The following is a 72,089-nucleotide window of genomic DNA, read 5'->3' as shown; positions in this document are numbered from 1 at the left end:
GTGATGCCAGCTCTGGGAATCCCTAATACAGAAATTCTCCCACATGGCATGCTGCCTGGCCCCACAGTTAAAAGAGCACTTAAATGACTTCAGGCATTTTAACTAAAGTCTACCGAGGGCGTATTGGCATTATTCTCACATGTAGTCCCCTCATTCTAAGAAGGCCTGCTCTCTAAAAACCTCAGGATAAAAGTAACCAAGCCCTGGGTAGACAAGTATAAGTTGGTTATTTGTTGTAAACTCCATTATCTATGTATGTATGTATGTATGTATCTATCTATCTATCTATCTATCTATCTATCTATCTATCTATCTATCTATCTATCTATCTATCTATCTATCTATCTATCTATATATATATATATATATATATATATATATATATATATATATATATATATATATAAATATATATTTTATTATTACTACCATGCTTTCCACCAGGGGTAGACTGTGATAAATAACCTAACCAGCTGGGATAAAATACTGATCAACCCAGTTCTGTGTTAAACCTGCAGTATACCGGTTGTAAAACGTCATATTCCTTATTGAACCTTTACGTTTTGCAACAGCCTTATGAGGCTGGTGTCACCATTTGGAAATTGGCTATTTTTGTTTAATGCTGCATTACAGTGGTCTTATGTGGTCTCATCAACCTTTAAGCAACAGAGATCTCCCCCAACGCCACTTGGAAAACGGGTGATGCCAGGAAAGGTCACCCAGTCTTTTCCAGACACTAATGTCATAATTACGGAAACAAGGACTGATTACGGTCGAGGAATATGTACGTTCACATTTATAGTTATAGTTCTTAAAGGAAAACAAATGATCTAAGTAGCTGTAGTCACTAAGTTGCTAGTTTATTGTAGTAAAATCTCCAAACTGGCACTCAAAATCAATCTATACTTGCCTACAATACATTATTATTATTATTATTATTATTATTATTATTATTATTATTATTATTATTATTATTATTATTAATCGAAGAAGAAGAAGAAGAAGAAGAAGAAGAAGAAGAAGAAGAAGAAGAAGAAGAAGAAGAAGAATAGGAATTAGACATATTTAAAGGTAATTTAGAAACAATTGGGGAAGCCATAACTTTCAAATTAATACATTTTGTTGCGTTTTAGTATCAATAACAAAGTTAACCTGCTCATATGTAGTTTTATATTTTACATGTTGTACTGTTAATATTTAATAACCCACACTAATTGCAATATTATCATCTCATTCAATTATGTCATATTTTAGTAGGTATTTCCAGTTCATTTTGTAACAAAATTACTCACCTATTCACAAACACGATTTTACGCACCATTATTGTACAGACCGCCATTATTCATCGCTCTAATAAAATAATTTGGCAGGGGACACCGGGGACAGTTGTAACACGGCACGGTTGTACCACTTTGAATTTCTCCAATGAGAAGCAAGCTGGAGTGCCATCACTCACTCAGCACATGTTCAATTCAGGTCTCTGTCCGCCTGTGGAAGAGGAGCGCTATGTGCCAAAGCCCTGAGACTTTATCTAAAAAAATCGATTTTTGACCTAGTTGAGTACATTTTTTCCCCAATTTTCTTTTTGTGATATATACCTGTGTTATTATTATTATTATTATTATTATTATTATTATTATTATTATTATTATTATTATTATTTATTTATTTATTTATTTATTTCTTAGCAGACGCCCTTATCCAGGGCGACTTACAATTGTTAGAAGATATCACATTATTTTTACATACAATTACATTTTTTTTACACATTATTTTTTACATACAATTACCCATTTATACAGTTGGGTTTTTACTGGAGCAATCTAGGTAAAGGACCTTGCTCAAGGGTACAGCAGCCTTGTCCCCCATCTGGGATTGAACCCACAACCCTCCAGTCAAGAGTCCAGAGCCTTGTTATAGGCTCTGGACTCTTGTCCAGAAACTGATATACAGTTTGTGATCCAGGCTTTTATGGGGATTGGTAGAGGACAGATATAAGTTGTTTGTATCAAAGTCTGATCAAATTAGGTCAAATCATCTGTGTGTAATGGAGAGAAAGGTAAAAAAAAAAATGTAACAACTGTCCCCGGTCTCCGCTACTATCAAAATGAATGTTTAGATTGTGCTTTGGATTTCTTTAATTGATTAAGGACAATATTGTGTTCACGTGTTAACTACCTTCAACTGTTTTAAAAAATGAGCATTTTAAATTGGTGGTTGTGATGCGTCACCAAATGTTATCGTGTTAATGGTACTTAAAAAGTAGCTTCAAGCCTTTCAGCATTACGAGCCCAAGAACAGCTCATTCTCCGGTAAGTAACGCGCTTATCCAAAAAAAAAAAGGAACAAATCATTAATATAGTTATTTAGGATTTTGTTTGAAAAAAATAGAAAAAATTATTAAATGGCGTTTTATTAGGCATAGTCAAAAAATATCGTTTATCATTAATTTAAAAATACACATCCCATATCATACAACATAATAATTAGATAGGTATATACGTGTGATTAAATACTAAAAAGGTATTACATAAGCCACAACAGTACAAGAAAAAAAATCAAATAAAAATCATCCGTTCCTATTTATTCCCCTTGAATGTGCAATGTTCTTGTGGTTTACTAAACCTCGCCCTAGGATGACTGCCAGTTTTTAATTTCCCTATCAGTGGTTTTAATCACCTGAACACATTTCTAAGTGACAAAACGAACGAGGCAAGTGTCCTCTAGTAGTAGATTTCATTTTGAATCCCCTATCAACCTTGTATCTCGTGTTCCTGTCATGCCTAAAATACAATGAATTCAAATCCGCAGTCAGTCTGCCCAAAAGCTCCACCCAGTCCTGATTCAACTCTCCCAAGGCATTTTGAATGGTCTTGGAAAGCACATTTGCGTAGGCTAATTACACTATGTAACACAATTGTTGTTCCTGGGTAGTAAGTGTTATTTCCTAATTGCGTATGCCTCAAAAGTATAGAAAATGGCTATTATTCCCCACAAACTTTGCTTTTGTGACCAGGAGTGATATTTTGAAATTTACCTATTTCCAGTGAGAAAACGGGCGAATTTGTGTCTTTTCGTTCACATAAAGTCAGAAAAAAACAACATATGAATCCAAATTAACATGTATTTATACTAAAGTAATACAAAAATGATTACAAAAGATTTAGAAGAGAGTAGTTTTTCGAGATTTACGATTATACTGTAAATCACTTTCACGAATCAGCCCCCAAATGTAGTCTCCCATCATGTTCTCGTTATACTGTCCTTCCTTGACAGCTCATCCAGGAGCCTCAAAGCCGTGCTGCTCCATAATGGTAACAAGTACCCGTCTCTTCCCCTGGCTCACTCGGTGCACATCAAAGAGGATTACAACAGCATCAAGACCTTGCTGGACTCCTTGAAGTATGATGAGTACGGCTGGGACCCCCGGAAGGTGCTGATGCCACCACTGCACATCAAATTGGGCCTTATGAAACAATTTGTCAGAGCTCTAGATAAGGAGTCGGCAGCCTTCAAGTACCTTCAAGACTTCTTCCCTAAGCTGTCTGAGGCAAAGGTCAAAGCCGGTGTCTTCGTCGGACCACAGATAAAGAAGATCCTGGAGTGCAATGAATTCCCCAAGAAGCTCACTAGTAAGGAGAAAGCAGCTTGGAACAGCTTTGTCGCAGTGGTTCGGGGCTTCCTGGGCAATCACAAGGCCGTAAACTATGTGGAGCTGGTTGAGACTCTGGTGAAGAACTACGGCACAATGGGCTGTAGGATGTCCCTCAAAGTCCATATCCTTGATGCTCATGATAAATGATAAATTCAAGGAGAACATGGGAGCGTACTCGGAGGAGCAAGGCGAGCGCTTCCACCAGGATATACTGGACTTTGAACGCCGCTACCAAGGACAGTATAACGAGAACATGATGGGAGACTACATTTGGGGGCTGATTCGTGAAAGTGATTTACAGTATAATCGTAAATCTCGAAAAACTACTCACTTCCAAATCTTTTGTAGTCATTTTTGTATTACTTTAGTATAAATACATGTTAATTTGGATTCATATTTTGTTTTTTTCTGACTTTATGTGAACGAAAAGACACAAATTCGCCCGTTTTCTCATTGGAAATAGGTAAATTTCAAAATATCACTGTCCTGGTCACAAAAGCAAAGTTTGTGGGGAATAATAGCCATTTTCTATACTTTTGAGGCATAAGCAATTAGGAAATAACACTTACTACCCAGGAACCAAAAAAAAAAAAAAAAAAAAAAAATTGTTACACGGTGTTATTAGTCATATGACTATGTTTAAGTGACCTAACACCCCATTTTCTATCTAATGTATGCTGTTGTATATATTCCCATGTAATGTACACGTTTGGAACGGCAGCCTAAACACATAATTGTGTTAAGAGTTCTTTAATAAGTCTAATTTAATATTTAACTAAATAAGTATTAAATATGTTAGAACACATGTGGAACATTTAAAAAAACAAAATATACTGAGCCTAATTATTAAGGGGGATTGTGGGTTGTGTTCGGAGACAAACCGGATAGGCAAAACCAATAAAGGCATCTGCCAAAACAGAGACAAAAAGAAAACATTATACTAGCAGAGCTAACTTACAGATATGCCTACTGCGAGAAGTACAAATTAATAAGGACATTAAAAAAAAACAAAAAAAACAGCCGTGTAACGTTTTCCTCAAAGATGATTAAAATGACTGAAAATCGCAAATAAAATAATGCTGCTAGCGAGCCACAACATTAAATCAAACAGGCAGAGGTTCCCTGACCCTGCACAGTAGCAACAGAAGAACAGACTATAATTTCTTGATCGATTTACACTTTCAATTGTATGTATTTATATAGCGCCTTTCACAGAATCTCAAAGCGCTTTACACGTAGTTAAAACAAACATGTCTACAGTATCAAGACATAGTAAACATTACAAAATAACAATAGTCTACATAATTATACTAATAACAATACCAATACATAATAATAACCATGTCAAAGACACTGCGCACATATTTTCTGCTGCCCTCTGTCGCTGTAATTGTCTCAGCCTGTCTTAAATACACCGCATACACGAGAGCAGCCATGCTTCTCAAAGTTCAATGAGGGAAATGATTGTAGTCATCCCGTCGTATTTATACACCAAGTAAACTGGTGTCGGTGAAATACCTCTGGTAATACGACCAAGTAGTGTGAGCAACGTTATATAGAAACGCTACTCTATTGTATATTGTGCTCCGGACGTCGTAGTAGCTGATACGACATCTTAATGGTACATAGAAACGAGCTCCTGGTTAATTTGTTTCCAAAATTGTCAAACAGTCCCGCGCATGCCGGGCAAGAGGAAGTTATCTTGCCTTTAGTTAGTGTTTGATTCCGCTATACTTTTTTGAGAATGAATCTTTGATGCTTATTATGCTGTTTATTAAACTTGCCTTCTACAACTAACATAGTACCCTAAATGTCACAATTAACAAGGTGTTTCAGTCGATAAATATCCATTGCTAATATTCATCTATATCTATATTGAAAAGAGACAACATTTGCAAACAGTCAAAGTACATAGTTTAGTGTTTTCTCTTATTTTAGCAAAATTGTATTTATACGCATTTCTGTCTTTTTTTAACAGAGACAAATTGTTAAGATACTAGCTTAAAATATTGCTTTCTGACTAGCTGCACTCTTAGAACAAATGTGTTAAATTAACACAGTTCTGAGTTCATACAGGGACAACACAATGTGCTTTTCTTACACAATAAAGTATTTAGCCACGACTTGTGTTAAAAAGACACATTATTGTGTTGTGGTTTGTTAATTTCAACACAAAATTGTGTTGTTCCTGTATGAACTCAGAACTGCGTTAATTTAACACATTTGTTCTAAGAGTGTGATATATTTTTAAAAAGAATATTTTGAATATATCATGATAGGAACTATTGGCCATATCGTAATTTGCATTTAATATGAAGTGTGGCTGTATAGATAAAAGCAATTCGTTTAATTACTTTTAATTCGTTTAATTAAAAATGTATAGTGTAGTAATAATAATAATAATAATAATAATAATTGTTATTATTATTATTAGCAAATAATTGTAGTTTCTTCAGTTATGTTAAAGTATTGTTTATATATATATATATATATATATATATATATATATATATATATATATATATATATATATATATATATATATTCGTTCAATAACATCAAACCCGTTAACACAAACCAACCTAAATACGGACACTGGTATTTTTAAAGTTTTGAATGTTAGTTTGGTAACTAGTTTCTGATGTCTAACGTCGTGTTTTCTATTTCTTGACTTCAACCCAACAGAGTTAAATAATAAAAGTAGATTGGAACCTTCTGTTTGTTTCAGTTGCTTGGAGCGTCTGGTCTGCATTACTGTTTTTATAAGGGCTCATACAAATCGAATACAAGGTCACCAAATAATTAACAGTTGTGAATTCCCTCCTTACCCATTAAAATACTTCCCTGCTTATATTTCATTTCCCCTTTGCCAACGACAACATTCCCAGTGCAAAACTGCTCATACTGATTACACTGAATTTAAGGGTATTACATCCAACTCACCATACTGCGTGAACGCATTTCACACGTTTAGAAATATTAATGATATTTTGCTTCCATAACGTGAATAGCAGTTTCAGAAATGCGTTATAGACCCGCCTAAAGGTGATACATAAAACCGCAGATAGGGCATTCATATCCTTTAGATACGAAGTGAATGTGTCTAATTAAATACCCAACATGTATATCTTTCAAAGATTTTGAAGCCCATATCATGAATCTTTTATGGATCTCTATCGGATCTACTATAAAAACTAGTACAAACGTGTATGTTGGTTTAAGTAAAAGATAATAATATTTATAAAATATGTATTTTAAGCGAATATACGTATAAACTGTAAAAAAAAATTACATATATATTTTTTTTAAGGTTCTGCAAACGTGTACTGTATTCCTTCCATTTCAATCCTTTCTTTCATAATTGTCATCGTTTTCTAGTTCGGATGCTTGGGGGTCCTGAGGCCAGCGAGCACCATCTGCGTTTTAATGAGTTACTTCAAGTGCCAAAAGTAATTTTCCTACATTCAGCTAGTTCTTGTCTGATCTTGCGACCGTAACGAACCTACAAAGTCTACAAAGTTTTCTCATCTTTAATTTTCATATAATAGTTTTTATATTTTTTGCAAGCATCTCTCAGAAAGACTGGTACACTGTTTACAAATCTATTTCGTTTTCTGTTTATGAGCCCAACTATCACGCTAAACAACGATCTGCTAATCAATTAAGATTGGTCATCTTTAGGACTTACGAAAATCTTCACATCTGTAAATGTTATATGACATCTAAAATGTTTTTTTTTTGTTTCTTTCTTTTCATCTTCCGATACGCTCGACTGACAAATGTATGAATGCGTTCGTTTCATAATTTATAGCAATATTCTGTTATTTAAATTGGCATTTGAATCCAGCAGGACCCTTGGTTAGCAGTTTGTATAGGATGTGGAGTTTAAAAAAAAGGTGCAGATTCGAATTTATGATGCTGCGTAAAGTCAACTGAATTATTTCTTATCGAGGTCAGTTTGGACCATATTGTCTGCAAATGAGCTCGGGTAAACCTTTACATAAAGGTCTGTTCAGCAGCAAAACTCAATTTCGGCAATTAAAGTGGCGATCACACAGGGAGGTAGGCACTAAAATAGTAACCACTTCAGAGGAACGGAAGTTCTCTACGTTTTTTGGTGATGTGCCATTGGCTGGGCAGGTTCATTATGGGAGACAATATTTGATATGTTATGACATGAACACTCAATTAGATCACTGAGTTCAAATACTCCAATCATCGGCTTGATGCTAAGCAACCCTCAGAAGGTCCAGCACAAGGTCACAGCCTGTGACACATCAAATCAAAATCAGACGGGAAAGTGAGGCTTTTTCTTAATCAAACCAGTTTGCTCGATTCACAATTCACTTCTTAAAGCAGAATCTTTTATTTACTGACTGGAAAGAATGTCTGTGTAGTTAACTGATAGCTTTTATGACTCTACCCAAGATGAACTCCACTTACATTCCCTCAATTGTGTCTGTGCTTTATACTGTCAAATGATTTAGTTACACCGTTTTATCCCCCACTGATTCCAGCTTGGTCACAAAACATAAACACATCAATTGCATTATGTTTCTTGTTGCATTAAAATGTATTTCTGAAATAAACAAACTTATTTTTTTTCATAGACCAGACGTATTTTTATATTATACATAGTTAGACAGCTTCTAAATACATGAACGCGATGATATTAAAACTTTGTAAAAAGTAAAACAAAAAAAAGAAAAAATACTGCCACAATGCTTTTCTTCTATACATGATGTGCAAAATGAACACAGAATGTGAACGATTAAGGAAAATACCGTCTGTGTTAAAAAAAAAAAAAAAAAAAAAAAAAAAAAATCTATACAAAATGTATTTAAAGTCCTAGTTGAGAATAATCTAGCAGTCTTTACTCATTGCAGTTTTTGATGATTCGATATTGCAGTGTTACAGACACTCTTAATAAACAGTTGTATGTGTTTTAAGAGTGTATTTCTATCAGATGTAGGTCACTGTCTGGTAGACTGCAATACGTCCATAAAATATGCAATGTAGGCTATATGCTGTGGAGCTACACGAAGAATCAATGCGTGCGAAAGGAAATGTTTTCAGTTTCAGGAAATCATAAGTATACATCTTTAGTTGCACGAGCAGCGCTGTTTCTATTTAGATCAAAACAGAACCCCTTGGGGAAACAAGGTAGGTTTTTTATTGAAGCTGGGGACTAAATAACCCAGCTCATATATCTACAAAGGAGCCATGTGGCTTTTGAAAAGCTGAAGAGGTATGCTCAGAAATCAACATGAAATAAATTAAGGCAATTTGATTATTTTTTTTTTTTCAACATTTCAACAGCTAATGAACCCCGCTGACTCAGATAAAATACCAATGGAACTTTATAGCAATGAAATGGAGGCAGGTTGTTGAGAATATGATTGCATGAATATGGGGGCAAGGTGAAGGAATGTTCTGCTCTCCTTTAGTCTGTGTCAAATAGAGTGTTATTAGTGCCTCACTAAAATGCCAATTCGCCTCCAACAGATTAAAAAAAAAAAAATAGGATAATAAACTTTCACTTGTACCTTATCCAGGTGTGAACTCCAATATAAATATATACATATTATTAAATGTTCGATTTGTAAACAAGGCAAGAAAACAATTTAATATTAACAGTTTTTATAACAGTTATGAAATTTCATGTACGATTTTCTAACAATTTTACAAGAATGTCTCGTTTTTTGTTTGTTTTTTTCATTTGCAGTATTGTTAAGTAAGCAGTGATTTATAAGACAACCAACCTCTCCCACTGTTCCTAAAGTGTATACTTTCTAAACCGATCATTAATCTGACCTTGGAGAATGAGGCTGTAAAAAAAGTGTAATTAAATATTTGTAAAAGTAATTCACATAACAAAAACTGGGTCCAGCGTAATACTGATAAAGGGCCAAACTGATAAGGAACAGCAAATCTTTGCTCCGAATTAGTTTGAACTTTATATTTGTCTTAAAGTTGAAAAAATTGTTTATGTTAAAACTTTTTTGTTTGTTTTGTTTTACAGTTCCTGATTTCTATTCATAACTGACATGCATACATCAATAAAAATGTGTTTTAAAATCTAAAGTGTATATATAATATAATAAAATACATATGTTTAGACCAACCTTGTCCTCTGTCCACAAAGCTGGTTATGGTGTTAGCAGACTTTGAAGACCGGAAAAAACTTGCGTTTATCCCGAGTTTTTCAGCTGCAGAGTAAGTCCTATAAATAGACAACATATACTCGTGGGGCACAACAGCACAGTGTTTCATCGGATCTTGGTGATGGCTTTGGCTGGTAGAAGATGCTAATATCTCTTTAAGAAATGTGGGTGCCTTCCTCCCATCTTTTGGCATCCTGCCCCCCTTGTTGCTTCTCGGTACCGGAGAAGGGACAATAGCAGCTGGCTGGATACAAGGTAAATCCCACAGGCAGGTAACAAGGAGGAGGGCGAAGGCGGCAGCTCTGAGGGCATCCATGCTAATCGTGTCCCAACAGAATTCAAAGAGCTCTTCGCTCTGTGGCTCCGGATTGATCGCTTAAACAAATGCAGCGATGAGAGCTACAGACTTTACGACCAAAAGAAAACTGCGCTCCTGCGAACATCGGACTGCTCAAGCAACGCTGTGACACGCCCACTCACGCACGGCCGTGTACTCATTTATTTATTGGTGAAACAAGAGCCCTCAAACCTAGTGAGATTAGATTTTCTTTGAAAGCGACTCCTTTAAAGATGCAATTTTCATTAGCAGCATATTAATTGCTCAAAGGATAGTAATTCCAACTCGCATGTAGCTGAACCCCAGTAAGGCATTTATCCAACAGGCCTACTGTATTTAAAAAAAAAAAAAATCATATTTGTGCCTTGAATCATTTACTATGAATTAAATAGCAGACAATAAGGAACTAGTCGTATTCTTGTTTTATAACCATACAGATATGGTGGTTTAAACAGGCACCTGCCAAATAATTATGGTAAATTGTCAACATCAGCAAGAAACTTTTTTTTTTTTTTTTTTTCAGTATGCCTGTAACACATGTAGGATACCAGTAGCTTAAACAACTTGTGTTTTTTTTCAGCTAAAATAATTCGAACGGAATTTCAAACTATATGATGGTAAATGTATAATTAACATTTATCAAAAATAAAATGGCTTTGCTCAATAAAATCTTCACTACTCTAAAATGCGTATGTATAAATTATATAAGGTGAAGTTATCCCAAATCGGAGAATTGAGAGTATCAGATAGGCCTACAATATTACGTTGTGGTTGTTATGTGGGTTGTTTTAAAACACAGTCTCTTAGATCTTTAAAATAAATGTATCTAATGAATTTAGAACTAATCCTTTGACTCTTTTTACAACTGTACTGCCCTCTAACGGAGATATACGTTCACTGCGTTGTGGAATGCGACAATTTCAAAAGAGCCTCGATTAATTCCATAACTAAGCAATTTTACATACCCCAATGGAAATGCATAATTTCTAGAAATTTCTCAAAAACATATAATTATAGTGGAAAATTTTTTGTAGCAAAAGTTTTTTTTGTGTGTGTGTGTGGATGAGGGGGAAAAAAGTTACAAGAAATAGATTTCTACAATTACTTATTATCAAGTAATTACCAAAAATGCTAATTCAAATGTATTCATACCCTGACAAGGAAAATGAAATTAATAACTAGTTGAGGCATCTTTAGCAATAATAACCTCTTTTAAACAATTAGGATATTTGTGAATAAGCTTTAGGCATGATTCTTTAATGATTTTTGACAATTCTTCAAAGCAAAATTGTTCCAGTTCATTCAAATTCCGAGGACTTCTCTTGTGCACAGCCTTCTTCAACTTACACCAAAGATTCTCAATCAGATTTAGATTGGGACTTTGACTAGCCCATTCCAGAACCTTGATTTTATTCTTCTTTAACCATTCTGAAGTAGATTTTGATGTGTGCTTTGGAATCGTTGTCAAGTTGGAACGTCCAGTTCTGCTTTAAACAAACTTTTGCAGGGAGGGTTTCAGATGACTGGCTAATATTTTTTAGTATGCTATGGAATCCATTTGACCATGTATAGGAACTAAATTTCCCCTGCCATTAGAGGAAAAACAGCCCCATAGAAGGATATTACCACCCCAATGCTTGACCGTAGCTATGGCGTTCTTTTCTTTGTACCTCACCAGACTTTCTCCAAAAGTAACGACTATCAGCGTGACCAGATAACTCAATTTTTGTTTAATCACTCCACAAAACTTTTGACCAGAACTCATATCCATCATTCAAATGCTGTTTTGTAAACTTTAAGTGATTGTCCTTGTGACGTTTTCCTAAGAGTGACTTTTTCCTTGGCCTGCGACCATTGAGACCTTCACCATGCAATACTCGACCTATGGTTGAAATGGAAACCCCAGTCCCACTTGCAGCTGATTCACTTTGAATATCTTTGGCAGTCAATCTTGGATTGTTATTAACCTTCATCACAGTTCTTCTACTTGTTCTTGGTGAAAGAACCTTCTTTCTTCCAGACTGAGGGAGTGTTGTGACAGTACCATGAGTCTTGTACTTCTTGATAACAGAAACATACATTGAAATTGGGATACTCAAATGTTTGGAAATCTTCTTGTATCCTTCTCCAGCTTTATGACAATTAATACATTTCTGCCTAAGGTCTTCAGATAGCTCTTTACTTTTTTATACTCCCATATTGACTTATTGGTAAAGACAGCAATAATTCTATGTCTAACCATTGTATATTCTATAAGAATGTTCACCTGCAATCCAGAATTTTCTAGACTTTTCTGGAATTAAGTTATGCATTATCATATTAAAATTTCTAGCACCTTGTAGACAATACTATCATAGCATCAAAGGGTATGAATACTTTTGAATTAGTGTCACGGGTAGGGTGACCTGAGATAACCCAGCTAGTGTACTTATGTAACTGATGACTACGCCATCTTGTTTTTTGTAAGGCAAGGACCTTAGTAACCAAATAGTTATTTCATTCCCCCGTGTATGTTCTTTGTTCCCCGGGTTCCCACACACACACAATGGAGCAACGTCTGGTAAAACAAATGTTATTGTTCTCAACAGGGTAAAAATTATTAAAACCAAACCACACAGTAATATTAAAAATAAGCTGAAACTTCAATAAGGGAGTGCCAAAGAACAAAAAAAAAAAAAAAAAAAAAACACCACACACTAGGCAGTCCCCTCCTGTTGGTCACGGTCTCAGAAAAAAAGAAAAAACGTTCATGCACACGGACAATTACTGTTTGACAAAACAAACAAGGAAAAATAAATAGTCCAGGGGGGGTAGACCCCACACTCCCGGGGCTTCCCCCGACTCGCTTGGTCCGCTGCTGTTTCCTCCTTCCGATGCGATAATCCACCACCCCCTGCTGGATCTCTTCACTGCCGAATGGCGGCCGCCTCCGAAGGACCTGAGACAGGAGAGCGGGGTAAAGAGAGGGGCCATCAGGAACTGACACACAGGTAAGTAAAGTACATCTTCCACCCAGAGGTTCTTGTCACTTCCCTTCGAACAGTCTCTAACCCCGCGTTTCTCTCCTCTCTCTCGCCACGCTCCCTTGACCTCACCCTGATTCTGTCTGCCGCCACCGGACCCGACCTGGAAGCAGACCTAAAGGCAAGGTAGGTAAACCACTGGAGGCCTCAAGCACACTCTGATATTCAAAAACAGTAAATCTTCCACAGTATATTTTCCCCCAAGGCTGCGCGCTCTGCCTGCACACACTCCTCCTGGTTCTTCCTGTCTTCCGTGTTCCTGCTCTGCTCTCAAATCCAGCCCTTATATAGTCCTGTGGTGCTAACTAGGCGGGACTTCCAGTTGCTGGGGAGAAAATGCTCTACCCCACAGTCAGCCACAACCACATAAAACCATCTGGGGGTTGAGATAAGCAGATTCCAGTAAAAAAAAAAAATAAAAAAACAGTACACAAAAACCCATTTAAAATTCGTCACTTGTGACACTAGCATTTTTGAATTTTTGCAAAAAAATTGCTGCAATAAATAATTGTAGAAATCTATTTCTTGTAAGTTTTTTTCCTCATCCACAAAAAGAAAACTTCTGCTACAAAATATTTTTCCTATAATTATTTGTTTTCGAGATATTTGTAGAAATTATAAATTTCCATTGGGGTATGTAAACTTTTGACGACAACTCTCTCTATATATAAGCAACATGTAGATAAACTATGTGGGGCCTATTTAGCAATGTTCGCAAACCCCTAAGGCAATTGCATAATACTTTTGCAGAATCAGGTGCACATGTGGGCAAACAGACTTTGCCCACCTATGTGATTTAGCAACCATATTTTAGTGCCCACCAGGCAAATCAGCGTTGGGGCTGGACATTATTATTATTATTATTATTATTAATTTCTTAGCAGACGCCCTTATCCAGGGCGACTTACAATTGTTACAAGATATCACATTATTTTTTACATACAATTACATTAATTTTTACACATTATTTTTACATATAATTACCCATTTATACAGTTGGGTTTTTACTGGAGCAATCTAGGTAAAGTACCTTGTTCAAGGGTACAGCAGCAGTGTCCCCCACCTAGGATTGAACCCACGACCCTCTGGTCAAGAGTCCAGAGCCCTAACCACTACTCCACACTGCTGCCCTTTAGGGTAGGGCTGAACTTTAGGGTAGGGTCCTCATTTATATACAAATGTAGTGATTTAGCAAAGCATCGACAGTGTTAACGTTTGCGACTCAATTGACATGTGAAAACCAGGGAAGCAGGCAAAGAAAAGAGAGAAAAAAGAAAAATAAAAGAAATATGGAGTGCACACTGGATTTCCCTAAATATTTAGAAGTCATCTGTCTTTTCTGAGCCTGTCTGACACACAATGTATGCAGCAATTTCGCCTCAACAGACAAACAATCACTGATATCTGCCAACTGCTTCAGACTGACCTGGAAGGAGACATGCGGAGAGCACACTGTGCCTGTAGCACAAGGGTACCCGCTGCACTAACATAGTATGCCACTGGCTCGTTCCACTGTGAGTTATACTGCAGGCATGAGCCAGTCGGCTGTATCATGTGCAGTGCGAGATGTAACTTCATGTTTAGTAAAGCGGACAGGAGGATTCATCCATTTCCCTGTCTCACAAGCTGCAACAAAATACAAAGCAGGGTTTTCTTGGGAGGTATGGGTTTCCTTGTGTCCTAGGAGCCATCAATTGCACACATCAGCTACGCGCACCAACACAGAATAGGCACTTCTACATAAATCGTAAGGGGACCTATTTTGTCAATGTGCAATACATGTGTGATGCCAACAACTACATTACAAATGTGTATGCAAACCATCCTGACTCCACTCATGACTCATTTATCATCACTAATTCGCAGGTGGCAGCTGCGTTTCAGTGGGATGACAGACTGAGAGGCTGGTTGATAGGGGACAACGGGTATCCTCTGAAGCGGTGGCTACTGACACTGCTGTAACCGTACCTTTAAATGTACTGTAATTGAGCGAACATTTGGAATCCTCAAAATGCAATTCCGATGTATGGATGTCAATGGGGGACACTACAGTAAATTCCTCAGAAGGTTAGCAATATCATCCTGGCTGGTTGTATTTTACATAACATAGCTCTCTGTAATGGATGTGATGTTGAATTTACAGAGGAAATATTACAGGGTTTGAGGGAAGCAGATGCTTAACTTGAAGCACCAGTGGTGGAGGCTGCAGATGCTGCAAGTGCCAGGCAGGTCAGACAAAGCCTTATAGATTACTTTTTTTATTTCGTAGCCTTGCTTGAAGGGCTTGTTCTTCCTCCTCACTTGGGCTGCTGGGCGCTTTTGTCTCCTTCTTTCTTTTTGGTTTCAAAATGCCCTCAGTTTGCTATCGCAGAAGCAGAGGTGATCTTAAAGGGAATGTTGAATCCTTATTGGTTGTAACCTTACTCCACCCACTGTGCTTTGATTGGCTGGGCACATGATTCACTATTTGATGTGAGTTAGCCCAAGTATGAGACCCAACTTCTAAATCACGTTTTCGTGCGCTATCGCGGCGGTTTGCTTATGCTGTCATTTTTGCTGGAGTAGAAAAAAAATACAATGACTATGCACCTGGTACATAGTCATTGTATTTTACTTATATATTTATTGCTGTCATTGTGGCTGAAAAAAATTGACATCGAATGCATGTCATTTTTGTTTGAACATAATATTGCTGGTATCTTAATGCAAGGTGACCACAATCGACACTCAGAGTAAGTAAAATCATAAAATCAATGCAAATGCTACCACTTCTACCTATTTATCTGAAACTGAAGCACATAATTACCTTTATAGGCAACCAACCAAGAGCAACCTCAGCCAAACACAGCTCTTACGCAGCCAATCCTTTCCATTATGTTTTTCTTTCTCAGTCAAATTAAGCTAATGAGTTTTGTCCTTGATGCCCTTAAATTTTTACTGTCCGTGATACATTTATCTGTATTGCGCTACCTTGTGGACCATGTATATTGTTGTTGACTAACAAGCTCTGATGAGTATGCACAGTACAAGATTCATTTGGAACTATTGCGAGTAGCTGAGATAAAACCACACAACTTGAAGTCAATAGAGAAACGTTTCAGCTAATGCCTTCCTCAGTGTAATGGCTTGCAGGCATGTCAGGGCATAATATTCACAATCAAACATCTGACGTTGTCTCATGTATGAAACTCTATTATACTGCTCAGATTATTTGCCAAAAATGGATTCTGAAAAGTCTCCTTAAGGCCGATCATGGGGAAGCGTATTATAATTCGCCATGCTTCACCTATGGGCTTCAGTGCACAGAATGACACTAATAGGCTTCCCCTTCCGTATAATATGCCTTGGAGTCTTTCCAGAAGTGCATTTGCTGGAATAGTTAGCTTGTCAAATAACGACCTAAGCAGAAACTCTGATAAAGAATCACACAAAATCCACATGATAGGATATCAAACACGTAGAAATGAAATAGCATTTAATATTTGTTTGAATTACATTAACAACAATTAAGCATATTTCCAAATCCCTACACCAGCATCAGTCACAATCAAGGATTCTGAGAGTAAAGCCATCTGAATGAACGCAAGCATGGTGTTGCCAATTTAATGCACTACAGCTCTTAAGGCTAAGATTATTAACATATGAAGTAAATGATAACATATTTCCAGCTAACCTAAACTAAAAAGTTTCAGCCAACTGGCAAGTGTAAACAGGGTATATAGGAGACATGTATTAACCAGCTGTATTGTCTGTAGCACTCGTAACTGACAAGGGTTTCCTCACTGATAAGATTAAACATTATTGAAGGTAGGAAGCCATTGGTCATTCTTCACTGATACCACACAAGTGGATAGATAGCTAGCATTTTCTTTTTTTTTTTCTGCAGTAAAATCAGTATTGATGGACCATCAATATGCACCAACCATCCACTTACTATCTGCTGGCTACCCAACTAGATTTTTAAACATTTAGACATCAAGTAAATTGTTAATTTTTATTTTTTCTTAACTACTGTGACTTTATATGGTTACAAGCAATTGCAGCTTTGACAGCAAATATTATTATTATTATTATTATCTGTTTATTTAGCAGATGCCTTTATCCAAGGTGACTTACAGAGACTAGGGTGTGTGAACTATGCATCAGCTGCAGAGTCACTTACAATTACGTCACACCCGAAAGACGGAGCACAAGGAGGTTAAGTGACTTGCTCAGGGTCACACAATGAGTCAAATAATGTATTCACTGGCAATTATTTCATTTAAATATGTAAATATATTAACTTGTCAATGTGACCAGTCATATGAACTCACAAATGGCTGCAATGCCATATGTACAGACATACAGATGTATGCAAGTATGCATGCCTGCCTTTACTGTACACCCTTTTGGGGATATGCATCCCAAGGGAGGTTTAATAAGCTGTCTACAACAGTATCATTTCAACAAGTGAAGCCAATATAGTTGCAAGGTTACAGGGTCTGATTTTGGAATGAGGCATGCTAACATGCTTTACCAAAAAAAAAAAAAAATGTAAATAATCTCGGTTTGTGGAATGAGATCAGAGACTAAGGACATATCAGTGTTTCCCTGAACAGATTGAAGTTGGATTTGTTTTTATTGGCCAGTGTTTAAAACACAGCTGGTATTTTTCTGCTTGTAAGGGAGCGGAATGTTTTCACAGCTTTTTTTAATTCATGTTAAACTTAATACATCAGTTATTTTGCAGGCAGGTAGCACCATGGACTAAATCCAGTTCCCTAATAAAAAGAAAAATCGCCTTACCTTGATGTTTAAGTTTCAGATCCATTGAGAGCAGTAACAGTCATGGGTGCTGCATTTTTCAGTTCCAACTTGAGCTACATAATGGATTTCTACATGCAGATACATCCATATTTACAAATAACCTCATTCCTTCTCATAGCACAAGGGTTACCATAGGATAATACATTCTGTGTCCACACAGAAGTAAATGGGCAAGGGGAGTGAATTGAGGCAAATGAGTGGAAATACAACTTTACTGGATCTTGCTACTTTATTTTAATATAATGGAAGGCTTTGTAATGCTTCATAAGAAACTTTTTAATGTTGCAGAAAATAATAGGAATGAAAATAAGCACCATGTACATTAAACAATACATGAAACAGCTATTTGGTTTGTTTAAGGTGGGTTATATTAGCTAAAGGGAAAGATAGCTTTAATGTATTTCTAAATGAATATTAGAAGGTAGTGTCTTACTAGGTTTTTTTTTTAATTAAATATGTCTTAAGAACATAAGAAAGTTTACAAACGAGAGGAGGCCATTCCGCCCATCTTGCTCGTTTGGTTGTTAGTAGCTTATTGATCCCAGAATCTCATCAAGCAGCATCTTGAATGATCCCAGGGTGTCAGCTTCAACAACATTACTGGGGAGTTGGTTCCAGACCCTCACAATTCTGTGTGTAAAAAAGTGCCTCCTATTTCCTGTTCTGAATGCCCCTTTATCTAATCTCCATTTGTGACCCCTGGTCCTTGTTTCTTTTTTCAGGTCAAAAAAGTCCCCTGGGTCGACATTGTCTATACCTTTTAGGATTTTGAATGTTTGAATCAGATCTCCGCATAGTCGTCTTTGTTCAAGACTGAATAGATTCAATTCTTTTATCCTGTCTGCATACGACATGCCTTTTAAACCCGGGATAATTCTGGTCGCTCTTCTTTGCACTCTTTCTACAGCAGCAATATCCTTTTTGTAACAAGGTGACCATAACTGAACACAATATTCTAGGTGAGGTCTTACTAATGCATTGTAAAGTTTTAACATCACTTCCCTTGATTTAAATTCAACACTTCTCACAATATATCCGAGCATCTTGTTGGCCTTTTTTATAGCTTTCCTACATTGTTTAGATGAAGACATTTCTGAGTCAACATAAACTCCTAGGTCTTTTTCATAGATTCCTTCTTCAATTTCATTATCTCCCATATGATATTTATAATGCACATTTTTATTGCCTGCGTGCAGTACCTTGCACTTTTCTCTATTAAATGCCATTTGTAATGTGTCTGCCCAGTTCTGAATGCTGTCTAGATCATTTTGAATGACCTTTGCTGCTGCAATGGTGTTTGCCACTCCTCCTATTTTTGTGTCGTCTGCAAATTTAACAAGTTTACTTACTATACCAGAATCAAATCATTAATGTAGATTAGGAATAGCAGAGGACCTAATACTGATCTGTGGTACACCACTGGTTACTTGTATTTATATCTTCCATAGTTTACCTTTCCGAGCGAGCCATTGTAATACCATCTGTATTATAACTTGTACATATTTATCCAGCAATGCTTTTGTACAAAAATCACTGATTATCACAATGAGAAGAATGAAGGGAAAACTGATAGTATAAGTGCGACAAGATAACTTCAATGAACTCAGATACTGAAAGATTGTTACATTTTATTTTAAATACATTAAATGAGAAAACACACAACACAAGCCTCATGGGGAGGTCAGTTATCCTCCAGGTTTGCTTCACTTCTTATTCCACTCTGCCTTCTCCTTCTTTTCACGAATCACCTCCTTCACATAAGGTGTTAAGTAGTTTCCATCCTATAAAACAATAAAAAGCAATTTAAATGAATGTCTCCAAAATGATTTGTATACTGATATGCATGTACATAATCTTAAAAACATTATAAATATATTTAAAAAAAGAGTCAATGTTGTTAAATGGTGGAAACATTGACTTATGTCCAGGGTATAACCTTTTAAATTATTTCTATGGATTAAGCAACAGCAGCTTGTACAGGTTATCGTTTCAATACACTAGCCTTAAAAACACAATTGTACATATAACAAAAAGACAAACCTCTTCGTATTTTGTCCACTGATCTTTGGGCAGGACCTGCTGTTTCATAGACAAGTCAAGTGCTCTCTTGATACGGAACATTCTGTCATTGTACACGGGCTCTGGGAGCCTCTTCAAAGCCTCTTTCACATCATCATCCTCATACATAGTGTCATCTCGCATCAGTCCTAACAGAAGAAGAAAATGAACTTATTTTAGCATTCTTTAATGTAGAACACAGGCCAGAAATGGTCATTCAAAACACAAACACCAATCTGTACTACCAACAATGACTTTACACAAGATCATTAATCCACAAGCATGGTGGAGGCTGATGACAAACAGACACTACAAATGAGGAAATAAGGTTTATATATTAGGTAAAAACCCACCTCGAGGCAGATGCATTAGTTAGACCTACTGTCTTGATGACTGAATTCCGAGGCGTCAGCTGAGGATTTCATTTAAGACAGGAGGTCTAACTAATGCATCCTCAGAGAGTAAGAGGCTTTACAAATCTGAACACCAAACAGATTTTTAAATGTCACATTTTACTTGTTTTTGTTATTTTTCCTGAGTAAATGCTATTGAGTATTTTAAGTATGCTTCTTGATTGTTGATCGGGTAATTGGTTCCTTCTTGAGTGTAAAATAATTGACAGGTGTTGTAGAGAGGCGATTGGCTGAATACAAAAGTACAAGCAATGTTAGGTATGGGGCTTTATCATTTTGAGCATTAGTATGGAGGAATGTAACACCAGCTATTTTAGTGGCATTGAACCATGAAAATATTTGTGATTTATACAAGTGATTTGTTGGCATCAGGTCCGTTTCAGTACGCCTGTAACAGCAAATTAACTATTCGTTGAAACAAAGTAGCGTACCTAAACCTACAATAAATAAATAAATAAAAATAAATAAAATGGGATAATAATGTTTCCCATTTTTTTATGTTGCACCCTTACAAAATTAAAAAAATAAAACACTTTATAGGAATGTGAAAAACATGCATGCTAGTTTTAAGTTAGTATTTGATACCACAATGTTTATTGTCATGTAACCATTTTTTATCTATCTACTGCCAAGTTCACATGATCAGTACTGTGTATTTATTGTGAGCCTCCTGACTTTTATTGTACCAATATATACTTGTGCGATGAATTATGGTGCTCATGAAAGGTAATACATTGGCAGCACTTAATCTGCTGAGTAAGAATTGCACTTAGCCCTTTCTGGGACTACAATTTTAAGGAGCAGTTCCTTCACTATGCCCCATCCAATTTATCTTGCCATCAAAGATGCAGTTACAATTGTGTAGAAATTTCATTAAGCCTACTGCTACTCACCTAGACTGAAATAGCTCCAAACTCTTGCCTAAATACTGGGGTCAATCTCAGGTCAGTAAAAGGGGTCTAATGTGGTACTTTACTGCAACTGCATATATATATATATATATATATATATATATATATATATATATATATATATATATATAGCAAATTAATTAGTATTTTACTGGCTTTTCTGGACTAAGTGCTGTGATTGGTAAACAGACATGTGAATAGGAGAAAAAAGACAAATGTACTTACCAAGCTTGTTGAAGCCTGCAGCATTGTAGTACCATTTTCGAAAGCCAGACAACAATCGGCCTGTCGCTGAAACTGAAATGTAATATATGTCCATAAGCTTACTTTGAAAATTCAGTTTTGTTTGGAATATAAAACATTTTTTAAATTTTGTTGCTTATGGATAACAATGCTGATGGATACAAGGCAGTTTTTCTCACAATGAATGCAGTGCTTTCAAAAGGTATACACAGCAGTTATTGATAAATGGCATCCTTTAATTTTGAAATAGATTTTGCATTGCAGTTAAAAAAGCTGCATGACTTTAAACCACTCTGTCAGTTACTCTATGGTTGCGAGAGTAGAAAGATTCATTCAAGTAGGGTGCATATATACTTGATTTTAGACACAATGGGTATTAGGAACTTTACAAACTTGTACCAATCCTAAAGCCACTCTTAACTGATCACAGTTATCACAGCTGGAAGAAGTTGAATGATAAGTTGGAAATCTGAAGTGTATTCCTTCGAATTGACTCACTTCTTACACCATTTTTTTTTCTCAAAAATGGCCTGTCTTAAATTAGGGTAAAGTGATGCTTGTATTAAAAATCGCCAACAAAAAGACGTGACTGCCTGAGATCACAGACAGCCTTTTTCAAAGAAGTGGAAGACACTGTCTGGGAGATAAAGTAATACAGAAAAGCATCAAAACACCTTGTTTCATCTAACCGAGATCCCTTCTGTTTTCACTGCAAATATGTAGAGATGTAATACAGTTGAAATATTTGCATTTTCCTATTTCCTTGCTTACTGTTTAAGCTTGTCATGTGTCTCTACATACACGTGCCATACAACATACTCAAAAGAGACAGTAATGCAGGAAAGTTTCTGGTAAGTGCCACTCTCTGATATTGCATCCAGATGTAGCAGGTATATTTAGCTGGAATCATTTCCCCAGTTACTACAAGCTCATGTTTAAATCCAAGACACCTGTCCACTATAAATTGGCTTTGGCCAATTAGTTGCACTGTTACTACTGATACTGTGTTGCTATTTTAAACCCAAACCTACCAATTACGTGTCTCACGATAAAGATAGGTCTTTTATTTAAACTATAATACTGCCCTCTTGTGGCATTTAGTGACAACAATAAAAACTGTGCAGTAGTATAGCCTATGTTTCGTTATATTTATGATCACGTTGTTTTATAATTTGCGGCATTCCTTTTCAAGGTATAAGGAGCCTCCATGACAATCAAATATATCAAAGATACTATGGGATTATTTAAAATAGAAACGTATCGCTTCAAAGCTTCATTTTTGTTATTATCCTACAGTGGTTAGACTTAATATAGGACGCAGTATGAACCATAAAGTCATAACCTGGATATACTACTGAAGGATCCCGTTTTAATAGGGTAAACTCAATTCTTAAGGAAATGTGACTTTCAAAATTATAGGCCAAAGCATCGAATTAAATGATCGATGGTTTGCTGGTGGGGGTTTTTTTTTTTTTTTTTCCAAAGCTGTCGACTCAGTTGTTTAGGAAATCTACAGACAGTACAGTCGTATACATCACTTTCAACTAAAGTCTGGAGTTTAAAATGTATTTACTTATAAAACGTACTGCATTAAAATAATACCAACAGAAATACTAACCTTGCCGTGTAAGACAGGGATAACCTGGGTCTCCCCTAACAACATACACATCTAGAAATCTAATTTACGTAACCTCAATTCATCAAAACGTAAATACATACAACATATGGTAACTAGTAACATATGTGACGTAAAATTGTCTAGATCCGAAGTGGCAGTTTGTCATATACGAACAATTCAATAGGAAAAACAGTTTACCCTTACCTGGTGCCCTCGCAGCCATATTTTCGGTAAATTTCCTTGAGATGGACTCTGGGTAAAGGAAATCGTCATGTGACGGGATTTTTCCGAATGCATTCTGGGACACGATCAGTATTCAACAAACTTTATTAATAGGTCAAACGGTAATCCATTTAAAAATGCAGCGACATATGCGGTTACAAAATACATTTTTGTATTTTAGTAATGGAGTACTATATATGCAAATGATGAAAATGTTACATGTGTGTAAACAAAACAGCACGTTGCAAATACATGTTTAGTTTTAGATTTATAGATTGTCACGTTAACACGGTAAGAAAGCAACACGTTTTATTTTAGAACTTAAGCTGTTTGTAATGAATGTAAACAAACTGGAAAGACAGCAAGGTGTTATTTCCTGCCGAGTACATGGAACACGAACAGTGCATCCCTGGTAGCATAATGTAAGAGAATGACATATCAGATCGAATAGTTTGTAAACATGATATAAAATGAAAATGTGAAAAAGAGGTTAAAACACTGGCAGTGAAAAAAGTTTCCACCGGACCACGTCTAATGGAACTTTATCAAGAAAATAATAAAATACTGTGCTGTTAATACCCACTGTCAAAGTATTTTTGCATTGTAACGTTTGTCATGTCTGAGCAAAGCAGCACTCTGGAGACCAGGTGGGATTCCAAATGTGACCAGTTTATTTTTAAGCAAACTGATAAAAAAAACAGAGATCCCTGTTTGGGCCGGGGTTCACGGCAAAATAACAAAAATTGCCTAGTCTCTCTCTTAACGGTCGTTCTCTCACTCTCACTCACTGCTATCTTCCTTCCTCACACACACTCTTGCTCTGTCTCTGGTGCATGACAGGGCTGGCAGCCTGGTGTTGAGGGGGGGCTCACTGCAGCGTCTCGTTGGGCCCCCGGCAGGGCTTGAACTTGTCGAACCAAGGGGTCCTGACCCCAACCCGTCTCGGGGGGGGGGGGAAGGCAGGTCCCCCTCGGTAGGCTAAGGCCAAGGCAGTCCCCCCTGCAGGTGCAATGTCCCTGCCCTGAGCTCGAATTGCCCCCCTGTAGCACAGGAAGTCCAGGCCCAGTATGCAGGGGTCCTGGAGAGCTGCTATCCAGACAAGGTGGTGTACTGTCCGTCCAGCTACTTCAGTGGCGAGGTTGCTCTTCCCTTGTATCGGCGTTAGCTCCCCTGTCACAGTACGTAATTGTACAGTGGTGGGTTCCAGCTGGACCCCAGCTGGGAGCACATCAGGACGCACCAGAATCACTGTTGAACCGGTGTCCACTAGAGCAGTACATGGAACCTCCTCGACGGGGACGTGGCAGAAGTCCCTTGCAGTGGTCCTCCCAACCACTATGGCCGGCCTGTAATGTCCATCTATGCGAGCCCCTTGGTGTTTCCCCCGCGGCTGCTGTGTCAGGCGTGGTGGTGCAGCCTCCGTTGCAAGGCAGTGTCGCTGTAGGTGGCTGGGCTGGCCGCAGCCCCAGCACAGCCGCAAGCGGGGCTCAGGCGCCCAGGCAAGCTGGGTGATCACTGCCCTTATAAGGATGACCAGCTCTGTAGGCCAGGTGGGGGTGATGGTGCTGTCTGGGGCTTCCTCTTCAATGGGTTGGGCCATGCAGACTCTGGGTGGTGTGTGGTCGGGCCGCCTCTTCTGCTGACTCTGCTCCCCATTGGAGGCCTGATCTTGCTCCCCCTCCTCAAGCACAGCTTTAATTGTTCTGCATGAGCCATGGCGAGCTCTAAGGAGGTTGGGGCAGCGAGGCGGACCTGCTGACGTAGGGCAGTGGAGTTAGTCCACGGACAAAGGCCTCCATGGCCAGGTCCTCCTCTTCGGGCCAGGTACCTGATGTCAGCTGCCAGTATGCCTAGTTTCTGTCCTGGGCCTCGGGTTTGGTTAGCCAGGCGTAGACGCAGGCCGACTGCAGGCTCCACTCTCTCACAAAGCGGCGCTCTAGGGCTGTGGCTAGCACATCATATTGAATCATCTCGTCTGAGCCCAGGTCCAGCAAAACCTGCAGCGCTTCCCCCTCCAATGCAGCTGCCAGATGTCCAGCCTTCTCAGTAGGCCCCAGCCATTAGTGAGCGCCACCATTCTGAACTTGGCGTGGTAAGCCTCCCACAGGGATTTCCCATCATAGCGCCCTGCCTTCACTGTCTGCCTGCTCGCCCCATGTTATTCCCACTCTGCTCATTCTCTCTCCCATGATCAGCGTGGGGCCCATGGTGGGGCTTAACTTTGCTCTCCCACCAAACACACACTCAGCTCGGCTATCAGTGTACCATAACTACTACAGCAATTCAGGTTGATGGTTTGTAAACAAGGCAAGGCCTCTTGGCTTAAACAGGTTATTAAGTTGCTGGCTTTTTCCCTATCGGTCCATCCATTTATCATTGCCATTATTTTGAATTGTTTCAGAAAGTCTTACCAGTCGGCCTTACCGTTGGCTGTGGTAGGCCCCTTTGTTTACATCCTGCCAAGCCGAGCGCGTGTCCAGTGGTGATGTTACTTCCTACTTGAAGCGCATCTGCACTCCTCCCAGCTTCATGCGTGACAACGTTCCCATCGTCTCTTGACGATGACGACGCAGTGCCCTTCAGCCTACGGGACAGTCTGCCATCCTCCCAGCTCTGTCATCATGTCCCCTCTCCTCTCTTTGGCCTGTGGGCTCCCAACTCTCTCTCGCTCCGCACCATCTCCTTCCCACACAGCGCCTGTCCTTCGGTCACTCCCGACCCTCTGTTCAGCTACCAGCTCTTCTAATCGGGCTCGCAGCTCGTCTCCTTTCAGCGACGTCACATCCGCCATTTTCTACCTCTGTTCTTGTTTCACTCTTCGTGTCAGGCGCTGCATGATCCCACATCTGAATACCAATGTAAGGTTCATCATGTTTGAGCAAAGCAGAACTCGGGAGACCAGGTGGGATTCTAAATGTGACCAGTTTATTTTAAGCAAACTGATGAGAAACAGCAAATCCCTGTTTGGGCCAGGGTTCATCTCAAAATAACAAAAATTGCCTAGTCCCTCTCTTAATGGTCGTTCTTTCACTCTCCCTCACTCACTGCTATCTTCCTTCCTCACACACACACTCTTGCTCTCTATTCTCCACTCCTCAGACTCACTTTTAGGTTCTTCCACTGCTCCACAGTTAAGGCCCTTTCTCTCAGCCTCTGTCTCTCTGTCCCTCACAGCAACCACTCAAATTCAAGTCTGCGTGCACTCTCCCACCGCAGAGGCTTGCTCCCCCTATATATACCCTCGGGGGGGCCCCGCCCGCCACCCGGATCAACCGGTCAGATCCATTCCCCTCGACCCTCCGGCTCCCACCGTTTCTGGAGAGTCACGAAGAATGATTCCGACTGGTGCATCCCTCGGCAGTAAGTGACAACTCCCCACCCCCTCCCCACACTCTCCCCCTTCCCTTACTCTAACAGTGTGCCCTGTACCCCTACAATACATGTAACACTAAATGAGACATGACCAAACAAACAAACAAGACAAAGAAAATGGCCAGCAAAGATACCACCGCCTGGGTTGTTACAGTATGTATTGTTTGTATCTGGACAGGGGTCTTCCAAAATTATCATCAAACATTAAGTGTACACAACCTGGTCTTTTAAGAAAATGATGGCATCTGACGGCCCTACATTTTCTAAATGTAATTACTCAAAATGAATGTGGAAATGTATACTTTTGACTGGTTTATTGTATACTATATTGTACACAAACACATAAACCTTCACAATTTGAGCACGGTTCAAAATCTGATAATCGTTTTCACTCTGTGGCTCCCATGAAGACCATAATCTGTAACTTAATTTGGCTCATGGATTTCCAAAGGTATATATTTTTTTCTGCATGTCTAAAATGTAAAAAAAAATTGAAACAACCTGCAGAAAAAAAGTCACAACCTGAATGTGGTCAAGTCATGACAGTGATGTCATGACCTGACCTAATAAAAGGTCAAACTATTCCCTACCTAGAGTTCCCACTTTTTCCACAGACCAAACCCAGACATATTTCTCAGTCAGCCTTGGTCTATCAAAACTGCAGTTTACTGTAATACAGTTTAACACAATACCACCAGATTGCGGTACAAAGCATTGATCATGCAGTATACACAGTATTGTGCTCTTGATATTTCTAGCAATCAGACTTGTAATCAAACTCAATAATGAATTCTGTTCGGTTTTCAAGTAGCCTAAAATTACATGTAGATGAATGCAGTTTTCATTATTGTTAAACTGATGGTTCAGTGATTTCCGTTATACAATTATAATTATTATTATAATAACCAATTTTTCAGAAATATTTACAAGCGGGTTGGTGATATCCAGTCCTTACATAAAATATTACTCTACCGTTAACAGAATGTACTATGCTAGATTAATCACAGAATCATGATTCATAACATATTTAAATGCACAATAATGCAAACTGCATTTATCTACCTGTAATTTTAGGCCACTTGAAAACTGAACAGAAATCATTATGCATGTACCTTACATATGGTTCACGCTGTGCTCCTTTTTACACAGCATAGTCCTTTAGTACAGTGTCTTAGCTTAACCGTTGAGCTGTCACTCATTGAAGATGATTTTACAGGAAATCTACAGATTCTATTTACTGACACTAAGTAGAACAAAAGTACATTTTTTTTTATCCCCGTACAAAGTTATGATACTCTTATACCAAATATGTCATATACATTTTTAAAATTGTGGGTCTATAACAAAAGATGGTAACGTTTACTTATGAACAACATAGAAATACTGTATATAATTCATGTTAGTACTGTATTTTGAAACAATTATTGAAAATGTGTATTTTCTTAATTGGTAACATGTACCGGTAAGTACATTTTCTTAAAAGGATAAAAAACAAAATCTTGGTCAAATCACGTCAAAGTGAGACAGTAGAAATCGTTTATGTGACTAATGTATGTCAAAGAAAATATTACAGGAAGGTTGGTGTTTCTTATGCGTTTCATTTAAAATCGGACATAAGGGTGTCCGGGCTTGTTCATTCCTGCCACACAGACACAGATGCCAATTCCTGGACTGTCCGGGTCAAACCAGGACAGGTGGCAACCCGAGTCTACAATGCCTGAATAAAAGCCAGGAAAGTGAGGCATTGAATGAAAACTAGCTGCTGTGTGCATCTACAATATGGTTAATTTCACCCCTCCACCCCTTCCCCCAAGATCACTGTGAACTTCAGATATTATTTCAACAGTTTATGTTAGACAAATGTTTGTTGACCCCAAACGTGATTTATATTTCCATTAGAATGTTAATGGTACCAGGAAAAAAAGAGACTGCCCAAAAGGCATTATTTCATCCAAACTCCCAGAAGAATCCTTTTGAAAAATAAAAATATGAGTCATGCTGAAGCAATGCCCTTTATATATCATTTTAGACATATCGGTACATTTATGGCACAGTGCATTCTGCAATTAAAGTGTCTTCTGAAACATTTCAAAGTCATTGAGCGAGGCCAAGGCAATCTCTGCACAGAAGACTTCATCGGGGAGTGAGACCAGTCGATTCAATGAGATGTAGTTTGGCTCAGCAGGGTCATACTGGGCCCTTCCCAAGTGCTTAAGGAACAAATGTCTCTCCTTAATTCTCAATAACTTTGCATTCAATGCCTAGAAAACAAACAAAAAACAGGTAAAACATTAGACTAATTCATATGAACAGATTATCTTAATTTTTTTTTTTTTTTTAAATATAACTTTCAGTTTCAGCTCACAAAAAAAAAGAAGGCCATTTATTTGTATTAACAAGCAATTTAAAATCACACTTGCAGCAACACTGAAGAATGATTCAACACTATTGCTATAATGTGTTAGTCCCTAATACTGTTTATTTTTAGCATTTACAGTACATTTACATATGCATTATTGAAGACCACAAAATAACTTTATTGGCTTCTATCAGCTGACCTGTGTATTGTGCAAGGCAGAGATATCCCAACTAACAGTTGTGCAAATCAAATTGGTGCCAACCACATCTAACACCCATCATGCCTAACTTAGTTAAAGCAAGAGTCTTTGTGATTTGCTGTAATCAAGTTAAGAAGGCTGGCTGCAACATGGAACTAAAATTAAAACTGTACTACATTTGTAATAATGAAATTATATATATATATATATATATATATATATATATTATATATTTTTTTTTTAATCAATACATAATATATTGGATGATTAATAAAATAATTAAAAGGAATATGTGATTCTCAAAGTTGAAGGACGTTCCTTCCTTATGTTCACCGTGGATACCAGTGACTCACTTTGTGCAATAAACATCGAAAACAGGCAAACTTGCTTATTACAACACACTGTATTAAAACTGTCAGCTGCATTTTACTATAAACCCTTCTGAGGATACAGTTTCAAACCCAAACCCTTGGGTACCTGAGGGAATTTGACAATGAGATTGTGAGGGATGCCCATTGTATTGTGCAAATAGTCAAAGATTCCTGTAAGTTTCTTCTTGCTTGCAGTTAAAAGCTTTGGTATTCTTGTAACAATGTGCTGGACTTCATTTTCCTTAAAACCCAGTTCTATTTGACAGACCTGTAAAAAAGAAGCAAAACATAAAATTAGGGATGCTTGGTGGACAAGAGGTTTTCAGCTTACATACAATAATTGTGCATATACTAACCATGTAATAAAACATGCATGTATAACATACAACAATTGCTTAAAGAAGTAGAGCCATCAGCACTGCATCTTGGACAATTATCGCCTCAAAACAAACAGGCTGTATGGTCAAATAACTTACTTTAAGGTTTTCTTTTACTGGTTCCAAACTGCCAGTTAATAACCTTGGAAGACGCGTCACAAGATCCATAGTCTAAAAAATATGAAACAAAAGAAAAGTCAACAGAGTATGATTTAACTGGTTCTTTAAGCTTGAGTAATCTCCTCATAAATATAGTTCAATACAGGTTGTAACACTGTAAACTACAAAACAGTAAGTGTGGTCTCTGTTAAAAATGACATGGCCTCTTTCAGCTTACATGGGAACCTCATTCTGACCTTTTTCAATAGTAGTTGTCATAACATATCAGGTTAAACAGAGGCTGGATATAGATGTAGAACTGAAACTTATAAAGGTGATTTTTCAGAACTAGGCATCAGAAAATAATGGCAGTAAGTACTGTATATCCTTATGAAAGTACAAAACACCTTTTAGAAATCACCTTTCTTACAGTCCAAGCTGTTATATAATACTGTGTCTACTGATGTCTACCACAATAAAAGGGGAAATAGCCCGAAATTTCTGTTTATATAGCTTAGTCTTTTTTAATGCTTCAGGGTCGGAATTTCGTGACCAAAATACATGATCCATCAAGAGAGGTTACATTCCATTTCTCTTAGCAGTGAAATGGTTAAAATATAAATAAATTTCAATTTACTTTGAAGGTCACATGGATGTGTATTTTTTTGTCATATTGGACTGATTTATCTTCCACAAAACAAGCATACAATAAGAACAACAACTTATCTAAAGAAAGAGTCAGAGAACAAAATAGATCATTATCAAAATCACAAACTGCAAAATCATCTCAGAAAAAATTATTCAATTTGCTTTATGTCTTGCCATATGTATAGGCCCTTTTTTTTCTTCTTCTTTAGGGTTCTCATTCAAAATGTGATCCCTTAAGCACTGATCATGTCAAATAGACCCTTTGCCCCCCAGACCTATTGGACTGCATTTGAGTACAACCCATCTGATTTTATGTAAATATCCTTTGGTTTGTGCAAGCACCGGTTTAAAACACAGATGTGTTTTATTTCATCCAACCTTCGCATCAGACTGCATATTTGTACAGTAGTTCAGAGCAAACACTCCATGTCAGCACTGCATTAAAATGTTGGCTGTTTGCATAGCTGTTTTTATGCCCTGCAATTGATTTGTTGGTTTAGCAATGCATAATCTGATCAAGTGTTCCACACAGGACCTACCTTATGCACATTCAATCCAAGCTCTTTCTGGAAAAAGCCTAATCTGTTGTCCAGCCTCTCAACACTAAAGTTCAGCAGATATGGTGCTTTGGAGACCATTCTAGCTACAGCTGTTGGGCTGAACTTTTTGGACTTCAAATAAGATACCCTAAAACAGTATTCAGAAATAAAAAAAAAACAGTTAAGAAACATAGTAATACATTGACAAGTCTTTATATGTTATAATGTAAACTGCACTTTTAGAGGGATTTGTGTAATTGGGGTAGTGTTTGTCACTCCACAGGTGACCATAGTTGTAATTTTCCTTAATTAGTCTCACTGAAGAAAAGTGTGCATTATATGGTAGGTGTTCTTAATACCATGTAAAATAGAGCAAAAAGATAAATAACTAAACTGGACATGGTAAGTTGCCAATTGAGTATCAATTCCAAACTGACCACAGCAGGAGCCAAGTCTTATTAAATGATTATATATAAAAAAAGAAAATGTAATAGAAATAGAAATAACACCCTATTCTGAATAACAATTTAACTTATAGCTATATTCAGTATGTACAGCAAATACAATATCTGTCCACCAGATGATGCTAAGTAATCCCATCAGTACAAAAGACAAACAAGCACACTTATGCTTTCTGCCTCTTTTTGACTCGTATGGTCATAAAAATGATATATTTATGAATGGTTTTGTGGCTAAAAGATGACTATCCTGAGACATACCTGTCCTGTAGATTCTCCATGCTCTCTGTGAGGATGAAGGGGTTCTTGGTGATAAAGTAACCCAGGTGGCTCTCCTCCACACCCACCTCTTTAAGAAAGAACAGCCTCTCTTTAATATCAGTCTCAAAATCCAAGCGGAGCAGCATGTTTCCCACATTGGGGCGCTGTTCCAGTTTGGACAAATCAACTCCTTCAGGAAAGAGAGAAGATTCACACATCAATCATTAATCAAGGAGCATTCAATGACATTGATAGCAAGGCCTGTGTCACACAGGTGAACTCATTGCAATCCTTGTCCAATGCAAATATGTGGTATTAAAGTAGTGAAAAACCTGGGGGAAATATTATTAATAAGTGCCTTGGCTTGTCAAAAACATAATGTTTTTTCATCACTCAATTTTCTTACCCAGAAGGACCAGTTTGCTGAGGGTTTCTGACTGGTCAACATAGTCCCTCAGTGTGACAGACGCTGGTGGAAGCTGTGGTTGTGCCACAATCTGTAAGGCTTCTTCATCAGAAATCTCCTCAAATGGGGACAGAGGTGAAGCACTCTCTAAATCTAAGAGAAAAAATCAAATACATTGTTACAAATGCACAACATGCTCATTATCTCAGTGGTGATATTTAGATCTGCCACAGTTTAATGTGTATAGCATTTTTGTGTATATGGAAAATGAAATCAGTGGTGTCTTGTATTTGTATTAAGGTAAGCCACCATTAATTTAGAAATTGCTAATTAAGTTATTTTGATAACATTTAGGCAAAATTCAAAATGTTCAAACTAAACTATTAACAGACCTTAATTTAAACAGTAGCTATATTTAGAGGGCAATTATTCACAGCTGGGTACTCACTTGTGGCTTTTTCAGCCCATTCCAGACCAGGACTTGGTTCAACCTGGAATGTAGGTACTTAAATTAAAGTCTAGGTTCCATTAAATAATGAAAGACCTGGTTGGAACTGGATCGGGAGAGCCACAGGTGAGTGTCACCGATTGAGATCAATGTACTGGGCTCCCTGACATTTCCAAAAGTTATTAGTAGCAGTGCTTACCTTAATGTACATCACAATACTCTACAGCAGAACAGCAGACAACAATGTATTTAATAAAGCTCTTTCTTCACTTACCAACTACTTGACTGTCAGTAACAGCACTCTCTAGTACTGCTGCTTTCTGTTGGTTTTGACCTTCATAAGGAAGCAGGCTATTTTGAAGGCCATCTTGATTGTTCTTGTCCTGGAGTTGTACAGCCCTCCCTGTAGAAGTGAAGCGGCATGTTTTCCATCTGCATCTTTCAGGGATCACCCAGCTGTGTTTGTGTGAAGAACAGTTGGCTGGAAGGCTATAGACTGGAACCAAAGGCTGTACTGCATGCTTGATCCGGAGTGTGTGTAATGAAGCCACCAGGCTACTCACCCGCAGTAAAGAACACTGTCTGTAGAACTGATAACCAAATGAAGCCATTTGAAAAGAAACAAAACACACACACACACACACACACACACACACAATCTAAACCTGTCAGAAAAAGAGAAAAGAAAAAAAATATATATTAAATATAGCATGAGGATTTAGATTAAACAAATGCATTACCAGTAAAATGAACTAATTCCTGTTGTCTGACATTAGGTAAAGATGAGATTTTTAAAAAGCAAAATATTTTCATAAGGTTAAAAAATACAGCTTTTTGTATAAAGTTTTATTAATTTTTTTAATATATATATTTTAAAAAAAAATTGTGCTCAAGAATTTCACTTTTTTCAAAAAAAGCTGATCAATTTGACCATTTACAAAACACAGAGATGCTATACAAAGCATTTAACTGCACCCAGCTGAGCCTACATACTAGTGACGATATATCACTATCATATATTTTTACAACATTAGGGAAGACTTGCTTGTCACTTTGTGAACCAAGTACAAACAAACTGCCAGGGGAGAGCTCTGGGCTCACTCTTTTACTGTGCTTATGTTATTATGAGCTATAAAGTATTATTAGCTTGGATACAGATATTAGTGCTTACCAACTATGTAAAGTTAATGCTTTATCAAAACGAGTCATGTTATCAGACCTGTGTTATTTATTTATTTATTTTTTGGTCAAGAAATGATACAAGCTGTGGGAGCACACGACACCCCAGATTCTAGCAACAGTTACAAGCAGTAGTAGGGGAGACCGGGGCTAGCTAAGACAATTTGTGGAAAACATCACCTACACTACAAATGAAGTATACAGAAGGCTGAAACTATGCACCATGCATAACTCTGGTTCGTGCTTGATTTACAAACAATGTGGATTGATAATCAAAATATAATACAATTGTTTAAAATAGCCTTTAGAAAAAAAATCAGACACAGTCCAGGGTAAGCTGAGACAATATAGAATAAACATGAAATGGGCAACATGATTCCAGAGTAAAGGCAGATGTGTAAAAAGTCGGATGAATGAATCCTGTTTTAAATACCATTATACACAGCTGGAACCATTACTATATTTACACAATTATTGTTTTGAGATTCAGCTTTTATTAGGGAGCTCCCCTAAATCCCTTGTTTAGAAAGATACAGGGTATCAATGCTTGTGACAGAGCAGCAGTCTGCCATGTGCATTCGCTGCTGAGTGACAGACAGGAGATCGAGACTGAGACTGAAGCGTATACGCCCCGCAGGCGAACAGGATTTATTTACATATCAAGTCAACACACTGAACAGCTCATGTGACACTACCAGCAATGGGAGCGCACGGAGTACATACAACACAGTGTATGAAAACTTTTGAGATCTACAATCTCTGAACTAATCTTCATTGTTCAATAATAAACTAACGTTGCTGAAGAGCTTGATCATGGCAGATAAATGTGGAGTGCGGATATATAACACGCGGATACGCGACAGATTACTGTACATATTTTAAATGAAAAATACAGGAAAATGTAATATTCAAACATTACTAATATTAACAGAAGTAAAAATATCAGCAACAAATATTTATCATTAAAGATAGACATTATTATGCTTGTTATAAAAAATAACTTCATAATATGTGCAATAAAAAATAAATGTAATGAGTAAAAACATTTAATGACGCCAACTGATTCTGACTAATAAAATGTACTAACAAAACCATGTGGGATTAAAATACTGTTTAAAAATCTATATTTGACAAAAGAATAGCAGATAGCCTCTGCAGTAATAGCCATTGGACATGGCAGAGCCTGAAGGCTGTTCACCGGACATGGCAGAGCCTGAAGGCTGTTCACAGGACATGGCAGAGCCTGAAGGCTGTTCACAGGACATGGCAGAGCCTGAAGGCTGTTCACCGGACATGGCAGAGCCTGAAGGCTGTTCACCGGACATGGCAGAGCCTGAAGGCTGTTCACCGGACATGGCAGAGCCTGAAGGCTGTTCACCGGACATGGCAGAGCCTGAAGGCTGTTCACCGGACATGGCAGAGCCTGAAGGCTGTTCACCGGACATGGCAGAGCCTGAGGCTGTTATCTGGAAATGGCAGAGCCTGAAGGCTGTTCACCGGACATGGCAGAGCCTGAAGGCTGTTCACCGGACATGGCAGAGCCTGAAGGCTGTTATCTGGACATGGCAGAGCCTGAAGGCTGTTCACCGGACATGGCAGAGCCTGAAGGCTGTTCACCGGACATGGCAGAGCCTGAGGCTGTTATCTGGAAATGGCAGAGCCTGAAGGCTGTTCACCGGACATGGCAGAGCCTGAAGGCTGTTATCTGGACATGGCAGAGCCTGAAGGCTGTTCACCGGACATGGCAGAGCCTGAAGGCTGCTTGTCAAAAAACAAGTTGACATTGTGTCTGTTGAAAGCAGTATCACGAGCCAATTAAGTCACTTCTGGTTTTGGTAAAGAAAGCTCTGGGTGCCTTTTCAAAAAGTTGAACAACCAGCCCTTACCTGGAAGATAAACACTTTTTACAATTAAAAGATGGTGATACAAAAGTACAATTAATATTACTGAAGAATGTAAAACGAGAAAAGTATTACAAAAAGGAAGAAAATAAATCTAAACGTGGGTTAAATACCTGACATTCCATTTTCCAACCAGCCTGCTGGTATGTGTCAGACTTGTTTTTATTGGCAAGCTCAGCTGCAAGTTTTCTGACGTCTTTTTGTGCGAGTCCATAATACATTTCTGAAGCTCTTATCAGGTATTCCACTAGGCTGGCTTTTGAGTGAATACCATCCTGTGCTTGGTGTATCCTACATGCAACTCAGAATCAGCAGTATTCTCTTGCAACTTTTTCACATGTCTTCCAAGTGTTGTTTTGTTGTATGTGTGACATGCTATACAAATATATATTTTATTCTATTTACTGTACAGTGCTTTGCGATACTTTTGTATTAAAAGCGCTATATAAATGCGATAAATAAATAAAATAAATATGACTATCCTACTACATGGAAACATGTCACCATGTGACAGGAACTTATGGGCAGTGCCTCAACTTACCCAATTTTTCAACTAGCCCCGGTCTGCCCGATGCTCACATAAACAATTTGGGCAACTAAACGATGTTGCAATATCCTGCGTCTATGTGCTATTTTGGTGTAACCTAAATATAGAAAAAAAGGCAATCAACTTACTGTGAAGTGGTGTAAACGTATCGTATCCAAAATAAAAACAACGAAATTAATTACATTTCGAGCCAAATCGACGACATAAATGGAAAATTGGCCTGTACAAAAAGAAACACAGTGCGTTTGATCGATTTCACCCACGTGTGTCCACCGAGGAGTCTTTCAGTGCGGGAGAGTTCATCTTCATGCTGACTGGGGGAGCCCAGTGACCTTGTCCGCAAAACAAACAAGGGCATCGAAAACAATGCAGTCGACAGAGTAAAACATTGATGTATAATACTTTTACTTATTTCATTGTATCTATCTGAGTTTGTGTAGTTTGTGTACGTTTAATCCTGTATACCAATCGTTCACAGTCCCCCCAGATTTAAGAGCACCTGGGCTGGTCTTGCAGCTCATTCAGCGGCGGCAGTAGGGAGAGAGAGTCAGGCAGGGAAACAGACAGCTTTGCAGAGATGGCGCCTGCTTCAGAATGCCAGACGCTTAGCAAAGACGATGTCAATTACAGAGTGCATTTCCGTATGATTAACGAACAGCAAGTGGAAGATATCACCATTGATTTCTTTTATAAACCTCACACCATCACGCTGCTCACTTTTACGACAGCCAGTCTCATGTACTTTGCTTTTACCAGGTAAGTGATGGAGTGACTTCGGCGTGCGTGTTGCCGTGACGTGCCAGATGTGGAATTATCAAATCGATATTATCAGCAGTACAGTAACGTAATCCAGATGTTTAATAAGTACTGGTGATGCGCTAATTAAAACGCATAGGATATTGTATCCATTTAGGTAACGACACAAGAGCTGCAATGATTCTACCTCTATAATTTATGCAACCAGCTCATTTTGAGTTATTCATTTATGCAGACCAATGCCATAAGATCGATGGACTCGGTATCAAATAAAGTATCTACATTTTTTTTTTTTATATGTAGTTAATGTTTTATGAAATTCGAATTTAACAAGACAGGATCTTGCCAACTAATTAATTTTTAATTGATGTTTCAGATTGCTTCCTGATATGAAAAAAACATTCACTGGTTGGTACACATGCCACTGATTTGATTATTAACTTACTGTATACACTGCCATTAAAGTACACAGCCCACCTTCCACCTCGTGTGTGACTGAGTATATAAGACGACTATTGTAATATTGTATGGATTGTCCGAATTGGTTTTCTGCTGTTTAGCATTGCGGGGTCGACATGACATAGAAAAGGGGCGGTACTCTTCTTTATAACCGTTACTAGCAATCGATTATTGATTGATATTTAATATGAACAATTAGTTGAATGATAATCCATAATTGAATTGCAGTAAGGTAAACATAAATTAAATAATTGTGTAATGCCGCCATAGCAACTCGGTGTTCCTAAACACATATGCAATTGTTTGTTGGCATGACTGTGTTATTGGTTACAGTATTTCATGCTTTGTTTTGTAGCTTCCTATTTTTTTAAAGCTGTGTGTGTACCCTGCTACACAATTTTTGTTCTAAGTGAAACAAATGTTGGTGTTAAAATTATTAAAATTAAAAGCTGTAGCATTATCAGTTTTCCAAAAAATGGTGCAAACTTAGCACAGTGGTAAATGCTGTTATATGACTGCTGCCCTTGTGCAGTATATGCCTAGTTCTGTCTCTAGACATGCAGATACAGTAGGTTGGGTAGATCTTGGTGATTATGGTCCGTGAATAACCGGTTTTGGCTTTAGTCACCTCAAAGGTTCTTTCCACTCTCGCTCTGTCTTAAAATATTTTATTTAACCTTGCGTACTTATCTGGAATGCATTTCAAATTGCATCATGGCAAGTCCTCCATTATTCAAACCTGAATGTTTGTAATGCCTTTATTCCGAGTGCCACTGGGAGTTAGTTTTCAGTGACACATTAAGTGTCCAAATGCAAATGATAAATAATGACATGCAGCAATGCTCAGTGAGATCTAAAAGTGTGTGTGTGTGTGTATATCATATATATATATATATATATATATATATATATACACACACATTCACCTCCAAAATTATCGGCACCCTTGATAAAGATGAGCAAAAAAGACTGTATAAAATAAATAATACCAGTAACTGAGCTATATTGTAATTTTCCAACATGTGGAATATATTTGACTTTATTAATGATTCAATAGAATCAACCAAAATTACACATTTCTCAAATCATAAATTTATTTCCAAAAAAATGGAGTGTCACAATTATTGACACCCTTGTTTTCAGTACATTGTGCACCCTCCCCTTGCAAGGATAACGGCTCTGAGTCTTTTTCTATAATGTTTAATGAGATTGGAGAACACATTGGGAGGGATCTTAGACCATTCCTCCATACAGAATCTTTCCAGATCCTTGATATCCTTTGGTCTGCACTTATGGACTGCCCTCTTCAATTGAAACCACAGGTTTTCAATGGGGTTCAAGTCCGGAGACTGAGATGGCCATTTCAAAATGTTGATTTTGTGGTCAATTAACCATTTCTTTGTGGATTTTGATGTGTGCTTGGGGTCATTGTCTTGCTGGAAGATCCACTTGCGGCCAAGTTTCAGCCTCCTGGCAGAGGCAACCAGGTTTTTGGCTAAAATGTCCTGGTGCTGGGTAGAGTTCATGATGCCGTTGACCTTGGACCAGTGGAAGCAAAACAGCCCCATGACATCAAAGATCCACTACCATATTTTACAGTAGGTATGAGGTTCTTTTCTGCACATGCATCCTTCTTTTGACACCAAACCCACCGCTGGTGTGCGTGGCCAAAGAGCTCTATTTTCGTCTCATCTGACCATAGCACCCGGTTCCTATCGAAGTGCCAATGCTGTTTAGCAAACTCCAGGCGCTTACGTTTGTTGGTTGCTCTCAATAAAGGCTTTTTTCTGGCAACTCTTCCAAATAGCATGGAGGTGGTGTCTAATTGTAGATTTGGAGACTTGGTGACCCCAAGATGCAACCAACTTCTGTAATTCTCCAACTGTGGCCCTTTGCCTCCCGAACCATCTACCTCGCTGTGTGTGGGGGCAAGATACACTTGCGTCCCCTACCAGGCAAGTTTACCACTGTTCCAGTGGTTTTGAACTTCATAATTATTGCCCTAATAGTGGTAAGTGGTATATTTAGTTTTTTAGCTATTGTTTTGTACCCATGACCTTTTATGAAGGTCAACAACCATTTGTCTCTCTTCATTTGTGAGTTCTTTGCCTTTCCAAAATGGTGATGGATGACAAATGGATTTCATATGCATGTTACCTCATTTTTATACCCCAGTGAAACAGGAAGCCATGGAAGGCCACAATACAGTTCCTCAAGACTGAGATGAACTTAAAGAAGTAGAATGTTAATGCAGATTTAATTTTCTTTGATTTTATTTATAAGAATCTTTAGGGGTGCCAATAATTCTATGACGCCTATCTTTTTTAGATTTTTATTACTTGTTAATAAAAAAATTTCTCTGAGCAAAATGGTTTTCCCATATATTTGAGCGTAAAATATAGCTCATTACCTGTGTTTATTTTATACAGGCTTTTTAGCTCATCTTTATCAAGGGTGCCAATAATTTTGGAGGTGACTGTGTGTGTGTGTGTGTTTGTGTATGAGTTTATATCTATCTATCTATCTATCTATCTATCTATCTATCTATCTATCTATCTATCGATCTATCGATCGATATATTACACATACATACAGTGGCTCTCAAAAGTATTCACCCCCCTTGGACTTTTCCACATTTTATTGTGTTACAACATGGAATCAAAATGGATTTAATTAGGAGTTTTTGCCACTGATCAACACAAAAAAAGTCCATAATGTCAAAGTGAAAAATAAAATCTACAAATTGTTCTAAATTAATTACAAATATTAAATTATATTTTAAACCTGAGAACAACATTGTATTGTTTTTGTTTGACACAATGATTTGGGGAGAGCATTGTCATATGGTCTTTGCATATAATTTCTGGGAGCAGATTGAAATCTTCCCTGCTGATGGAAACAATGGTGGTCTTACTGTGGCCACATACCGAGTTGAGATTGCGTTAATAAACTCAGTCCCTTGACAGTTGGAAACCAGACATAAGACCATTTTGTGTAAATGGAAAAGCATGAAATTGAATATAAAAACATGGCAGTACACAGTGTATTTACTACACTAACATCTGCTCAATGTGTTGTGTGTGTGTGTGTGTGTTTTTTTTTTTTTTTAAACATTCTACGCTTGGTCAAAGTTTATGATAAACATCACTTGAACCAATGCAAACAAATATAAACAACATTTTTTGCAGTAGGGAAACAAGTACATTTTCAGCCTTGGCTAGTTCTTGCACCTGTCTATCGTAACTGCTCATCTTCCTGTTGGCAGTTGGTGCAGACCATGACTGGAACTTCAGTTTATAACTAATGTATCCTACTAGCGTTTTAGAATGAGCTGTGTAAGCCCCGGTGTTTTCTGGTAGACTTGCAGCTATCTTACTGTGGCTACAATTTTGGTCCTTGAAACAGACCGGGACTGTAACATTTATCCTACCGATACATTCAGGCAAAACTGAATCAAGAAGGCACTCTTACTGGATTCAAGAAATAAAAATGTTCTTTAAGCCCTTAGGAACTCGGGTATTGCTGCTGTGCTTGTGTCTTGCTGACAGTAACATGAAATAAGAGGTTATTGTGAATTAAATACACAGCGAAGATTGTTATGATAGCTGATGTGTTAGTTGTGACTGAAGGTTAGGTGTGAGGTACACAGAAAGGATATGAGTGATTTATTACCCACTGTCTGGAGGGGGTAGGGGTGGCAGGTGTGTGTACTTCTTCAATTGTGATGTGAAACTTGGTCTGGATGTACTTTTACACACTAGTATGACTATCTGGGGGAGGGGGGGAAGAAAGCATGTCCACCTGTCTGTGCACGCAGTGTGTTGTATATAGGTCATGTTGATCTACTTTTTCCTTAAACTGATAGATCATTTACAGATGGCACCACTTTGCTGAATTAGTCACTAGGTAAATGTGTGTATCTAAGTGATACCCTTACCCTCGAAGTATGGATGCAGAACTGAGTGGTGTCTTTCTTTTGTGGTCAATTCTGGTATGAGACTGTTTTTCTTTCTTCTGACAGAAATGATTCGGTGCAGGAAGACAACCTTTGGGTAGGCATGATCTTGGTGATTTTCTTCTTTCTCATCATCAGTGTTCTAGCATTTCCTAATGGTAAGTGGATTTGTCTTTGTTTGGTTGATCTGTTATTATCTTTAAAACTTCAAAAAAATGATTTTGCAAATATGTTACAGGGCCGTTTACAAGACCACATCCAGCCATATGGCGCATGGTTTTTGGTAAGTATAAACCTCCATTTTGAAACAACCTTGAGAGAATTGTCTTTGAATGTGCATGGGAGTTTCATATCAGTTTGCTTAGTTGGTTTGTATATTCTGTACTTTTAAGTCAATATCAGTATCAGTGTAAGAGGCATTTCCTCACCCAGTTACCAAACGAGATAAACAACTAAGATCTTAAACTGAGGGTCTTGTTAGTAGTCGTGAGTTGGTTCTTATTTCTGTTTTACAACCGGAAATTGTATTTTTTTTTTTTTTTTTTCGCTTTTAGATAAAAATCTTGCTTATGATGATGTGGAGTAAATATCTCTGAGACTGTAGCCCTATATGTTTAATTGAACCTGTTTTGAATAAGTAAATTAGGATCTGGTTTAAATATGCACCTTGATTGGTATTGACTATAGACACATCCAGTCTGTAAAAATGTAATTATCATTATGTTCCCATACATAACTGGCCTTGTCTCTGGTTTTATCTGCATTCTGTGGAAACCCATTTTGAAAGAGCCACGAGTGGAGCAGCACTGAGCTGGAGTGTTGATTTTGCAGGTCTGAGTGTGCTGTACTTCCTCGTCCTGGTGTTTGTGCTCTTTCTGAACTGGGAGCAGGTGAAGGGGATCATGTACTGGCTGGACCCTAACCTGCGCTATGCCACTCGTGAAGCTGATATCATGGTGAGGAAATGAGTTATTCTTCTGTGTTGTATTTTGATACTGGTAGGGTTCTGACTTAGACATTCGTGTGAAATAGGTATACACGACCTAGAAAGCTGTGATTAAAATGAATATGCTTTGTGATGGATCAGCTTTTGATAATCTTTATCTAAAATTCAAATATGTAAATGCTATACCAAAGTGGTCTGTGTTTTTTATTGTACTTACCCTTTCAGGACGAAGCATTTTTCAGTGGGATGCTCCCCTAGGACCAGGTGTTTTTTGGCTGTAGTCGACTCTCTTCCTATAAAGATTCACAAAAAATCTATTTATTACAGTAGAATCTTGGAACTAGTGTCTTTTTTTCAGAACACTCTGGGGAACCATACAAACTTTTCACTTTTGTTTTCAACATATTTCTTTTTTATTATTATTTTTTTTTAGTTGTGTTTTTTGTTATGTATTCTGCTTAGAGATACATGTATAAAAACGTGTTATTCTATGACCCGAGGGACCTTGCAATACTTTCTGAAAGTTTTATTGAAAAATATTGATGTTTGGGCAAATTACAAGACATTGTTTCACCTGAGTGATTGCAATGACATAATACACATTTTTTTTCTCAGGGTCTTTATAAGCAATAATGGACACTACTCTCAATTTATTTTTTCAAAATAAATATTTATAAATAAAATAAGTTATTCATTCCATTATTATCAGTAATAAGGAAAAAAAAAAACCTGATACATTTAGTTCATCAAATAGTATATGCTTATATCCACTTGTTTCTTGATATTTATAAATGTTGTAAAAACATATATATATATATATATATATATATATATATATATATATATATATATATATATGTGTATATATATATATATATATATATATATATGTAACACGAGACAGAATAAGTGTTCTAATATAATTACAATTCAAATACATCAGATTTACAGTGTTTTTTTATTAGCTCTAAACAAGTTCCTGTGATGTTTTGTTTCTTCTTTTGTCTCTGCCTGGCTGCTGTAAACTGTCTCCGCCCTTTAGACACTAAATGCACGTCTCAGTGATGTCGTGTGAAAAAAACTATCAAGAAGTGAACGTCAGTCTCTCCTGTCCATTGATATGTGTTTCAAGCCTGTACTGCAAAGTACGATGGCCCTGTAAGTCATCAAAACAAAGTGCTTTTTTTTAATCATGTTTACACGATCGCGATTCTAGAAGCCCTCTTCAGTATGATCGTGTTAACACGATCCCGGTCCTTAAAGGGTTAAATATTCATGAATGCTAGTGAGTTTTTTTTTTTTTGGTTATAACTCGATCACTTCACAACCTGACATTCATCACTGTCTTATTGTGCAAGACCTATACTGATCTATTTTAGGATGTAGCAGGTGCTAAGGGTTGTAAGGGTTGTGAACCTGGTTGCCCCATGTCTTTCCAGTCTTTAGGTAACTACAAACCTAAGCTATAGGATAGAAATGTAGAGCGATATTTTATTTAAATGTTTCCTCAGTGGGATTAATCTCTTGGGATATACAGCTTCCTCTTTTTATTAAACAATATAAATAATTCAATAAAAAAATAAAAATAGAACTGTGAATAGTTATATTTTTGCAGTTTGATCATCCCTTTGTATTTATTAATTGATAAATGTGTGGAAATTTCACTTTTTTTTTTATTTCCGAAGATTAGCAGTACATAAAACAGTGTGCATTATGGTGTAGGTGATCTCTAGGTTTTCTGTTTAATGGCCATTCCTGACAAGCTTTGATCAATTTCAAATTGTTCCTGGTGGATTGTGTTACTCCCCAAAAACCGGTTTCTACAAGTATTTATGACTTTACAGTGCAGGCCAAAACTGTGCCTATATAATTATTAAGGGTTACCCTGGCAGTTTCACAGAGTAATTGGGATTTGTTTGTGTTGATTTAGGAATATGCCGAAAACTGCCATGACATCACATGGGAGCGGATTGTCAGCCATTTTGACATCTTTGCATTCGGGCATTTCTGGGGATGGTCCATGAAGGCCCTTCTGATCCGCAGTTATGGTCTCTGCTGGACAATCAGTATCACATGGGAGATGACAGAGGTAAGACAAAGCACTTGCGAACAAACAACTTGGGTTAACAAATGGAGTTTATCTTCGTTTTACCCTGCGATCCAAAATGGTTGCCATATTAAGGCATTTATTAAATGGGAATCAGAGTTATAGTGCACTTTAAATATACTGTTTATGTGTATTGTAAAGGGTAGGGTCTGGCATTTAAATATCTACTTGTTCAAATAAAATACACTTTTTTTGCCTTGTGAAACAGTATGTTTACCTTGTTTACAGTATTGTTAAGTGGCTTAAGTTTTTCCAGCGTGGCTAAAAAAATGTTAAGTTGCTTTAGCCACAGTGGATAACTAAATGAAAGTTAGAGGGAACGTAGCACATTGATATCAGTGATGAAATCGGTCAAGAACTTCAGAGTTCAAAACTAAACACACACATTATGATAAAATGTACCTTGTGGTTTTAAGAAACAAAGCCATGACGTTCATGCTAAGAAGCACTATGTTTTCTGCTGGCACAGGCTCCATATTTGCAAACTTGTAAACAGACGGTGCATGGCGGGATACTGTCGTATTAAGTCCCACAGTCCATTGCTCTGCTGGAACTGTAACCAAACTATTTAGTGCGGACGCTTTGAGCAGGATTAAGTCAAATGTTTTTGAGTGGTTCTCGAGATCCAGTTATGTAGTGCAGACAGGGTCTAAATCAAAACTAACATACTAACTCAAGTAGACATTGTTTAATGGGATATTCATGGATTCTGCTCTCTAGTTCCTTAATTGTGTTATAAACATTGCTTAACAATCAGTGTAGAAGCCTGTCTACACTCCTACAAGCTCTGGGCCCAGAACAGAAAATAGGAAATCTGTTATACCAGCTGAAACTAAAGTTTATTGAAGGAGAAAGATATATACAAAACTTGTAGAACATGTATTTGAAAAATACTAAATATGTAAGTATAAAAGGCTGCAAGGCCATTAACATCTGGAAGTAAGGGAATCTTTATGTGGAACCATGTCATTTAATAATGTGACTGAGTCCATTGACTTCCCTAAACTTGTTAAACTTTTGCCCAAACCCAGATTCATGCTCTTGCCCATATACCCAGTGGATGTTAGAGCATTTGTTTTTTATTGTACTGATTTTATGACACCTTTCTGGTTCCAGCCTGCCTCATCAGTGTTTGATGCGCTTTCTTATTTTCTAAAGAGTCATGGTGTTTAAAATGCACCTGTTGGGCACAGCTTAAAATTAACAGAACAGCTGTAAAGTATAAATTTAGAATTGAGTGGCAGTACTTTGATGCCCTTGGAAATGTTTACATGCAGAACTGAGAAATAAAAATAGAGCTGTTTCAAATAAATGAAGAATGTCTGTCCTGTTGTTGTTGTTGTTGTTGTTGTTGTTGTTGTTGTTGTTGTGCATGTTAGATAACATCTCTTGAAATAAATACTCTACTTGGCAAATGTTTGAGAAACCGTGACCTTTTATTACTGCAAATACTGCCCTGAACCAATGATAATGCCTGTTTGTGAAGTCAAAGAACCACCTGTTTTCCCTAATTGTTGCTGAATAGATGCACACATTTCATACAGCTTACACAGCGAGGTCCAGTGGAGCTAGTGGATGACTCGTGACCACATCGATTTGCAACATTGCTGACCTTTAGGATTTTCTCTAGTTTTAGTCTGTAATGAACTCCCTGCTCTGCCACTGATTTACAACATAACTTGGGGTAAATTACTTGCTTGTCTTGTTGTACAGCTTGCTTAAAACTGGTGCAAGCATGTCTGCTCTGGAAATGTAGCATTACATCGTTGCTGCACTGTCCTGAGTACATTTTAATTTACAGAAGTACTAAAAAGTTAATTAGATGGTGTAACTAATCTACCATGTCATTTCACCAGAGGTACCAGTGCATACCATTAAAATTAGAAAATAAAAGTGTCGTTCACTCAGTGGCCTGGTTTGTTGCTTTAGCTATTATAAATGCAGAAGAATGATGTGAGGCTCAGGCTGCAATTTCTTATTGAGAAGCACTGCAGCTTTTTTGTTTGCAAAGAGTATGATCATATTTCTGCCATGAATGATTCACCAGTTGTGTGGGTGATGCTTTGGAAATTACCTCATTGCTTTGCTTATGTAGAGGTCACAACTAAACTGCATGATTTTCAGCATACTCTGACCATTTGAGTGCAAGCTAATTAGACACACCACACTTTTACAGTTGACAGGAGAACCTATAATGGCGCAAACTGCTACCTAAATTATTCCCTGATTGACATGTAGTGGTTTAATGTTTTTATGGAGCATATATGTTCCTAACATTCCTTATTTATTGTCATGTACCACTATTGGCGCTTACTAATATAAAGATACATTGGCTGCTCTAGCCTATGTTACAGATGTCTATGATGGGCAACTAGAACTCATAAACACTTGTAAAAGCACATTTAACATAGACACAAAGTAGGGATGGGACCTTTAAACATATAAACTAAAAAAAGTGGTTAAACTTTTAATGTGCTAGATGTTTAAACAGTCATGTGACACATTCCACCAAATGTATGCTTTTAAAAAAAAAAAATAGTAATTATCATAGATTTGTTAATTTTATATCACGAACACCCCCTGCCAATAAAAACAGCTCTTAATAAATACGACCAGAACACTTTAAGAACAAGCATTCATTCCAAAGCATGTGAACAGAAGGAAGTCTTTCATTGCGCAATTGCCTATCAAACCGGTCACGATGAGCGGGAGGAAATAGAGTAAGGTTTGGCAATATTTTAAAACTGCAAAGGAGAAATCAGTCCATGTCGCAAAGCTATGGCAGCACAAATATACTGTTTGTATGATTCAGTGAAAGAAAAAAGAAAGACACTGTTAACAGAAACGGAGTATGTGTCAATCACAACAGCTACTCGGACGAGTCTGGCCATGGATTCGTAAACAACTGTGCGCTACTTTAGCCCCACCTGGGAGTTGATAGGAACCGTACTGCAAACTGCTCAAAATATAGCAACTCGTTTGGCAGAAATAACCAAAGAATTTGGGATACAGGAAAAGATCATTGCATGTGTGCATGACAATGCAAGTAACATGGTCGCTGCTGGAAACTTATGCGACAAGTGGGAAGACGTTGCTTGTTTTGCCCACACACTGTAGCTTTGTGTAAATGCCGGTCTTGATAAAGCCTCCATCAAAACAACTATAGCTGCAGCTAGCAACTTGGTAGGTTACTTCCATCGCAGCACTGTTGCAGCCCGTGCACTGGAAAAGAAGCAGGAACAGTTTGCAACACATTCTCTAATCCAGTATTGCTGCACTCGATGGAATAGCAATTTCACAATGTTTGAACAGCTAGTCAAACAAAGATGGCCAAAAAATGCAGTTTTGTTCGAGAGGTTATCAAAAACACAGATGCTAGGATGCTCGAAATGAGAGACCAGGACTGGGAAAACATGGCAGAAATGGTTCAAGTACTGAAACCGTTCCATGTGGCTACACAGGCAATGTCTTTAGAGCAAAACATCAATCTCTTCAGTATATCCCATTGTATGTGGCCTGATAACTAATCACTTGTGTAGATCGGAGGATGACTCTGCTGTTGTCCGTGATTTCAAGACCACCGTGCTCAGTGAACTGCATAGAAGATTTAAAATAGACACTGACATGACAGAGAGCACATTAGTAACCGCAGTGGTCCTGGACCCTCGAGACAAGCACTTACCTTTTTTTGCACCTGATATGCGCACGGCAGTCTACAGTAAAGTAAAGGATTCAACACTAGAACCGCCATGCAGATCAATTTGGCCCATTTTGGGGGGGGGGGGGACATTTTGGTTTTACAGGTTTGTATGTACCAGTTTACACAATAGTGTTCAATGGAACTGCGTCTGTGTTTACAACACAGCTCCTGGATGCAGGCACAGTCAGCTGGCAGACGCGTACGCTCCTCCAGAGAGTACAATGCAGCCGTCATAGCGGAAGTAGTGTTATATTTTCTTTTTATGTAGTATTAGAAACAATGATTTCGGTTTTACAGTTTTGTACGTACATATACCCCTTTACACCTGTACACGGGTATATGTAAATACCTGTTTCTTTTTAAATGTATATTGTATTATATTTTTTCACTGTTTGTAGTTGTGCTGTATATGCGCTCATTTTAAAAATAAAGCCTTTGTTTAATTTTCCATTTTAAATACGGTGTTTCTGCAATGCAAATGTTAGATATGATGTTCATGAATAAAACATTTCAGTTGTATCCGATAGTATGTCTTTTAATTTTCATAACGAAGCACTTTAAAAATGTATGGGTCACAGTGACGCACGTGGCGGTTCTAGGTAGTTCAAAAATCTGGCGGTTCTAGTGTTAATCGGTTTGGTACTGCCGTCCACTACTACCACAGAGCGTGGTTCAGCAGCAATGCGCCCGACGTTGGATAATGCATCAGCCTCCTCTTCAGCTCTTTCTTACCTACTGGCCAGTATGGCAGTGCAGGTACTGAAGACAAGAAAGACAAACTGAAAATATACCTTGATGAACCAGTTGAAGACCTCAAAACAAATCCAATTCATTTTTGGAAAGAAAATGAAAACAGGTTTCAGCATTTCTCAAAACTGGCAAGAACATTTCTTTGTATACCCGCTACTTCGGTACCATCAGAGCGGGTGTTTTCTACAGCTGACATAATTGTCAACAAACTTCAAAACCGATTGCTGTTTGAAAATTGTTAATTTGCTACTGTTTTTAAAAGAAAACTTGAAGTAAAACTAAAATCAGAAAAGAATATGTGCTTGGTTTTTTTTTTTTTTTTTTTTTTTTTGTTATGTAAACTTTCTGATGGATGTTGGCTGTTTGCAACTGTTGATGGATGCATCTACATTTATTTATTTATTTATTTATTTGTTTATTTTTAATAACAGCCAGTGTATTATTCAACAACATTTATCCCCCGTACCAATTGCGGATTTCAGTTACTTAAAAAAAAAAAAAAAAAAAGTGTGTGGTTTTTAATTAACCTTTTGAAGAAACAAACAAACATGTCAGTGACAATATTCTTTTCGAAACTGCGTTGAGTACGGTATGTTTATAGTTTTATCTCCATGGATTACAACCACTGTTTGATCAAGAGGACATTTAAAGAAGCCGGAATTATTTCTACCAGTACATAAAACGTCTTGACAGTATTGAATTGGTGAGGTGAGCTTTTTTTTTTACGTTTTATTTTATTTGTTTAGAAATCACTAAACAAAGTTGTTAGTATATATCGGAATGTAATATAAAGTGCATGTTTGTGTATAGATAACAAATATGGTTTAAACTCTGATACTGCATAGAGTTTAAACATTCAGTAAAATGCACATCCCTACTATAAAGGTTAAAGGTGTGGTGTGTGTTTTTTTAATTAAAGCCAAGGATACGCTGGTACAGTTGTTTATTTTTTAGCCCTGATGTTTTTTTCCTCCCTCCTAGCTTTTCTTCATGCACTTGTTACCTAACTTTGCGGAATGTTGGTGGGATCAGGTTATTCTGGATATTCTTCTCTGCAATGGGTGTGGCATCTGGCTCGGAATGACTGTGTGCCGCTTCTTGGAGATAAGGACTTACCACTGGGCAAGCATCAAGTAGGTCTTGCTACTGAATATAAATGTGCCATTCTGTGTGATTTTAGCTTGTTTTATTCATAAAACCACTTTAATCTCTTAAAATACAGAACATGATGCTCAGAATTTTCCTGATTTCTATCTTTTTGACCTCATGTCCATTGAGCTGTATGAAGCAAATACACGAACAGAATTGGACTGCCTCTTTTTAAAAATGTTTTCAAGCCAAAAACAATAAAATCTAAATTGTAGCAGAAGCTGAAACATTGTTGGTGTATACCAGTGGATTAGTGTGTTTTATTATAGTTGCCATTTATTTTTTAAATGTTTCAGGGATATTCACTCCACCACAGGAAAGATCAAGAGAGCCGTGTTGCAGTTCACGCCAGCCAGCTGGACCTATGTGCGCTGGTTTGACCCTAAATCGTCCTTTCAGAGGGTGGCCGGAATCTATCTCTTCATGATAATCTGGCAGGTAAATTCAGCACTAGAAATATGCAAGTGGTACACTAAAGCACTGGGCTCAGAAAGAGAAAAGTTGTGTGTGTGTGTGTGTGTGTGTTTCTTTTTTTTTTCTTCCCTCCAAAACAATTGTCTAAGGATGTATTTTTGTTTTCCTATACTGAACATATTTTTTATTATTATTTGAATGCATTTATTAATTATAAAGAACAAATGTCCTCACATTATAGCTTAATGTAAATGCTAACCGTGAGTAACAAGTTTTATGAACCCTTAATACTTGATAGTCATCTTTGTGAAATTGAATTTGTTTGTCAAATCTATTATAATAGTCTTGTTATGGAAGTTATAAATTATGGCAATAAGAAAATATTTGAAAACCAGCTGTTTTTTCAACAGCAAAATATGTACCAATAGATATTAGTTTATCAATTAAAAAATAAAAACTAGATAACATACAATGTACAAGAACATAACGGGGTGCATACTTCTTACTGAATTGGCCTACCTCCTAATACATCACAGCAAACGCCCACGGACTATAATGTGCCTGCACTGGCATTTCCTTAAATCTAAATCTGGCCCTGTTAATCAGGGAAAGAATATTCCTGAATAAAATAACTTAACAGGTCAGTGTGAGTTTAACACAGGCAATGCAGAGGCCATTCAAAATAAAGTTCAACACTCTTTGTTGGAGTCGAATGCAGTATAAAGTCCAAGTTTCCGATTACGTTTCAGACTGAGTGACTCTGTTCTCTGTGGAATGGGGAGAGTTCTAATGACAGCACATTCATTACTATTGATTACCATACAATAACTGCATCAGCCAGTCAGAGTTGCTTTGAGACCCTGCTACTCCGGCACTGTGGGAATGTGCCAAAATAGTGGAAACCTCTTTCACTTGCTATAGTATTGCTTGTTAAAACACTTTTCAAATGTGCAGAAAATCTAAATAGGAGCTTTTAATTACATTTTTTACATTTTAAAATGTGCTTAAATTATGTGACGCTATTTCGTGCTGCTATAACAGTTAGTATCAAAGGTAATCAAAGTCAGATTTTAGCCACAATATCTGTGTCAATGCTACCTTAAAAGTGGACGTATTTAAAGTATTTCCCAAAAAGACAGCTCCCTGAATAAATGAAGCTGCTTAGGTCACTTGGGCACTGGATTAAATAGTGCACACAATGAGAATGAATTAATACATCCTTTTCATGAACTTAAAACATGATTTAGTTATTAAATGGTTTTAAAAACCGCCCTTCACTAAACAGTTTGTGAATAGGGCCCAAAATAAGGTTACCTGCAAAGGAAGGCACTGCTAGCCAGGCTGTGCTCTTGTGCACAATGCTGGGGTGAATGTATGGTAGGTGGAATTTAGCCCCAAACCCATGACCCTGGGGTTGAACACGCTCCCTGCTGAGGTGCCAGCATACAATCATTTTGTATTTTACCTGAGTTGCTCCTTGAAACTCCATGGGATTGTATTCTGAAAATCCTTTCTTACCTTTTTAATATTTGCATGTTGGATCTAGAGTATATAGTAAAACGGTGTTATACTGCAATTTAGTCCAGGTTGTTGGATGGTATACTGGGAAGGTATAGCTGCTTTTCTACATGAGTCAATGGTGTTAATGAAGTGTGCATAATGTTAGTGATGGTAGCTGTGTTTGAAATTGTTTTTCTACACTTTACTGTATTATGATGAAGGCTTCTGTTTTTTGGGGTTTTATTAGTTGTGTTTTTCGGTGCTTATTTTTAGTTATTTTCGAGTTTTATGTAAATCTGTTTTCTTCGGGGCATTCGTTTTTGATATACTGTATGAAATTAGTGTTTTCAGTTACTTTCCAAAATGCTTGAGCGTCTTGCTTTTTTTATGTCAAACTATGTATAGTAGTAACTCGACAGTACTTGCACGCTTAAGTTGTACCTTCTTTCCATTGCTGTCTTTCACAACAAAATCCCTATGGTCATGGGCACATTCTTCTGGGTTTTTGTGTGTAGGCATTTTTGTACATTTCGCCACAATTCTGTTTTAAATCCTCCGTATCTTAACTGTAATACAGCTGGAATCCTGCTAACAAGCCTCCATCCTGATTGTAATCTCGTTTTAAATCTCGCAAGTGGAGTCTCCAATAGAATTGTAGGAATGTGCTGTCATTCAGTAGTTGGGGCGGGTTTAAAGTATTGAACGAATCAATGATAGATGTAAGTCAGGAAGGCGGGACATTGCCAACAGCACTGGGAAATTATTATTTTTGTAGTAGGTTTTATTTTTTAATGGGAATAGGGTAAAGTCAACGTGAATTGATTAACCATTTCCACAGTTTTTCCGGTGTTTATTGGCTGTCCACTGATTTTCATTTTTTTTTGTACCGGGGGGGGGGGGGGGGGGTTTACCGGTTAATACCGAAAATCCGAAGCCCTAATTATGATTAAGGTTCTGACTTAAATTATAAGACATTGGGGGCAATTTCCTTTTTCTCACTTTTTATTTTGGTAGTACTTTCGGTTTGTGTGTGTTTCCTTGTTTTTTATTTATTTATTTTTTAGCCAGAGAAATTGTAGTTCCAAATGCAAGTAGTCTAATTAATATTAAAATATGGGAGGGTATATTTAAATGTTTCTGTCTGAGTTCCAATTTGGCCTTGCACGACTGCACATATTGTACAGCTTTCTTAAACTGGGTTTCCACAAAGTTTTTATGTTGTGTTAAAACACTGAAAATGCAGCCTGCCTCATTTGGCCACCAACAACAGTGTAATTAAAATAGCATGGGGGGAAAAAAACTAAAATAAAACGCAGACATAGCGTTACACAAATAATACAAAAAAATATTCCATCATATCACTTATCGCATATATATAACATCACATGGAGCTCTTTTTTCAGCATGGAAGAAGAGGTCTTGGTCTCAGTTCAGCTCCTCCTACATGGCACAAGGCAGCCCCAGCTCAACGGAGGAAGCTGGTAGTGCTGGTGCAAAAGCAGGAGGAGATGATGAGGTGCGTAAAGGCAGTTTCTCAGGCCAAGCAGGGAGAATGGATGAGATGGGAGAGTGTGGAACAATGCAAGATCGGCTGGTGAGACCTAGGGATAATGGAACAGAGCAGGATCAGTTTCCTCATCAGGTCAACATATGATGTTCTCCCAACACCACAGAACCTAAACCTCTGGGTGGGTGAGGATCCCTCATGTCCTTTGTGTTCATCACCTGCAACATTAAGGCACATTTTGACAGGATGTAAGGTGGCTCTTAGCCAATGACGGTTTACTTGGCACCATGACCAGGTGCTGCGATGTTTGGCCTTAGCATTGGAAGACAAGCGTAACATGACCAATAAGTTCCATCAAAACATTACACACAAAGGACAACATTCCTCCGTCCAGGGGAGCAACCACCAAGAAAAAGATTAAAACCAAGCCTCGTCTAGAACACCTGGAGGCTGCTAGAGAGTGGAAAATGCTGGCATATGTTGGTCAACGGCTTATTTTTCCACCTGAGATTGGCACCACTAACCTTCGACCAGATATTGTCTTTATGGTCTGGATCAGCACGCCTCGTTCACCTGGTAGAGTTAACAGTGCCATGGGAGGATGCTGTGGATGAGGCGTATGAGAGGAAGAAACTTTGGTATGCTCAACTAGCTGCTGAAGCTGAACAGTGAGGATGGAGAGTCCGGGTTTACCCAGTGGAGGTGGGTTGTCAAGGATTTGTGACACACTCTACAATCCGGTTTCTCAGAGACGTAGGATTCAGTGGTCAAGAGTTGCGCTGCACAGTGAAGAACTTATCTGAAGCAGCAGAGAGGAGCAGCAACTGGCTGTGGTTGAGACAGAAAGATTCTGGTTGGGGATTTCAAGCACAGTAGAAAGAAAGCAATGTTGATGCACAGGTAAGTCAGCTGGGCTGAGCTGAGTGCAGGACGGAGGGGGGTGATTCTGGGACGCAAGAGTCAACGTCGAGCCCTCTTGAGGTGTCGTGGGCTACTTGACGAAACACCAAGGATAGAAGGTGCCCACTTGAAGACCCCAGAGATGTACCCTACTCGGCTTATTCCAGGCGGTTGTCATGCTGAGGCACTGGGGAGACCGCACTGTGGTTGATCCCTGGAACCAGCATCGCAGCCGTTGTGTGTGCTGATGCATCAGAGAGGCAAAATAAGCTGATCCCTTCATCCCATCAACACCAGCCAGAAGGATATCTACATCATCAGATGGATGGAAACGCAGATGGATCACATTACTGTAAAGCTACATCTTAGTTGGTGCTTATCTTGGCAAGAGCCGAGTCTAAAATTAGCATGAAGTTTTAACATCTACTCCATGTAGTGGAAATCATAAATCATTTGCCATTTTTTTTAAACTGTCGCGCAAATTCTGGTGAGGTGGTAAATAAGTGAAAGGTATCTTTTGTGATTTGTAGCAAATACGAACACCTGATTTTTGTATCCGAATACGTCAAAAAATATTAGTTTGGACATTTGTCCCAGCACTAATTATTGTTGTTGTTGTTTTAATGTATTTTTGTTTACGACTGTAAGTCACCCTGGATAAGGGCGTCTGCTAAGAAATAAATAATAATAATATTATTAATTTAGCAGATGGTTTTTCTCCAAAGCGACAGAGACTAGGGGTGGTCTATGCAACTGCTGCTGCAGTCACACGTCTTATCCGAAGTTTTCCTACAGAACCGTAGCTTCAGAAAATCTGATCATTATAGTCTGCTAACAGAGATAAAATACCAGCACTTTAGGTTAATGATTTAAAAATTATCCAGTCAAAATGTTTAGTACAGTACATTATTAAAATATTGGTAGTAAATCAGGCTACCCTACTCACCGTGTTTCCCACTATTGTTATTATAATAATAATAATAATAATAATAATAATAATAATAATAATAATAATAATAATAAATACCTGAATCTGAATCCCGCAGTGACAGTGCAAGGCGCTTGCCAGTAGAATGTGTTATAATCTAATACATTTTGTTCTTATTGTTATTGATGAATCAGTATGTCGGTAGTCCATGAGTTCAACACATTTCTCAGTGCTGTCCACCGGGACTTGTGGAACATCGTTATGTAGTATATCGGTCTTGCAGCAAGCTGTTTTAAGAATTAGCCTTGTTTACAAATTCGTGGAACCAAGTTTTTTTTTTTTGTTTGTTTTTTGTAGTAGCTTCAGGATTTTTTTATAACCTTTCTTATAAAATAACTTGTCTATAAAGCACTTTTTATGAGTCAAATGGCAATAATCTGAAACGTTGAATAAATGATGTCACTGCATGAAGAGGTCTTTAAATGCCTTGTACTGTATGCTTTTTTCCCCCCTATTTGGTCAAAGCTTGTCAGTAAAGGATTGCTTGGCACGGCCTTCAGTTATAGTAGAAAGTTGCGCGAGGTTACGTCACAAACAGGATTTGCACTTCTTTGCAATTCCATGGTCAATGTATACTGCTTTTTAGCGTCAGTGTTTTAGTCACGCAGTTCCTATAGTGCGTGGAATGTGTATGCTACATCACATAAATAATGACTGGAGAGAGGGCCGAATGTACAGAATTATAAAGAAAGATGTATTGCTTTTCAGACATTTATCTGTTAATCTTATTGGTAAAGGCAAGTGGTTATTCTTGAGATTTACCGGTAAATGTCTGAAGTAAAACGGTATCATGCTTATTTCGGACATTTACCGCTTTACTTGGTAAATGTCGACATTTACCAGTAAATCAGATGTGCCAATATTCAGGCATTTACTGTAATGTATACATGGGTGGGGATACACCGTATACTGTGTGTGTGTTTATGTATATTTCTTTTATATATGTATATATATATTATAATATATAATATATAATTTTTTTTTTTTTTTTACAATTCTTGACCACCTCCAACCTTCAACAGAACACCTTGTGGAATATAATAATTAAAACAAATGAATGCTGTTCTTTTTGAAGGTTAATATGAATTGGAAAAATATTGTTCTTTTCTTTTTTTTTTTCTTGGATGACTTACAGATATTATCTGTTTCTGACAAATCAATTTTGGTTATTTTTCAGCTGACAGAGTTGAATACATTTTTCCTGAAGCATATCTTAGTGTTCCAGGCCTGTCATGCACTGAGCTGGTGCAGAATTCTATTCATTGGCATCATTACAGCCCCCACCGTACGGTAAGATATACTTGTGAATCATTTTGCTGTTTAAATTGCACTGCAGACCTAAGACTATTTGAATGTGAAATAATTCTTAGTCATGTGATCCACTTGTGTAACCTATTTAAATGTTGTAATGATTAGTTGGACTACCTATGTTTTTTATATTAATACTTAATATATTTCAAATAATATTATAGCAGGATCTCCTAGGTTATACACTTCCTATAAATAAATAAATGATTAATTCAGAAGTATTTTGAAGTACTTGTTCAAAACAATGTTCCCAATCATATGGGTTTTAAGTGTAGTTGTATTTTAAAACAATACAATGTTTATTATCTATCAAAGGTAACTATACTAACTGCAAGACATTAATACATTATTTAAAAGCTTAATCTTGATATTTGTGTATTACAAGAGTTAACATCGAAGTACAAGCTACTGTATTTGTCATTTAGCAGAGTTCTAACTTTGAATTCCATATTAAACATTTATACCTCTGTGTCTTCAACACGCTAAAAGATTTAGTGGAAAGTCTTTAACAGCTGCTGCAGGAAGAAAGACCGGCTTTTTTATAGCTGTGCTTCAAAGCTTGTAAGAAAAGCTCATGACTGTTAGACAGCTAAAATTACAAGAATATTCTTACTATCATTTTCTATCAAAAAAGAAACCTAAATTTGGTATACAACACATTTAAGGAAATCTTAATTTTAAATTAAATATAACCATGTCTTAGTTTGACAGATGTTTGTTTTTATTTATTTATTTATTAATTAATTAATTAATTAATTAATTAATTAATTAATTAATTAATTTTCATTTCAGGCAGTATTATGCCTATCTCACTGATACACAGTGTAAAAGAGTTGGAACGCAGTGCTGGGTGTTTGGGTAAGTGTATATTATTATACAGCCCTTTTAAACCTTGTAATGCATTCATTGTATTAATTTTCTACATATTATAACAGCAAACTTTGTTTTATAGTCACTTTGTATTATGTGGCACTAGGCTGAAACAAATTTAGAGATGTATCTTTTCCAAGCAAATGTCTTCTAATACTCTGATAGAAACTCCTACTTTCCTCGGTATGTCAAGTAATTCTAGACGGTAAAGACTGCTTGGCAACAACATTTATGTAGAGTTCGCTCCCATCAAGTTAAACGCCTTTAGATGTTATTGGCAACTCTTTCCCTATAAAACCTCAATGGCTCTCTCATACGAATGCTGGCAGAATACAGATTGGGTGAAAAAGAAAGGACTGGTGACCTAAGTTTATTTAAATTGACACAGCTTACTAAATATTGTACAACAGTGTAAGTGTTAAACCCCTAATGTTCCCAGACAGCCAGGGATTTTAGTGAAAAATAAATTCTAAGCCTGTGAACATAATCTCTTCAGGATTTCAATTCCAAAGTGCAAGCTTGGCTGTCTGAGCTTCCTTTTGTATAAGTGAAGATTTTCAGCTGCAGTACTGCTTTGTACACACACATTGTTTATACAAATTGGCTACAGCTAAGCCATTCACGAATGTCCATGTTAATAAAAAGGTACTTTACTCCATCTGACTACTGTACTAATGGGTATTTAATAGCGTTTCAAGCACGGTGACCCTTATCAAAGGCAGTTTCAACATTATCTCAAAATTTACTACTGTAAGAAATTGCGAATGTGTAATGGGCTAGTTTGTTGTTTGATATAATGTTGTTGAATCAAGGGATTTTAGTTTCCTGTTGTCTATCGTCATTTGTATTCAGTTACTGTCCTTCACCTCTACAGTGCCATTGCTTTCTTGGAAGCTCTTATCTGCATTAAATTTGGGCAAGATCTGTTCTCCAAAACTCAGGTCCTTTACGTAATCCTTTGGCTTGTGTGCGTGGTAAGTCATGCTTTCTGCTTTATAATAATAATTATTATTAGTAATGAATAAGGAATGAATACATGAATAAGGAAGTATTGTAGGAGCTTGGTTGAGTTTTTAGTTGCTGAGAACCATTCAGATGTTTGTACCAACCCAAGGATAACATTTGAAATTCTTACAGCAGCTTATAAAAAGCACCAAAGCAAGCATTGAATAATCATAGTCTTTGCTGTTTTAGTACTTTTTTAAGCCATTCTTAGGATGATAATTAACATTAATTGCTTTTAAACTATTTAATAAATATAGTTTATTCTGTTTTTTTTTTTTTTTTTTTTTTCTTCCAGGCCTTGATTACATTCCTCTGTTTGTATGTGATGGTTTGGTACGCAGAATACACTGGACAGAGGCCACAGGTAAGTGAAGAAGCTAGTTTCTCAATGATTACGACTCCATGTACAGAGTTGATCTAAGTGCGGTGTTCAGAGCTGTTTGAAAATAGCTTTGGAAACACACACCATGGTTAAAGATAAAGCGTGGGCAGATACTGGCATTTTCCAAATATGCCTTTTGTCTCTAAAGTAAGGGAATTATTCAGGAAATCTGAGAACCTGCATACCCCTATTAAAGATTATGGGCTTGATTCTCAAAACGGTTTACTCAGAGGAGTTGTTGTTGTTGTTAGCACAATTTTCTTCTGGGCAAATTCCAAGTCCCAGCCGGACATTAAACAAGTTGTTTATTGCTGGTGGTTTAGAGTAAATAGTTTTGAGAATTTGGCTATATGTGCCCATGACACATGTGCTTTGAAAGTAAAGAGAATTGTATATGAACATTTCTAAATATGTACCTTATCAGTAAAGACTTGCATTCCCATTTTCTTTTACAGACATATTCTGAGAGTGAAGACAGTAGCTTCCTTGATTCGCCTTGTTACCAGTATGATAATTTAAAAGGTATGTTTGACAAACCAAGCTACATGTAATGCACTGGGAATGAACCCACTGTTATAACCTAGGCTTCGGTGAGAAGTGTGGGGCGAATTACATTAGTTTGTTTAATAATTAATTTAAACAATTAATTAACTTAGTATAATTAATAGTTTTAATTAACATGTGTTAATCAACTTGAATGAATACTATATAACCATTACCATATTAGATCACTGACTAAACACAGACAATCTATTAGTTATCTGTTAAATAATCTGAATATTCATTCACGTTAATTAAGACCTCATCAATATTATTTTATTTAATGACGTGTATAAGATCGAGGAATTACAATGAACACACAAAACACCCTCAACCACAACAAAGTAGGTTAAAATATTGTAGCAGTTTATTAGATAATAATAATAATAATAATAATAATAATAATAATAATAATAATAATAATAATAATAATAAGGGTACAGAAAGGAAAAACTTAGAAAATCATCATGAGGTAACAGTTCACATACATATCAATGCAGCACAAGTCAACACCTATTCTTTTGAATGTATTTGCTTCTATATATGTTATTTTTCAATCATGCAATTAAAGTACAGTACAAGTAGAATCCTATTGCTCTCCTAACATTCAGTATAGGTGCAACATCTCATTCTAACACAGTACATCAACTCGTCTGTCTCAATCTCAATACAGGCTGCGCGGATCTGCCGGCAGGTGATGACGTTACACTGCAGACAGTTCCCTCAGCTCAACTACACAGACAGTGGCCCTGAGCTTACTGCTCACAGGCAAAATAACTCGTGAAACACAAGCACTTATTATTGAAATGCAAAACCAATTTCACAGTTACAATTCTTCTAATAACATATCGCAGCTACGGCTGGACTACAATTGTTTACTAACAATTACACAAGTATACTTTTGCAACACTTCATATGACAATATGAGTTAATCAGCTTAGTTACTTTTTAACAAGGTTCAAACTCTGAGGTTTTTCATACGTGCATTAAAAGCGCAATTTAAGATAACTATTTTATCAATTTCTATGTGTTGAAATTATCATTAATTACTCTAGTTCCACAAGGGAAAGGTAAGGGAATTATACTCAACGGTTCCTTGAAGACCCCAAAAGTCTGCTGAATAAATCTTCCGTTGTAGTTATATTCTCACTTTTGTTTCCGCAATTCTTCAAACCCAAGTTGGGCTCCTTTATCTTCAAAACCCAAGTGGGGGTTTCACACACGTCTTGTGTGTTTACTTCTTTAAATACTTCGCCCAAAGGCGGACACAGTCTCGTTATGCTGTGTGTTTTCTTCTTTGAATGCTTCGCCTCGCAGGCAGACACAGTCTCGTTATCTGTGGTTACGACTGGGAACAGAAGCTTGTATCCGAGCCGGGAATGGTTCGTTTCGACGCGTAGATAAACTGACTCGCAGACGTCTCTTTTCCTATCAGCAGGAGTCCTGTACACGGAGCTTTCTTTGACGTTCATTTATTGCAGGGTACAGAATCTTCTTGCAGTCAAGAGGTATAAAGCTTAACGCTATCGTCTCTTATGAGCCACGTGAGACTCAGAAACCAGGTCAGACCAACTGTGAAACCAATTCAGAACCAATTCAAAGTTCTTGCTGCAAGTTGCCAGTTCTTATAGGATTTTCGCACAAAGACCTGTAAATTTCCCCTACAACTGTCTTCCGTTGTTTTTGGACTACGATTGACTCACCCTGCATGGGATGACTTCATTATCTAATTTATGACTTCCTTCGGTCGTCTCCAACTTTTGCTTCCTCAATAAATCCTTATCTCGGGCCCCAATCTAATTATTATCTTGTACAGACCCTTGGTGTTAGGTTCAGCTAAAGTCCCCCGATTCTCGGCTCATTAACCCCCCCGTGTAAGATGTTTCAGGAATTTCTCCAGCCAAAAGTCCACATGCTGTGCTGCATCCTGCTTGTTCAAGAATTAATCCAAAAGATTAGTTCAGATATGTCCTTATATCAAAAATAGTTATTAATTCCAGGCAATTGTGCCTACAAAAGGAGATTATCTTGAAATGAAACAACAAATCTACCTTTCTATGTTGGCAGCAGTGTGTGTGCGTGTGTGTGCTGTGCAAAAGTCTTAGATGTTTTGCATTTTTCTACTCTGATGCATAAGGAAACTAAAACTTTGCTGGGATTCTTTTTTACTTTCTTTGTCCAAGTAGCCCCATTCAGCTTCAATGATATTGAGGTCTGGGCTTTGACGGGGCCATTCCGTGCGTTGAAGGACTCCAGCTTCCACTTTCTTTTGCAAATAAGTTTTGATTATTCCAGCTGAGTGTTTTGGATCATTTTCTTTTTGTAAGATGAAGTTTTGACTAAAGTCTTGCACCACTGGAGATAGCATGGTGGATTAAAATGTGTTTGTACCTTGCTCTTATCAGTATACCATCAATTTTCCAACACCACTTGAGGATATGCACCGCCAAACTTGAATGCTCATGTATAGTTTACTCTGAGTCGTGATCCCAACAAGTTTTTGAAGATTCTGATTAATGTGAATTAAAGATTGCTAAATGACAAGCTTGGTTTCTTCTCACCTAAACTAAGCTGTATTAATAACAGTCAAAGTTGTTATAATAGCAGAACACTAGTGGAGGCTTTAAGTAAATTGTTGATGCTCATAACATCTATATATTGTCCTAAAAAGTCCTGAATGTGTCTAAGACTTTTGTACAGCAGTACGTGTGTGTGAGTGTCTATATATATATATAGTGAAAGAATCGCCCTCACCGCGGTTCGTTGCCCCTTTTAAAACACTGACCCAACACACACAAATGGATTTTGAAAGCGCGGTTGCGCTATTTTTAATGAAAACACAAAAATAAACAAAACAAACACCTAGCTCTCTTTGAGCAATAACTAAACAAAACAGGACCCTAACTAAAAACAGGACAGCTAAGCTGTTTACCTGTAACAAAAACAAACAAACAAATAAAACAGCACACACACACAAAAAGACTTCACTCTACCTTTTTCTTTTTCAAATTACGGCTGTACCCACACACCAGCACAATCGGGCCTCTGCCCTCTTCAGCAGCCGCCCAGAGCAGACTGACTGCTCTCCTTATAAACCCTGCACCTGGCTATAATTTTCAATAATAGCCAGGTGCAGGTAATGATTAAACAATAAAAACAATTAAACACCAATTAAACAATTACACAAAACCAAAATGTGCCTTACGCACATGTTTTCCTATAGGGAGGAATTAACCCCCTCCCTGCTGTCTCACTATATATATATATATATATATATATATATATATATATATATATATATATATATATATATATATAATGACACACACACACACTGTATATACATACATACATAAAATGTGTGTGTATGTTACAGTTCATGTGTAAAATCAGTAGATCTATAGATTAACCGGTAAATGTGTAGATTTACCAGCTCAGTGGTCAATGTATTACATTATTATTATTATTATTATTATTATTATTATTATTATTATTATTATTATTATTATTATTATTATTAATAAATAATAATGTATGTATTTAGCAGAGACCATGTATTAATGTTTTGTCCTGTATACAGACATGATTAGAGATTTCGGGTTTTATTTCGAACGATTTTATCCCCCTTGTGTTTCGCTTTATGTTAAAATGTCCAATAGGGCAAACATTAGGTATGGTAATAATGAAATATCTTCAACAAAACTCATGCCTCTACTAAGTGTGATTTAGTATTATTCAGTTTAACTTGTTTAGGAAAAAAAGCACGTTTTGCATTTCAGTGAGAATTGGTGTGCTATGTCATTTTGCCGGCAAAACATTATTTTGTATTGTGAATTGTTGCCATACAGTGATCATGGAGTAGTAAAAGAGATTTTCTACCATCTCCTTACTTATATTATAGATTGAACACTGAGCTGGTAAATCTACACATTTACCGGTTAATCTGTAGATCTACCGATTTTTTTACACGTGAACCACACATGGTCACGCTAGCTTTTCTGTTCATGCGTTCCTGAAAAGCACATGCCCAGAATTTTACGCCCCATCTATCAGATACCAAATGATCAGTTGTTAACACACAGGCTAATAAACTCAAGGGATGTGTATTTTGGTACTTTATGAGTTTACACTATATGCTATATCGTAGTTTTAAACATATGAACACAGACACACTTTTTTTCTTAATGCTGGTATATACTAACAGTAGATTGTTTCCATGACAACGAGACAGGATTCTAAGCACTGTTTGTTTCATTCATCTACGTGTGCATCTTTTTCTGCATTCCCCCCCAACCCACGACTGACACTTCATGGTTTAACAGGTGTTTGTTTTCTGGATTTAATGTAAATCACGTTTTTTTCCCTTGATTTAACCACAATGACCAGATTTAGCAAAGTACCTTAAATGTTAACAAAATTGTACTTTCAGATGTAATTTATGAATGTCGAAAACATGTATTGTAAATTCAACATTTAATACCAGTCTTTTAAATCTTTTTTTACACTTGGCGATTTCAACATTTACCTAACAGATAAATCTGAAAAACATTATCGTTACGCATCTAAATCTGAAAAATAAATCTGGGTTTTCACAAAAGAAATATTTATTTTGCCAGCTAAATCTGAAGCTAAATGAGCTCATTGAAGCGCTTGATTTGGCATTGTATGCTGCAGAGCTGCCCTTACACTGCCGGAGCCAATGTCTCTGCTTCCCCGCCTCCTCTGCATACTACAATACCAAAAAAATTTACACATTTCAAAACTTCTAAGAATGTTTGTTAACATTTATGTATTAAGCTAAATCTGAAAAAAAAATTCTGTTAAATTTAGGAAAAAAAACACGATTTACATTAAATCTGGGAAAAATAAGAGCAACTGTACACGAGGTATTGACTCATTATAAATCACAGAAAGTGATATTGTACTCAGTAACTAATATTTAACATTAAGGGATAGATGTACTAAAGTGCTGCGCCTGTCGCAATAGTTGCACACCAGTTGCAAACGAGTCAGAAGTCTAGGGTGAAATATACTAAACCAGCGCAATGCTGTTAGCGACTTTAAGGAATGCTTTGCGGCAGCAGTTTTTCTTTGCAGTTCAACCTTAGATGAATATGTAATTATGGGTGTTCCTGCATAAATTTGCAAAACGGGGGCGGAGATTACATCAATTTGTTAAGAACTTTTGAAAGCACGTTTTAAACAGTCGCAATTGTTGCTGACATTTCTGTTTTTTTCCAGTGTTTGGGGAGCAATTGACTGCAAACGTGCCACTAAACCCTCCAGCTCATTCTGAGCATCTGTATAGGACCATGATCTAAGTAGACCAAGTTAAAAATAATAATAATTTAAATAGGCTAAACCCTAAAATCATTTAATTTCAATTTAAAATTATCTTTTATTCCAATGTGTACAATGCAGCAGCATGATTTATTTTATGTTACCAGTAAGCTAACGTACAAAAAAGTGTGCTAGGTATTCATTTGATTCTACTACTGTACTGTATAGGCCTACTGTACAGATTTATATTTTTACATAATGTGTAGCCTACCCAAAACATATTTAGTGTTATTTCAGCGCAGTGATTTATATTTAAAATACATCGGGAACTGTAAATACATGTGTGTGCAATTTTATTGTATTGTTTTTAAACCCGACACCTCCTTATCCGGACAAACATGTCCGGTTTAGCGAGGGGCTACTGTATGATTTATGAAAAGCTTTTTTGGGGTGAAGGTGGGGGCCCCACTATAGAATCTGATGGGAAATGCCTTTCATTTTATATATATATATATATATATATATATATATATATATATATATATATATATATATATATAAAACTGTATTTAAAATGAATGAATTGTACAGATGACATTTACATCTAACAAAAACAATGTTATTTTGATTCTTGCACCCATGTATAGATGTTCTCCTTCAGGCACCCTCTGCTGCAGCAAACCACAACTCATCTGCTGCTATTTTATTTGAAAAAATGTTGCTTAACTCTCACTTCAGATCTCGCTAAGATGACACAAATAATATTTAAATTAGTATATTGCGGCTCTCTTCATTAACATATATTTTTTCTTAGTACATAAAACAAAATGTGCACTTTACGAATTGTCATAAGGAAAATACAAACGCGGTATGTTTGCACTGTGACTGGCCCATCTTAGTACATCTATCCCTAAGTGCTGTTTATTTAAACTTTAGAACTATTCTGTATGTTCCATGAACCGGATGACCTCATTACACAGGATAAGATGTACTAAATTTTTTGGCAAAATCCTTAACGGTGATTGGTTGATTTCTCACACATGATTTATAATGTACTTTGATTTCTGTAGATGAACGTGACTCGGTAATTGCTTCACACTCCACTGAGCACAGCACATCAAGACGGAGAAAAGGATCTTCCAAGGCCAAAGCAACCAATGGAGTGAGTGGCAAGAAATAAGAGGACACAATGTGAAGAGAATGCCGGACTGTGCCTAGACGTAGAGAAGGGCTGAAGAGGGCTCGGGACACGTTTTTTGGAGTACAGTTAGCAGTGTACACATGGAAATGAGACTTGATTTAAAGAAAGAAAAAAAAAAACAGAAGCCAAGGGCTGGAAACTTCAATCGATTTCAGATCATCGCTCGCTCTTAAACTCACCATTCTGTTCTGTTACAATGTGTTGGGTTTCCTGCGATCACCTCTAATTATCTAATCAATAAGTGTGTGTGTGTGTGTGTGCGCATGTTTTGTTTTGGTTTGTTTGTTTGTTTGTTTGTTTTTAAGCAGCAAAGCCGCTTTTATAAATTGGGAGATGATGCTTTATGGGCAGAATGCTTTGATCAAGCAGCTACTTTGACACAGTTGCGACTGGTCTGGTTTTATTATTTTTTTGTTTCTCTTTAGACAAATCATGGTAAAGCACACGCTTTTGCACTTTTTAACTAACCACTCCACTGTTTTTTTTGCCTGTTACTTTATAGCTTTGTGTACAGACAGATGCTTTCTATGAGCTTGAGTCACTGAGGTGAATTTTTTTTTTGATGTTACTTGTAAAGCCAGTTACTATATTGTAAGATGGATGACTTGCCAGCTCCATTTTCTTGTTCAAATGTTTATTATATTTTCCATTAAACATTCCATTATATTGGTTTAACCTCTGAATGAATTAACCCTCTTTTGATTGGCTAATCCAAAACAGGGGAAATGGCTGATTTTATTAAATCAACCCCTACACCAGGACTTGCTACCACCAGTTACTATATATAAAAAAAACAAAAAACTCCACCAAGACTGTCTAACGGTGTCCCGTGCAAATGAAAACTCTGATATATCAACAAAAAAGAGGGATTGAGGTATATCTACAACATCTATCTATATTCATTATGTTGGCTCACTATGGTACACCATTAAGAATCCAAATATAAAAGCTATGATGAAAACTTTATGTATGTATTATCTGTATGGGTTCATTATAGTCACTCCAAGCCGTACTTCTTTAATTAACATGCATATCACCGTAGAACTATAGAGAGCACTTTAAATATTGTGCAGTTTACCTGAGGAATCGCATTAAATAAATAAATACTAATTGTGTGTATTACACGACTTAATTATAAATTATTAAAATAGACATACTGTAGATAGGCAATAATGACATTCCCCTAAAAATGTGTATTTAAATTAAAATACATATCTTTGTATTTCTGTTTGCAAAGATTGTTTAAATATGTAAAAAAATATATATATTAATGTGGATACCGTCAGGTTTACGTTTTCACAGCTTTTTTGTAATCCGTATACTGTGAGTAACATTTCTTTGAGTAGGATCTGAAGTAAATATATAGTGCAATACATGTTTGTGGAGAACGGGAGCCCCAAACATACATTATTCAAAGTATAGGTAATATGGTGGTGAAAAGTTATCTACATTTTTTTCATATACGCAATTCATTAAACAAAAGCTTTGAAACTCAACTGGATTTTTTTTTTTTTTTTTTAAAAGCGAGTCATTTATGAGGGAGTTCAAGTTTAAATTAGGACTTGAGTTCAGCAAGACACATTCCTCATCTGTGTTTTCAAGGCAGAACTTGTTGCCTATAAACTTCATTAACCTCCAGTTTGGTATGGGTCAGATTGTCTGGTTGCTTTCCTCAACAAGTAACTGTCCATAGCTGTGTACATATTGATGGGGTTTAGAGCTGCAGTTGGGATTTCAGTCCTGTTTTATATTAAATCACCATTGCAGTTAACAGATGCAATTCAACTGGTTCTTTGCATGATCTGTAAAATATTGAAAGCGTACTATTACTACCATATATGCAAGTGTTGTGTGGCTGTAGATGTTTTGTGACATCCAGTGTGTATTTGTAAAAGATCTGTCCATGTCCACTCTGTTTTATCCTTTGCATGTTACTTTGGGTAAGATTTAGGTCAGTATAACGTACTGTATATGTAAGAATTAGCTCGGAAAAGTGAGAAAATGTGTTAATCAGAAAATGAATGTAAAAAAATGGATTACTGATGGTATGACCCTGTTGAATGAATGTGACTGGTGTTGGCATGTCTACACTCCAGTTTCCTTAATACTTCATCAAAACGGCAGCATTTTACAGGGCCTGTGCCAGTGACGTATGGTTTTGTATTATAGTTCTCTGCAGTATTTGGAAGAGGTTAGTCGATAGTTTTAGGCAGGATCTGGTTGTTCATAAGGTACTTTTACAGTAAGTAAAAGATTCTGATAATCAAAAAATGTATCCATGCTGTATTGACTGGGTATACTCTTAGAAACTCGGGAGAAGCAGTTGATGTAAGGCCATGGAAAACATGTACAAGCTACCTAATCCATCTGTGCACATAAAACTGTTGCCAGTGGATACATTTGATGCTGACAGAGGGTAAAAAAAACCCCAAACTTAGTTTTAAATGTTAACATCAGGTTTGTAAAGGGTGAATTTATTGAGCCCAAGGAACAGTATTTGCTGTTGTGTTGATTTTCGAATAGAACTGTTCCATAAGCACTTGTACATGTGTTTGTATGCTGTGTGTTGAATTCAGAAAACAAAACAAAAAACGCATACTGTTGTAATACAGATAGCTGTATGTAAAAGAATGCCATATAGTGAATAACTGGCTATAACATTATGTGGAGCTTTATATATGTATACAGTATAACTGTGACTGACTTCTCTCAGGAAAATGCAAACAAGTTTGTGATACTAGAAAATGAATGACTAAAATAAACCTACGAAAATAACCCTGTCCACATCTGTTCTATTGGCAGTTTTATTTTATGTTCATCTGTTTACTGCAGCAATTTGATTTATTTACTTGCATATCAGATCATTTATTAATATGTACTGTATCAAACTTAAATAAAATAGCCAAACACCTAACCCTGATCTGGGTATTTTGACATAAGGTTGTTTAACTGTTTCCCCACTTGCACAAATACGGCACCAAAATGCCCTGCTCCTTCTCTAACTTTTTGCTCACACAATCCTTGAACTACACTACCCCAAAAAAATGAATGCAGCAATTATGAAATCAGCATAAATAACACCATGGACATACCACCAAGAAAGCTGGTAAGGCATTCACTACGTAGACGTCCTTCTGCATTGGGGGTTTCACGGATCTTAATGTGCTTCCAAGGGACGGGTTTACAGCTCTATGATGCACAGAAAGTCTTGGACCCTATATAAGACCATCTGCTGGTGCAATCAGCCCTGAGTTTGTTCTGCTGCAAGGTAATGCCGTAGTCATACTGCCAGTATTGTCATGGATTACCCTGAGTAGGAGACTATAGAAGTGATGGATTGGCCAGCAAAACCATAACCTCATAGAACATTTTTGAGACCTTCTAAGACTTCATGTTTGTCAACATTGTAACCCTCACATTATATCAGAGAGCTTGGTGTTGCACTGAAGAATTGGACAGGATCCCAAAGACGTAATTTGCTGCCTGATTAGAAGCATGCCCAGTTAATGTAAAGATTGAATCAGTTCCAGAGGCGCCTATACTTGTCACTGAGACATTCATACTGGTGTGATGCCATGCCCTTTAAGTAATATATATATATATATATATATATATATATATATATATATATATATATATATATATATATATATATATTTTAATACTATATGAAAATCCGGGGGGGGGGGTACATTTTGCACTGGAGGAAATGCCAGCCTCAATGAGGGTGTTTAATGTAGGCGCACAAGTGCTCTGACATGCAGATTTCTGACACAATAAACTAATTGAAAATATGGTCCTATATTCAGCAATGACTCGACTACTTCAAAATGCTGTAATGCTTTAATGAAAAATGTCTTTGCTAGTGCCTTCTGAAAGTCTGTCACTATGATTTTTTTAAGCTGATTTTTTAGTCCCTAAAAGGTTATACTATCAGGTGAAAAAAAAATGTGTTGGCTCAAGGTCAACTGAGTAATCTTCTGCCTGAGAGAGGGTCAGGGCTAAATGACAGGGTGTGTCCAGTTCAGGATTGAGGTTCACTGGCAGTGCTGTGAGCTGTGCCTTACTGCAGGCAGTGCAATTGGCCTTCACTTCAAGAGTACTAAATTTGCACCAAAATAAAATGGAAAATAAGAAAAGCAGCACAACTCAATAATTGGAGTTAGGACATGAGTCGTGGTTTCACTAGCAGGGAGTATACAGCTGTACATGTGAACAGGCAGAGAATTACGGGTGGGAAAATGCTTTCCGAATTGAACCTCTACTGAATAAGGAAGACACGTCTGGATGTTGAAGACGTGCACATGAGCTCTATTAATGTATGTGACGGGGGACTGCCCCGTCTTTATGAACGTGGTTGGGACTGGCAGGGAGGGGGTAAAATTCCTCCCTGCCAGGAAAACATGTGAGAATGTGGCTGGAGCCCTAATTTAATAATCAGCAATTATTGATTAATTGGGCTCCAGCCACAGGGGATAAAAGCCAGGGGAGAGGCCCTGGCTAGGAGGAGAGTTCTGGAAGGAGAAGAAGAGTGTTTTTGTGTGTGCTGTTTTTCTGTTTTGAAACCAGTGAAGGCAACGCCCTGCCTGGAAGCTTTAAGTTTTGTTTTGTGGATTGTTTTGTGTGGTTGGAACCTTTTTGTTTGGCCCTGGTGCCTATTTATTTTGTATTTTTGTTTATTAAAAACTTTATTTTTGAACTTTATACTGTCTCTGAGTCTCAAACCTCGGTCAATCCTGTCACAATGTGGCATACAGTATCCTAGTGATCAGGTGAACTAAATTGTGATTCTGTTTACAGGGTGAATAAGATGTTGGATGGTGAGGTGTTCATAGTGGTGTTACAATCTGGTGTTTGTATAACGTTTTTCTATTTAATATGTTGCTGTACTTTGTCTGTGTATTTTCTTTGTCTTTTATTTGAACTTTGGACACATTCCTGATTTGGGTATGATATTTGGAGGTTGTCCGTGTCTTGTACTCTTCTGTTGTAATCTCTTGTAATATATCTTATCAGCTGGGTGTGTGTGTCAAATGCATGAATTGTGAGTGTTTTTATTAGTAGGACCAATAGAGAAAAGGTAAGGTAGGATACCAAGCTATACTGTTACAAAAAGAGAAAATTGTTGAAGAATGATGTAACCACAGGTTAGGTATAAAAACGTCTTATTTAGAGCTCTTTGTTAGACGAGCGGAAGAAGGCTGATACACTGTTGTCCCTGAAACTGGTAATTATGCGCATTAATGCCTTTTTTGTATTGTATGCTGATATTGAAGTTTGATAAAGCATTAGTATTAAACTGAATAACTGTTGTATTGAGCTACAGTATTCCTTCTGGGTTAATCTAAAAATAATCATAATAAGACTTACACTAGAGAGCTAGTTAACAATAGGATGTAAAGTGTTGTTTGTTTAGTTGACATACATTGCTTTTAAATCAGTCTAGAATAAAATACTTGAAAGAAGGATTAGGACCTGCCTGCTCCAGTTATCTGACACATGCTAATTATAAAGTTAGAGCTGTTCCAAATTCTCTGAACTGGAAAAAATGCAAGTACTCTTATGCAAGGTATACATATATTTCATCTTCCATAAGGAACTAGATTTGTGACTGGAGAGAAGTTCTGCATGTTTCAGCTTTAAGGACACTGTCCTTCTTGGGAGGAAGAGATTTACAGATGAATGTTCTAAGAACACTACAATTGTATTGACGAAGTGTACAGTCCTAACATGTAAGATAAAAGGGAAAACATCTGGA

At 37.2% G+C, this 72,089-nt stretch overlaps 3 protein-coding genes across 6 annotated transcripts in view; 1 reads left to right on the top strand and 2 right to left on the bottom strand.

The window, feature by feature from the left end:
* Positions 1-10,450, bottom strand: part of LOC117399372 (growth/differentiation factor 6-A-like) — a 15,288-nt gene extending 4,838 nt beyond the window's left edge. Inside the window, exon 1 of the mRNA XM_033998471.2 lies at positions 9,781-10,450. Coding sequence (XP_033854362.1) covers positions 9,781-10,135 — 355 coding nt within the window. The 5' untranslated portion in view covers positions 10,136-10,450. The remainder of the gene's footprint in view (positions 1-9,780) is intronic.
* An 18,371-nt stretch (positions 10,451-28,821) lies between these two features.
* mterf3 (mitochondrial transcription termination factor 3) lies at positions 28,822-37,132 on the bottom strand. 4 transcript variants are annotated; one of them, XM_059022452.1, is made up of 9 exons: positions 36,797-36,929; positions 36,609-36,711; positions 33,262-33,652; positions 32,540-32,692; positions 32,134-32,323; positions 31,415-31,562; positions 30,228-30,299; positions 29,858-30,019; positions 28,822-29,083 (listed from the first exon to the last, which is right to left on the bottom strand). In XM_059022452.1, exons 3-9 carry the CDS (start codon positions 33,596-33,598, stop codon positions 28,889-28,891), a joined length of 1,257 nt encoding a protein of 418 aa, XP_058878435.1. In that variant the 5' UTR covers positions 33,599-33,652; positions 36,609-36,711; positions 36,797-36,929; the 3' UTR covers positions 28,822-28,888. The 4 variants fall into 4 exon arrangements, with proteins under 4 accessions (XP_058878435.1, XP_058878436.1, XP_033855268.3 ...); XM_059022453.1 differs by lacking the exons at positions 36,609-36,711; positions 36,797-36,929 and adding an exon at positions 37,114-37,132; XM_033999377.3 differs by lacking the exon at positions 36,609-36,711 and having other exon boundaries at positions 36,743-36,915.
* Positions 37,133-37,186: 54 nt separating this feature from the next.
* Positions 37,187-69,245, top strand: LOC117399921 (phosphatidylserine synthase 1-like). Its single transcript, XM_033999375.3, has 13 exons — positions 37,187-37,370; positions 41,851-41,942; positions 42,023-42,067; positions 42,616-42,740; positions 44,661-44,819; positions 50,269-50,420; positions 50,733-50,874; positions 56,923-57,035; positions 57,846-57,911; positions 58,798-58,897; positions 59,224-59,292; positions 59,766-59,832; positions 66,201-69,245. Exons 1-13 carry the CDS (start codon positions 37,192-37,194, stop codon positions 66,308-66,310), a joined length of 1,419 nt encoding a protein of 472 aa, XP_033855266.1. The 5' UTR covers positions 37,187-37,191; the 3' UTR covers positions 66,311-69,245.
* The last annotated feature ends 2,844 nt before the right edge of the window (positions 69,246-72,089 follow it).

This window comes from Acipenser ruthenus, chromosome 4, assembly GCF_902713425.1.
Source record: "Acipenser ruthenus chromosome 4, fAciRut3.2 maternal haplotype, whole genome shotgun sequence".
Lineage (NCBI taxonomy): Eukaryota > Metazoa > Chordata > Actinopteri > Acipenseriformes > Acipenseridae > Acipenser > Acipenser ruthenus.
Note: the sequence above shows the minus strand (reverse complement) of the source record. Positions and strands in the feature narration are given on the sequence as shown.

Coding starts and splice junctions, on each gene's coding strand:
- mterf3 (XM_059022453.1), bottom strand. CDS start 33,598: ATGGCTTCATTTGGTTATCAGTTCTACAGACAGTGTTCTTTACTGCGG. Junction 32,324..32,539: donor CAGCAAACTGGTCCTTCTGG/GTAAGAAAATTG, acceptor TCTTTCCTGAAG/GAGTTGATTTGTCCAAACTG. Junction 30,020..30,227: donor CAGTAAAAGAAAACCTTAAA/GTAAGTTATTTG, acceptor TCTTTTTTACAG/GTCTGTCAAATAGAACTGGG.
- LOC117399921 (XM_033999375.3), top strand. CDS start 37,192: ATGGCGCCTGCTTCAGAATGCCAGACGCTTAGCAAAGACGATGTCAAT. Junction 42,741..44,660: donor CTCGTGAAGCTGATATCATG/GTGAGGAAATGA, acceptor GTGTTGATTTAG/GAATATGCCGAAAACTGCCA. Junction 50,875..56,922: donor TCTTCATGATAATCTGGCAG/GTAAATTCAGCA, acceptor GTTATTTTTCAG/CTGACAGAGTTGAATACATT.